The sequence below is a fragment of the Schistocerca cancellata genome, chromosome 7 (assembly GCF_023864275.1).
Source record: "Schistocerca cancellata isolate TAMUIC-IGC-003103 chromosome 7, iqSchCanc2.1, whole genome shotgun sequence".
Classification (NCBI taxonomy): domain Eukaryota; kingdom Metazoa; phylum Arthropoda; class Insecta; order Orthoptera; family Acrididae; genus Schistocerca; species Schistocerca cancellata.
Window position 1 is genome coordinate 245,991,179 of NC_064632.1, and position 72,089 is coordinate 246,063,267.

The following is a 72,089-nucleotide window of genomic DNA, read 5'->3' on the forward strand; positions in this document are numbered from 1 at the left end:
TCGTCGAGGGGACACTGAATAGTGCACGGTACATCCAAACCGTCATCGAACCCATCGTTCTACCATTCCTAGACCGGCAAGGGAACTTGCTGTTCCAACAGGACAATGCACGTCCGCATGTATCCCGTGCCACCCAACGTGCTCTAGAAGGTGTAAGTCAACTACCCTGGCCAGCAAGATCTCCGGATCTGTCCCCCATTGAGCATGTTTGGGACTGGATGAAGCGTCGTCTCACGCGGTCTGCACGTCCAGCACGAACGCTGGTCCAACTGAGGCGCCAGGTGGAAATGGCATGGCAAGCCGTTCCACAGGACTACATCCAGCATCTCTACGATCGTCTCCATGGGAGAATAGCAGCCTGCATTGCTGCGAAAGGTGGATATACACTGTACTAGTGCCGACATTGTGCATGCTCTGTTGCCTGTGTCTATGTGCCTGTGGTTCTGTCAGTGTGATCATGTGATGTATCTGACCCCAGGAATGTGTCAATAAAGTTTCCCCTTCCTGGGACAATGAATTCACGGTGTTCTTATTTCAATTTCCAGGAGTGTATAAGTGCTCCCTATGACCTCAGAGTCACAAAGCTATTTTGAAAATATAAATAATTTTAAAAACAAAGTCCACAGCTCGTGGTCGTGCGGCAGCGTTCTCGCTTCCCATGCTCGGGTTCGATTCCCAGCAGGGTCAGGGGTTTTCTCTGCCTCGTGATGACTGGGTGTTGTGTGCTGTCCTTAGGTTAGTTAGGTTTAAGTAGTTCTAAGTTCTAGGGGACTGATGACCATAGATGTTAAGTCCCATAGTGCTCAGAGCCATTTGAACCACTTTTTTTTAAACAAAAGTTCACCTTATATGTGTTAAATACATTATTCTTTAATATTCTGTGACTTTAAATATTTATTCTAAAGGAGACGGAGATAACAATTTGGGCAGTATACAACAGTGAGTATGGAAATGTTGAAAGACTGGCATATATACGAGGAATATCTCCAATAATTCACAATATGCTATTTGTACACTTATATGCCTCATCTGGCAGTGGAAATCAACCAGCAAGGGCCAGATCTTTCAGACAAGATATCTGTAGTCTGATCCCTGAATATCAGGGCATGGTTCAAAAACAATAACTTGACATTAAATTTTACAAAAACAGAAATTGTTCATTTCATGACAAAACAATCTGCACAGTCGATAAGTGAAATAAGGTATATGGACAAAAAATTAGAGACTGCAGGCTGTGTCAAATTCCTTGCCGTATTAGTCAATAAAAACCTATTATGGAGTCACCATGTGGACAACATTCTGGGTCGACTGAATAGCCTTGTATATATTATGAATAACTAGTATAGTATTACTGATTTAGCTGTAAGAAAAACTGTATATAATGCATATTTCATTTCAGTCATTAGGTATAGTATAATTTTCTGGGGTCTGAAAAAACAAATTTACTTAGAGCTTTTAGACGACAAAAAAGAATAATCCGAGCAATGGTGGGAGCAAAACCAAAGCAACATTGTAAGCCTTTATTTGTAAAACTAGATCTAATGAGCATTCCACGCATATACATCTATGAAACTCTCACTTTCATGAAAAGAGACCCACTACTACTTAAGGGCAACTGCTTCTTGCATCAATATGATACTATATATAGAACGAGCTACATGTTACCTAACCACCGGTTAAAATAATATGAAAAAAACCCATACTATTTGTGCATGAAATTTGCAAATACAATATGGAAAGGTATGGATGACCCAAATGTAAAGGGTACCAAAAGAGTCCTGGAAAAATATCTGAAAAATAAATGTTACTATAGTGTAGAAGATTTCTTGAATGGCAACAATGCATTATAATTGTAATTAAAATACCTCTTTGAAGATGTTACACCATATGTATTATTAGTTTGTCTATTTTTAGTATTATTATATATAGTGTAAAACTGGCAAGTCACCTATGTCACAACCTTTGATTGTATAAGGCATGTTATGTGATAATAAAAATGGAAATGAGGTCGACGTGTCACAGGACTGTTGAAGCTGAGGAGGCAGCCGTTGGCCACTCGTGGAGAAACATCAAGAAGGTGTCAACGAAGAGGGTCAGATGGTGAGCTCTAACATGTGCCCTATGCTCCACAATGGAATGAAAGGAATTATCTCAAGTCCTGCAAAGAAAAAATTGAAATCTGTGTCTGGTTCTTCAGCTTCTGTTGAAGACAGCTCAGAGATTGGATTCTGACTCTGTAGATGTCTGGGATCTGATTTTGACCACCAAAACAACCAGGAGAATAAGATGAAGCAATAAAAATTGGGAACATGTGCTACACAATAGTAGGTGTAAAGAGTGGTTGATATAACTAGTATTGATAGGGACATATTTTCAGTGAATATAGTTCCTACCTCAGCAAATAAATTCCTGTATGGTAAAGAGGATGTGTTTGAACTATCAGGAGGTGGTGTAGTCTGAAAGCTACAACTGAGGGTTACTGGCCTGATTTTAGGCTTTAATGTTTGTTGTACGTTTCTCAAATTATCTCCAGCCAGTCAGTCACGTGAGACCAGCTAGCCAGCAAATTCAAGCTTGAGTAACCATGAGCTTGCTCTCATTCATTGCGAGTCAGCCAACACTGTGTTCCTATCTTAACCAATGCTTCCCTAGATGATGAAGTTATATTTACGGACTCTGTTGGATAACAAACTGGAGTGCTCTTGCCATTGGGCAGGTTAACTATGCCTGTGTACGAGATTACTTGCATGAAGTTACATTTTGGCACCTATGGGCTGGTAGGTTTATTCAGCCAAGTGAATTAACTATCGCATAAGTTTTCTCAACCATCTATCAATATTGCTACATGTGTGTTACTATTCGGCAGCTTCCCTTTAGTCAGTTTAATCTGCATGCATAATGAATTATTAGTGCAAACATAATGTTCTTGGGGTTTAGGGTAATTATTTTATTTTATAGGACAATTTTATTGTTATTTTATTATGAACTTACTTACTTTTGTCTCATGTTGCATTATACTTATGTAAGTTTAATAAATAATTTTTGCCGTAGAATAGCAAGAGACGTAATAGTGTATTACAACAATTGCAAGCAAACTTCCAAAAACTGCAGTAAAGTGTTTTCATTCTACCTTTTTTCCAGAAATAAAGTGTGTTTGGAAAGTAACTTTGTTGGTTTTTATAGAATACCTGTGCATAAGTATATAACATTAAAGTAAAAACTGAACAATGGAAAATCCAGGATGGAATGTAACAATATTAAATACAGTATTGTTACTGTGCCTTTCTGTGACTCTAAGCATCTCCGCTATATTGTGAGTAGCAACTATCCTTTTCATGATGATGTTTTGAAGTAAAAACTGTATAGTGACTCTAGAAGTAAGGCTCCTTCTCTAGAAATAAATGTGATGGATCTAGGTACAGTGCCACCTTGAACATTGGCTATTTGCAAAGCTACAGAAAACTTTTTACAAGTGCAAGAAGCTTGGAAGTTAATACAGCACTATCTCCATTAAGTAGTACCTACAGTGATATTCATTAACTCTACAAAATGTCATGCATTTGTTATTATAACAGATTACAAAAAAGTGATCTAGGTGCACTAGACTTGCTATCACCCCCTACCAGATCACTCTCCTATGAGTAGTCAAGCACACTTTCCCTGATTTTTTCACAGATGCAGCAACTCTGCTTACACAATGTGAGGATGGGGTCAGCTCAAATACCAGTAATCGTATTGAAACATTACAAATGGCTGTCCCAGTATGAATAGTACTATACTATGTTTTGTGTGGTTTTGTAAAGACTCTGTAGCTAGTTGAAGAGTTTAGAGAGTATCTTTGACTCTCCGAATCTTCAGTGCGTATGCACGTTGTGTGTTCAGTGGTCTAAATGTTCCAACAGAGAGCATAAAAGAAAGAGAGAGAGAGAGAGAGAGAGAGAGAGAGAGAGAGCATTTGTGATGAGTACACAGGAAGGATAGTCAGAAATTAATATTTTACAAAGTTGGCGTAAATTTGTGGTAATGAATGGTGAACAATAAACAGCTTCAGTTGAAATAAAAATATGGGCTTGATTATTCAATTGCATGCATGCAGAGCACAGAGTGAAAGTGGAATGATGGAATAATATTTGATGCGGAGCAAGCCAACTTCACTATTAACTGGCTAGCTTACAATGTGCTTCATGTGATGCCCCGCACAATAGAAAAAGGCCAGTTTGTTTCTTACTACAAATGAAATGTTTTTATTTAAAGTGGCATTTTAGGATCATAAGGTGATTCAGACTCCCTGCCTAGCCAAAGTATCCACAGAGCAAACAGGTCAGAGGTACTCAGGCTTCAGATGGCAGCCACTACTTGTGGCCATCATTGCAAGCACACGAGGTGGCGTCACCATCTAATGCCGGTTTACCAATATACCACAGCTCAGCGACTGCAGTCAGCTTCTCGCAAGTGTCTGAAGCCTAGACTATTTTGACCTTACCTGATTATGTTCTGAGATTTGGATTTTCCCCTGGGTTGTGTTACATGGCTAGACAACTTTGTTACACTTTGGACTTGTGTTGGTTACTCATTCATCTTGCGATGATCGTTTTCCATTCACCTGTGGACCTGCCTGTTTCCATTCTACTGGCCTCCACATCCCCGACAATGCAAATTGTTATGACTTGTATTTGTACCTATGCAGAGTATGATAGATATAGCGTGGTATGGGCTATTACGCAACATGGGGAAAGTCAGGCAACGAAGACATGGCAAAGAAATGTTACCTGTCTTTCAATATCTTCTGTTAGCAACATAGTGAAAGCAAGGGATAAAATAACGGTATTAATGCAGCCTAGTAAAGTTACCACTTTCAAGTTGTCCTGCAGAATCATCTTAAATGTGCCTGACTTGCCATGTTTCATGCCAACCTGCCCCACACTGTCTCTGTGCTATGTCATGTAGAACTGCTACTCAGTCAGTGCTGGAGTACTAGGTATTTTTCCTCTGTACTGTCCCTGTTAACATGTACTGTTAAACTGAACATTACATTAGACTAATCTGGAAGCACTCTATTGAATGGAAACATTGTAATGAGAAACATAATGATGATTTCTGCAATGTATGTCATATGGGAAATGTGAGGAGAAGTATTTGTTTGGGCTGTTTTCCAGCTAAAATGTAATTGCAGATATCTATTGAAACAGCAGAGGAAATTTCCCAGATGACTTGAAAAAGTGAGACACTCAGAATAAACATACATAAAACATTTAAAATGACCTAATACGCTATGTTTTGGATGCTACAATGCTTTCAATAAATATGATCTTTAAAGTATGTTCAGGACGAAAAGATGAGGTTACAAGAAGGAATATTTCTTTCACTTATTGAAGCCCTGAAATATTTTCCAAATTGAATAAGTATTTTTTACAACTGTCCTCTTTCAGCCCAGAGTTACATCAAAATAAATCACATGTAAGAGGGATTTTTACATAATCCTATAATGGTACTGACCGTAGAGTTACATCTGAAAGTTCCATTTCTAAAACTGGGGAAACAGTTCTTGGTAATGCATGTTATTTGCATGCATGTGTTGCGATAAAGGTGATTTCATTCGATTTCAGTAAGGTATTAATAAATTTAGATCAAGTAAATTGTATATTTTTGTTGATATTTGTAATATTAATTTGATCCAAAGAATACTCGAGGATTTATATTCATATTTCATTGATAAAGGAGAACACTGTCAATAAGAGCAAGACAGCAGGGCATATGAATATGTTAGGGGAATACAATAAACATTCTGAAACCAATTCCAAACTGTGCTGGTTTTCTCTGGCAAGATAATTGTTGACTCAAGGCAAACCAACAGGGAAGTGCCATACACTTGTTAGGGTAGAGAGGAACTGTGTCAAAACGATAGAGAAATAATACTGAATGGCATTACTCGATGCAACATCCACTTCTTTTATGTGTATAACCCTTTACATTTACCATTACTACTGACTTTTTATTTGCTTTAACCCAGATGATTTTAAGGTAAGATGGCACCGCACGGTAAAACAGTAAATGAGAATGGCTCCGGTCACCGCTGGTTCCACAAGAAGTGTGCTAAATTGAGCATAAAATTTGTAAACGAGGACTACATATGGACTTGTTTCACGTGTGTTAGTGATGCTGTGGAAAACAAATTTAGAAACACCATGATGGAAAAAGAAAAAATCAGAGTACTTCAAAGTGATTTACTTACTCTAAACAACAAATACACTACTCTGAAGAATAAGTGTACATGTGGTGCAAAGGTACATCTTCAATACAAGGAACCAAGTGTAAACAAACGACACTCCTTCTCGGTAAGAGAAGACGATATCTCGTTTAGGGAAGATTATGGACACAAACATCGAAAGAAGTCTTTTCAGCGTTGTGTAAAAACGATTCTATCAAGAAGATACAACAGAAGAAGACTGTGAAAATATTCAGCGACAGTCACAGCCGCAACATTCAGGAACTCTTGACAAACAGTGTAAATAAGGATGTTCAAACCTCAGGCATTGCAAAGCCTGGTGCCAGTTTTGACAATGTGGTTAAAAGTGTTAACGAAGATCGCTCAAAACTCACAAAAAAAGACAGTGTGGTGATAATAATGTTTACATAGCCATGGCCTATGTTAAGAAGCTGATCACAGTGCTGCAGTTCCTGCATTTTACAAGCGCAATTGTAACAACACTCCCACAAAGGTATGATCTTCCGGACTGGTCGTGTGTTAACAAAGAAATTCGACAAATGAATTATAAGTTAAAAAGCTTTTGTGCCAAATTTGTAAATGTAAAGCTCATAGATATTGATACTTACGAAAGAAACTGTTTTACACGCCATGGAATGCATCACAACAAACATGGTAGGGAAAGATTAGCTGCAAGCATTAACGATGTACTTGAACAGATATCTCACGATAACAAAAACAGACCTGTTATTGCAATGGAAGCTCCTTCTCAGGGAAACTAATACGGCGGACCAATTCCTATGGAATTAGGTCCGAAAGAACTAACAAAGCGAGGGACCGTAAATTTGCAGTAAAAACTCACATAGGTGTAAACTTTGCCGACAGTTTAATAGATACTGTAAATTCTTTAGTCAGTAAAAATAGCTTCATAATGCACTTAAACATAGGTGGTGTGTCGGGAGAAATGATGAACAAACTATATGACTTAGAATTACTCTTAGGGCAAATTAACTCTGTAAAAGTCATATGTTTGAATGAACATTGGCTTAAATGGGACAATGTCAAGCTACTGAATTCACTCACAGGATACAAGTTAGCATCGAGTTTTTGCAGAAAAAAGGGGTATGGGGGATCATGTATATTAGTTGAACAGACACAAAACTTTGAAGCCAAAATGACTTTTGATTGTTTAAATGAGGAACAGGTATTCGAAAGCTGTTGCATTGAGCTGTCTGAATACGGTTTACTAATCATAAGCATATATCATGTCCCGGAATATTGGGCTACTAGGGCATTTCTAGAGAAATTTGAAACTTTACTAGGTAGGTTGCAGGTAGGGAAACCATACAAAAAGATTGTAATTTGTTCTGATTTTAATATAGATATAAGAGACGAAAACAGATTTGTTACCACTCTGAAGTATTTGTTGGCTACAAACGGCTTAATACTAAATTTTACTGAGTACACCAGGGTAACAGCCACTTCTGCCACAAGCATTGATAACATAGTGAGCAGCAAAAATTATGGGAATACAGAAAAACATATATTAGACTTAGGAATATCTGATCACTCAGCACATTTTATGTCGTTGCAATACATAGACAAAACATATAGGCCCACAGTGAAATTGGTCAGAAATTTCAGCCAGCCAAATATAAACACATTTATCTTGAAATTAAAGGAAACCCACTGGACCTTCAGCAACCAGTGTTCAGTAAACAATAATTACAACACTTTCATATCTGAATTCAAGAACACTTTCAACGAATACTTTCCCCTCGTATCAACATGTGATAAATACAATAAAAGTAAGACATGGATTACGGAAGGTATCAGGATCTCCAGTATTAGAAAGAGGGAAATGCATAAGGAAGCAAAAACCAACCACGATGCTGAATTTATTAGGTACAAAATCAAATACAAAAAAATTTGATCGGGTGGTTACCAGTAAACAAGCAAAACAATTGGCAAACAGTAAATATATAGCTAATGCCTCAAATAGATCAAAAGCAGTATGGCAGGTTGTCAAGAAAAAAACAGGAACTGAAGAAACAAAACATTTTAATTACAAACTAGAAATTGGTGGGAATACTGTTACTAACACTCGGCACATCTGTGAAGAATTTAATAAGTACTTCACAACCACAAACAAAATTCATAACTTCTTACTTCCACAAATAAGATTTGATGCAGTACTGCAGGAGTCAAGAGAGTTTAAATTTACTGCAGTATCATGTCATGAAGTAGCTAACATCATACAATCCCTAAAAAATCTTGAATCTGTGGGCTGGGATGAAATTCCAACAAATATTATAAAGGCAGGAAGTGACAGCATTGCCCCTCAACTCTGTAAAATAATAAACCAATCATTTCATGAGGGCTACTTTCCAGACAGACTGAAATATGCTGAAGTCTGTCCAATCTACAAGAAGGGAAAACAAGACGATTTAGTAAATTTCCGCCCAGTGTCTATACTCCCAGTTTTCTCTAAAATAGTTGAACGAATACTATGTAATCAATTAGAAAAGTACAATAAGGAAGGTAATATTATTCTCAATAACCAATATGGGTTTAGGAAGGGACGAAACACTTTACAAGCTGTAAATGAACTAATCTCTAAAGTAAGTACATGCCTTGACAACAAACAAAGTGTATCTGGTATTTTTTGTGAGCTCTCAAAGGCGTTTGACACAGTAAACCATAAGCTACTGCTCCAAAAATTGGGTACCTATGGCTTCCACGGAAAATCTATAAGATGGTTTTCATCTTATCTGAAAAACAGATACCAAAGGGTGGTGATACATCAAAAGGGAGAGAAAACTTGCTATAGCTGGAAAGGAATTCAAGCAGGTGTGCCCCAGGGCTCAATATTAGGACCACTTCTGTTCTTATATTACATAAATGACATGCCTAGCAAAGTAAATACAGATACAATACGTTACGCAGATGACTCAACTGCTGTAGTCTGCTGCAAAAAACACTGATGAATTAGTAAGGACCACGAAACAAACTCTACAAGAACTTGAACAATGGATAAAAGATAATGCTATGAAATTAAATCTTGAAAAAACACAAATCACACACACTTCAGGACCAAACAAACTACTGAATGTATATCACAAATAGAATATTCAGGTACAGAACTGACCACAGTTGATTCTGTAAAATTTCTTGGGATAACTTTAAATAAAAACTTGCAATGGACCGACCATGTGTACAGTTTACTGAAGAGATTAAATAGTTTAGTTTATGCAGTGAGGGTACTACACAAAGTAACGGATTTAACAGTAAAGAAAACTGTATACCACACGTATTTCATAACCCTTATAAGATATGGAATAATATTTTGGGGTGCTGAAAAGACAAACCTCCTTTGAATCTTCAAACTAAAAAAAAGAATAAAAATAAAAAATAAATAAAAAATAAAAAAAAAAATCAGAGCAATGACAGGAACCAATAGTAGACATTCATGCAAACCACTATTCGAAGGCCTGGACTTCATGACACTCCCTTCCATCTTCATATATGAAATACTTCTCTTTGAACAGAAAAACTCGCATCTGTTTGAAGGAAATACATTCACACATGCCTATGAAACTAGACATAAATTGAAATACATGCTACCTTGTCACCGACTCACAGTATATGAAAATACTCCATATTACATGGCTCTGAAGATCAGAAATAAGGTAAGGTCAATATTTGGGGAATCCACATTGGAAACCATTGGCACATACCTAAAAAGCAAATGTTATTATAGCCTAGAAGAATTTCTAAACGAATAAAAAGCAATGTTATAGTTTAGAAGAATTTATAAATAGGAATAGGGAGTAAAGATACAAGTACAAATGGTATACTTTTGAAGCCATATAGATACAAAGTATAAATGTTCACTGTATATTCATGTTTATATATAGAATAATAGTTCGAATGGCGGTTTGTATCCCGTTCAGTACATCCATACTTCATATAGGTGTGTGAAGGCTATGGTAATGATTCGATGAATTACGAAAAGATTTAAAATATAATGTTGTATTTTTATTATAATAAGCAATGTATGTATTACGAGTTTCCTGTAGTATATAAAATACTGTGACAACTTAGGTTCAAGACTGACGAGTCACCAATGTTCTCAATCGAATGATTGTATAAAAACATGTTATGTGACAATTAAGTATCTTATCTTACCATAGGATGCTGTATGCAAGAAGAAACAATTGTACCATGAGTTTCTCGCAGACAAAACACTATTGAAATGCTTACAAACAAGCTCAAAGAGATGCAACGGAGATCCGTGCAATTGGTCCAACATTTTTATGTCACAACAAAATGGGTGAGCTACTGATCAACTGGAAAAAGCAAGGGAATGCTGGTGGAGCTACTTTTAGACAGTTTCGACCAAGCAATTTCCCCATCCACCAATACCCGTCATGTCAGCTGTTGAAGGACCAGTCAAGGAAATTAATGCTACCAAAGTCAAGATTACTCTGAAGGAGAAGGAGAGAGGGAAAGCCACTAGTGCTGATGATTTTCCAGCAGATTTATGGTGCTCTCAATAATGGAATGTGGCAAGTTGGCTGATATATCTTTTCAACCAGATCAGACACGTTCGAATAGCTGAAGACAAGTAGCAAAGCATGACTGTTCCAATCTTTTTTTTTTTTTTTTTTTTTTTTTTTTTTTTTTTTTTTTTTTTTTTTAAAAAGGCAACCCCATTGAGTGTTCTAATTACCACCTGGTCAGACTACTAAGCCAAGTGATTAAGATCTTTGAACCTCAACAAAAGGATTAACTAGCTAGCCCAAATCACTAGAAACCAAGATGGACTTGTGTAAAATTGTGGCAAAACTGATGCAATCCAAATAACTGCACCTTGCTTTTATAGAACTCAAAAAGGTTTTTGATTGTGTACTGCATGATCTTAACTGGCCAGCGCTTCGAAACTTTGGATTGCAGAGTACCTTGTTAACTGACTACAGCTTCTTTCTGTTGAACCAAGTAGCCATGTCCAAGTGGCTACATGAGCATCTAATTACTTTTGCATCACAGTAGGAGAACACGAATGGTCAGCCTTATCACCATTGCTGTTCATTCTTGTGATGGACACTGTCACATCAGACCTGAACGACACGAATATGGCACCTCTCCACACTGATGATGTCATGTTGGCTGCGGAGAACAAGCTTGATCTTTAGCACCAAACACAACAGGGGAATGACTGACTTGTGCGATACGGCCTATGGCTAAACAAAAAGAAAACTGAGTACATAATGTGAGATCCACAGGAAGCTGGGACCATCAACAATGACAGAGAAGATCTACCAAGAATAATAAAATTTAAGTATCTCGAATCAGCAATCTCTACTGATGGCCAGCTTGTATAAGATGTCAACAAGAATCCAGACAGCCTGGATGAAGTGGTGGATAACAACAGGAGTCACCTACGATCGTCAGATGAAGGATCATCTGTCATCCATCCCACTGCTTTCTATGGCACTGAGCATTGGCCAGCTACAAAAGAATTGGACTGACAAACGAGGGGCATGGATATAAGGTTGCTTAGATGGACAGGTGGCATCATTCGATTGGAGCACGTTTCAAATGATATTATCAGGAAACATTTTAGGATTGCACCAATCCAGAAGAAAATGCAAGAAAGCTGTCTGCGATGGTACAGGCGTGTGGTGCACGCATATGGAACAAACAATAACAATAAAATAAACCTTCACCATTGAGAGTCAGTTCAATTATCCTCAAGTTGTCTACGTGTAGTGTATCATGGTCCTTTTAGATCTTTCTTCTGCAGTCTGGAAACCATGTCATTAAACAATTACTTCATGGTGTAACTATTTTTTTCGTCAAAGAGTTACAACTTTACAGCAGCAACTGTCTATACCTATGACAAGAAACCTTCTTAGAAGTGTTTTACTTCTGCTAGAATTCTCTAAGATGTTTTACTTCTAATTTATTTACAGTTTCATTTCCACAAAGTAATAATTCATAGCCGCGCGGGATTAGCCGAGCGGTCATAGGCGCTGCAGTCATGGACTGTGCGGCTGGTCCTGGCGGAGGTTCGAGTCCTCCCTCGGGCATGGGTGTGTGTGTGTGTGTGTGTTTGTCCTTAGGATAATTTAGGTTAAGTAGTGTGTAAGCTTAGGGACTGATGACCTTAGCAGTCAAGTCCCATAGGTTTTCACACACATTTGAACAATAATTCATAGCAGGCAGTTTCAACTCATTTTCTAATTCTAAGACTGACAGATGACACAAAATGATTCTTTTATTGTTATATTACTTAAATTTTATTGCATGTTTAGGCAGTGTCTCATCTTCACGGTACTAAGATAATTCATCAATCACATAACTACAGCCAAAGCTGGAACAGCCAGTAATAGTAATTTTATGTTTCCATTTGTACAAATGAAAGAAAATGATGGATTCAGGATGATACGCATATGACATGAAGGAAAGATGTTTGAAACTACAAGAAATATATTAACTCTAATGTAGTCTTCCATGACCAGCATTTACAGAAGTTTTACACAGACTTAACCGTTTGTCTTTGATTTTAATCCAAGATGAACACATCACACAACTCTCAGCAAGTTAAAATATCTTTTCAAACATTGATTCACTAAACGCTCATCTTTATTTTATTTCTGAGAATTTCAACAGAGAAGCAGAAGTTTATGCACTCGTCCGAAAATCACTTGTCAGAAAGAAAGATATTGTGAATTCTCTCATATTTTCCACACAACTGATTTTAGCTTTATGGAGAATCAATGATTGAAATAGAGTCAGGAGCTGCTGTCAGGTTACTATAGCATCCCTTCTTCTTACGTACTAGATCCCCCCACAACATGCTGCTCTTGCAGGCTGGGCAATTGCCTTCCACAGGCAATAATTGGCCAGGCTGTGAGAAGTGCTGAGCAAGGCAAATAATATGTGCAATCAGGGGGCATCCTGGAGTAACACAAGAAAGGCTGCTCGCATCAGAGATAGCATCATGACAGAATAAACACAGCGGCAGTGTGCTCTCTGGATCCGACGCCTTGTCAGCACTCACTACTTTGGCACTCACAACTGGTCCATATGACATTGGCATGTGCAGAGGTGGAACAGCCTATAAAAAAGAAAAAAAGGAAACAATTAACCAAAATATAATAAAGATGTTATAACATTTGTTCTGCCACCTATATTTAGATTCCCTTTCACACACCTGAAAGTCTCCACTTCTTAATTCACATTTTTCTACAAGTTATCACGTGCTTATCTTAAAACTTTACATTCCATACTTTTATTATGAAAGCTTTATACAATTTTTATTTACGAGTCATTTGGCTTTGAACTACATGTTGGCACGTCTAACACCATTTTCATTGGTCTACAGAGGAAAAGTAAACGATATGAAATCAGATACCAATTTTGCTGAATAATAGTAACTGTATTCCTAAAATTGTTCTTGGTTCACTGATTGAAAGCAGTCTCTGCAAAACTGGAATATGTAGGCTACAGTTGGATTATTTATGTTTACAATTCTTCTACACTTTCTCTCTGATTTCACTAAATATATGCACAGTGTGCAACTGATGATAACTTCAGCAGAATGTTGCTTCCGAAATGGAAGACATGGGTAGCAAAAGTACAACTTGAACCACAAGAGAAGTATGTGCTAAATGAACCATTTATTGTTCTTAAATGTTTACACTGCTCTATCAGCAAGTAAAAAAAATGGTACTTTTACACTCTATTCCAACATCTGCATGTTAATTGTTTCCTTTAACACAAAATTTCTGGAAATGGGAGGAATAAACTAATATGTGAAATGTCTAACAAGTTCACAAAGAATCATTTGGGACGGCCAGTACTTACCTTCAGGAAGTACAAATCTCAGCATCTGCAACAGACATGCAAAAAGATAAAGAAACTGCAAAAGTAACTGTAAGAGACCCAGTTTCCTTCTTCAGAAAAAAAAGGATACTATTCAAGTGTAGGCAAGGGATTGGGGAGGTCACTTAGAACCTTCAAGGAAATTTCCTTCTTATGCAATAACACAAGAATCAATGAGAAACATTCAACACACATTCTGATGGACGTCACAGACAAGCATGGCAAAATTAGGCTTCTAACTGATGTGCTATAAGATACATAGTCTAATCAGTTGCAAAGAGGTATCTAACGCTTCAGTTAACACAACCCCACTGCATATGAGGCATAGTCAAAGTATTATCACCCCAAGAAATTTTGTTATTTTTCAGTGCATGACAATATAAACTGAAGTGCAACTAACGTACAGGAAATGTGAAATTTTAAAAAATATATCTACAAATTAATATCTAAGTTTTTAATCCATTCAAAGGCTTTCTCTGTCACTTCAAAGAAATAATCTAGATTTACAGGATAGCTCATCTGCTGCAGCTTGTCACAATGTGTTTGTTGATCTGATGTTTGCTGCCACAGTCACAATGAGATGACGAAATCTTTCCCAATCACTGGAGAGTTTCTATAAAGATGCCATGACCTATATGAATCCTACTGTTTTCCAAGAAAGGGTGCTCAACTACTAAGGCCATTAGCACCCAGTCACAAACATTAGTGCACTAATAGCATAGAAAAACGCAAGGGGGCAACACCAGAAAGTACTTACAAAGACGCAGATAAACAAAATAAAAGAATTAGATGTCTTTGGACAAGTCCGTCAATGTAATAAAACTACGGACACGAACAGCTGCTCGAGCATCACCAGCGAAAAGTTCCTGTAAGGTAGACGGCAGACACAGGACAACACGAGAGTGAATAAAACAGGGACAGGACAATAAAACATGGCATACTGTCAATGGATGACCACAGGGACACTGTGGGGCGGGGTCACCGGACAACAGGTAGCAGTGGCTAAATCGGCAATGCCCAATCTGCAACCTGGCCAAAATGACCACCTCTCACTGGGAAGGGCGTGAGGAGGTCGTCCAAGCCATCGGGATCGGTTTGATGGCCCTAAGCTTATTTTCATGGAGAGAGGACCAAGCCTCATGCCACAATGATGAAACATGCCGACAAAGAACCCCACTAACATCAGTTCATGGCACACAAAAGGAAGCCGTCCGAGGCAGGATGTCAGCAGCCTTGGCCGCAGCATCAGCAGTTCATTCCCAGGCACGTGGCCAGGAAAAAAAAGGGAAGAAGAAGAAGAAGAAAGGGGGGACATGAACGCTAGCGACTGAAGGGACCGTTGAATTCGTTGCACGAGAGGGTGGTCCGAATATGGGTCACGGAGACTCTGAATGGCGTTCAAAGAATCAGAGCAGATGGCATAGGGAGAATGACGATGGCGGCGGATATACTGAACAGCCTGATAGAGAGCAAAAAGCTCAGCTGTGAAGCTTGAGCACTGGTCAAGGAGCCGGTATTGAAAGGTATCATCCCCAATGACAAAGGCACATCCGACGCCAGCAGTAGTCTTGGAGCCATCTGTGTAAATAAAGACATTATTAGCGAGCCTCGAACGAAGTTCGACAAACCTCAAGCGGTATATCGAATCCGCGGTCCTCTCCTTTGGGAGCGAGCTGAGTTCTAGGTGAACGCGAACCTGAGCCTGGAGCCAAGGTGGCGTTGGGGTCTCACCCACTCGAGAATTCGTAAGGAGGGTAAAATCAAGTTGCTGAAGCAGGCAACAAAAGCGAACTCCAGGAGGTAACAGAGCAAAGACATAAAGCTCGTATTGGCGGTCGAGAGAGTCGTCAAAGAAGGAGAAATATGACGGGTGGTCAGGCATTGACATCAGTCGGCAGGCGTACCGACAAAGCAACATATCGCGCCGGTAGTTTAGTGGTAATTTGGCAGCTTCGACATACAGACTCTCAACAGGGCTGGTTTAGAATTCTCCAGTCGCCAGACGTAGCTCCCGATGGTGGATAGAGTTTAGACGGCGTAAGATGGACGGCCGGGCAGAAGAGTAGACAAAGCTCCCATAATCCAGCTTTGATCAGACAATGGACCGATATAAGCGAAGCAGGACCATTTGATCTGCTCCCCATGACGTACCGCTGAGAACACGGAGGACATTTAGGGAACGGGTACAACAAGCAGCCAAGTAAGACACATCTGGAGACCAGCAAAGTTTCCTGACAAATGTAAGACCTAAAAATTTTGTCGTCTCCACGAATGGGAGAGCAACGGGACCGAGATGTAAGGATGGTGGAAGAAACTGTTTGTAATGCCACAAGTTCATACAGACCGTTTTCTCACCAGAAAAATGGAAACTGTTAGTGACACTCCAGGAATATAGACGGTCTAGACAACACTGAAGAGAGTGCTCCAGGAGACATGTTCTCTGAGCGCTGCAGTAGATCGTAAAGTCATCCACGAAAAGGCAGCCTGAAATGTCAGCTGGAAAGCAATCCATTATTGGATTGATAGCTATGGCAAAAAGGGCCACGCTCAAAATGGAGCCCTGGGGCACACCATTCTCCTGGCGAAAAGCATCTGACAAAACAGAACCCACATGTACCCTGAACATTCGATTCATTAAAAATGCATTAATAAAAAGAGGGATGTGACCACGAAGGCCCCAAGTGTGCATGGTGTGGAGAATGCCTGCCCTCCAACAGGTGTCTTAAGCCTTCTCCAAATCGAAGAACACAGCCACCGTCTGGCACTTACGCAAAAAGTTGTTCACAATGAAGGTTGACAAGGTAACTAGGTGGTCAACAGCAGAGCGGCACCGATGAAAGTCACATTGGACATTGGTAAGGAGGCGCCGAGATTCAAGGAGCCACACCATTCGAGAATTTACCATGTGCTCCATCACCTTGCAGATGTAGCTGGTAAGGGAGATGGGGCAATAACTGGAAGGAAGGTGCTTGTCCTTTCCTGGTTTGGGTATGGGAACAACAATTGCTTCACGCCAGTGTGTGGGAACATGACCTTCAGTCCAGATGTGATTATAGGTGCGAAGAAGAAAGCCTTTACCTGCAGGAGAAAGGTTCTTCAGCATCTGAATATGGATACCATTGAGCCCCAGAGCAGAGGATCGGGACCAGGCGAGTGCACTTTCGAGTTCCCACATGATGAAGGTGGCATTGTAACTTTCACGATTCAAAGACTGAAAAGAAGGTGCCGCCTCTGCTTGTTTTCGGGGGAGGGAGGCAGGGTGGTAATGGGCAGAGCTCGAAACCTCCACGAAAAAGTGGCCGAAGGCATTTGCGACATCCTCAGGATCCACAAGAACTTCATTCACTACAGTCAGGCCAGAAATCGGGGAGTGGACCTTGGTGCCAGATAGCCACACAGGCCTCCCCAGACAACCAAGGAAGAAGTAAAACTGTTGAACGAGCTGGTGAAAGCCGCCTAGCAAGCCTTTGATAACATGACAACATTGTGCACGGAGTCGTTTGTAACTGATACAGTTCGCCATCGTAGGGTGGCGTTGGAAGGTGCGTAAAGCACGTCGCTGAGCACGAATAGCGTCGCTATATGCTGTAGTCCACCAGGGGACTGGGACTTGACATGGAGAAGAGGAAGTACGAGGGATGGAATATTCAGCAGCAGTGAGAATAACGTCCGTGAGGTATGTGACCTGACTATCGCACCTGGAGAAGTTTTGATCATGGAAGGTCGCTAGGGAGGTGAAAAGCCCCAAGTCGGCTTTGGAGATGTTCCAGCTAGTGGAACGTGGAGAAGGGGTGTGATGCAGGAGATGGATTATGCAGGGGAAGTGTTCACTCGAGTATGTGTCAGACAGAGCATACCACTCGAAGTGACGTGCAAGGTGGATAGTGGATATTGAGAGGTCCAAGTGGGAATAAGTATGCGTTGCGTCCGAAAGGAAGGTAGGTGCACTGGTATTTAAGCAGACTGGATTGAGGTGGTTGAACCCTTTTCATGACCCGATGGACGGCCGTCACTCCCTGATCGGAGAGGAAAGACAGAATCTCCTCATCAGTTAGTCTGTCGAGTGACCACGCGACGAATTCAAGGTGCGGTGGGCGTCCACCCGTACACGAAATGTGTGTAAGAGAGTAGCTCGAAGTAATTTTTGGGCCTGGAAGGCACTCTCTGTCTCCAACAGCAAGGTACCGTTGCACAACCGAGTACAAGATTTCAATGGTCCTGCAATCGCATCTACACCCTTCTGAATGACGAAAGGGTTGACTGTTGAGAAATCGTGACCGTCAGATCTTGTGACAACAAGAAACTTCGGTGCTTGTGGTAGAATTTTCGGAACAGGAGTTTCAAGTTTCATGTAGCTTTCTTTTTTTGGCAGAAGACAGGGAAGAAGAAGAAGAAGAAGAAGAAGAGAAAAATACCCCATGTTCGCCAGCGTCTCCGATGGCACACTCCTTCCTTGTGGGGGGCCTCTCAGAGGGCACTCCCGCCTTAGATGATTGTTCACACCTCAGGTCACACCTCCCGAGAAATGGACAGAGGGACCAATCGGCACGTTCGGAAGGTAACAGCTCAGGCAATCACCACTCCCTGGGCCTGGCCTTTACCAGGGGGTACATGTGTGCCTTACTTGTCTACCCAGGGCGGGGAATTACGCGTTATCCCGTCACTGGCTATGCGTGCGAACACATGGGTCGGCCTTCAGACACGCACAGAGAGGAAAAAGGGAGGAAAGAGAGAGAGGGATAGAAGAAAGAATCTCAAACACCGAAGCGGAGAATAAGACATGGAAAAGAAGACAAGGAGAATAGGGCAAGGATAATGAGGCAGAGATAGAAGTATGGGCATGAAAGCAAGCAGAAGAGTGAACGTAGGAAAGACCAATAGAGGAAGAAAGCACAAGGATGGAGAAAAACAAAGGAAACAGGATCCTGGAGTTTTCAAACGTCTGTCTCCAGACGAAGGCTCAATACATTATTCCCAAGAAGAGGGAGTGTGAAGGGGAGGTAAGGGGGGGGGGGGGGGAGGATTGGGAAGGGGGGTAGGGCAGCCCAGAAAGGAATGAGAACTTCACTAACTCGGGGCCCTGTGCTCGCCACGCACGTATCCACAAAAGAGTTGTGGACCCCCTGGGGGGCCATGTCGTCTGGTCTCGTGTCAGGTTTACAGTGGTTTGATATTGCCCACAGGCAATGTTATTCCACATTTATGACCACTGCCTGCTTATGTTGAAATCCACTACTTGCAGTGATTCCGTCAATATGTGAGGTGATTTCCTGCATTTTAATCGGTCCTTCTAAGTGCAGGCGCATCAGCGTGGATTGGGAGTTTGGGAATTTTAATTATATTTTTATATTCCTTGAGAAGGGCATCCTGTCTTCGAAGATCTGGTGGTATAATGTAGCTTCGATGTGGTAATTAATGAAGAGTAGAAGATCTGCTGCAACCTGTTATTGTCCTCATTGTTGCTTCTAGCTGAACATGGATTTTTCTCACACGAGAATTATTAAGCCACACTGGAGCGCAGTATCCAGCAGCAAAGTAGTGGAATCCTAAGGAAGAATATGATAGTGTTGTAGCTCATCTACTTCTACATCTATACTCTTGTGAACCACTGTGAAGTGCATGGCACAGGTTATGTCCCACTGTACCAGTTATTAGGGCTTTTTCCTCTTCCATCACATATGGAGTGCAGGAAGAATGATAGTTTAAATGCCTATGGGGGTGCTGTAATTAATTTAAACTTGTCCTCATGACCTTTGTGAAAGAGAGATGTAGGGCACCTTAGTATATTCCTTGAGTCGTCATATAAAGCTGGTTCTTCAAACTTCATTAGAAGACTTTCTTAGGGCAGTTTCTGTCTGCCTTCAAGAGGCTGACAGTTAAGTTTCTTCTGCATCTCTGTGACACTCTCCCTTGGGTCAAACAAAACTGTGAACATTTGTGCCGCCCTTCTCTGTGTGTGTGCAATATCACCCATTAGTCCTATTTGGCATGGGTCCAACATACTTGAGCTATATTCTAGAAGTGTCGCACGGGTGATTTGTAAGCAATTTCCCTTGTAGACTGATTGCATTTTACTGATTCTGATAGTGGCTCAGTGATTTTATATTCATAAAATACTGTGTGGTTTTCGTGTTGCAAACAGCACAATTTTACATTTCTGAACATTTAAAGCAAGTTGCCAATATTTGCACCACTTTGAAATCTTGTCTAGGTATGACTGAACACTTGAGCAGCTTCATCCAGTCTTTACTGCACTGTAGATAACTGCATCATCAACAAAAAGAATGGGGTTACTATTAATATTGTCCACGAGGTCATTAACATACAACATGAACAGTAAGGGACCAAACATACTTCCCTGACATACACCCAAAGTTACTTATACATCTGTCGGCGACTCTTCATCCAAGATAAATGTTTTGTTGTCCCTACCAAGAAATCCTCAATCCAGTCATATATTTCATCTGATACCCCATGTGATTGTACTTTTGAAAATACGCATAGCTGTGGTACTGAGTCATATGTTTTTCAGAAATTGAGAAATACTGTACTTACATGACTGCCTTGATCTATGGCTTTCAGGATGTCATGTGAGAAAACTGTGAATTGGGTTTTATATGGTCTGAAAACCATACTTCCCTGACATACACCCAAAGTTACTTATACATCTGTCGGCGACTCTTCATCCAAGATAAATGTTTTGTTGTCCCTACCAAGAAATCCTCAATCCAGTCATATATTTCATCTGATACCCCATGTGATTGTACTTTTGAAAATACGCATAGCTGTGGTACTGAGTCATATGTTTTTCAGAAATTGAGAAATACTGTACTTACATGACTGCCTTGATCTATGGCTTTCAGGATGTCATGTGAGAAAACTGTGAATTGGGTTTTATATGGTCTGAAAACCTATGCAGGTTGGCATGGAGGAGGTTGTTCTGTCTGTGATACCTCATGTTTGAGCTCAGTATATTTTCTGAGATCCTACAGCAAATGAATGTCACGGACATTGGGCAGTAATTCTGCAGACTACTACTGCTACCCTTCTTTCAGACAAGTGTGATCCATTATTTGTTCCAGCCAATGGGCAGAGATTTTTGTTTGATCTGTTTACAATATATTACCATTAACTGGAGGGCTAGCTCAGCCACAAATTGACGATTTCCGACAAGTGTGATCCATTATTTCTTCCAGCTAATGGGCAGAGATTTTTGTTTGATCTGTTTACAATATATTACCATTAACTAGCTCAGCCACAAATTGGGTACAGCAGCTGATGGGCATTACACAGAGCACCAGGGCTTCATTCAATTTTAATGATTTGACTTGTTTCTCAACGGTACTGACACTAACATCTATTTCATTCATCTTCTCAGTGGTATGAGGATTAAATTGGGGCCATACTCCTGAGTATTCCTTTGTAAAGCAAGATTTGAACACTGAGTTAAGCATTTCTGCTTTTGCTTTGCTACTCTTAATTTCTGTCTGTCTTGTCCATGAGTGACTGGACACTAACTTTGGTGCCACTTACCATCTGTACAATCAGTATTTCTTTGGGTTTTGAGAAAGACATTTTGACAATATTCTGTGACATTAGTCACTGAAGGCTTCACACATTGCTCTCAACTGCCAAATGCATTTCATTCAGCATCTCTCTATCTATAGCCCTCTATACTTATTATGCAGTAGTCTGTACACCATGCAGGATCTCTCCCACCATGAACTGCTCTGCTGGGTACATATCTGTCCACTGCATTGTCAACTATTCTTTTAAACTTGATCCACAGTCCTTCTACGTGCTCATGACCTGAGCTAACAGTTTCAATTTCCTCTTTGAGATATGCTACCACTACTTTGCCTAGTTTGCTGATAACATAAATCTTTCTATTTGTTTTAGAGGCCTTTGTACTTTGGTATTCATTGTTGTGCCTCACAGTCACTTATACAGCTTTGGCACAGTGCTTTCTGTGTGTTTCTTACGAAGCTTCTTTCAAGAGTTACTCCCAAATATTCTGGAAAGTTTTGGTGTGGAGGATTTGGCAATTAAGATGATATCTAACTTTGCATTGCCCATTCAGTTGTTAAGCCGAAAGCAGCTTACACTGGTCTTCATTTGACTTGGAGTTACTCTCCATTTTCTGAAGTATTCATGCATTGCATTTAAATCTGCAGAGAGTACCTCTTCACTGGCTTCAAGACTTCTTGAGTGGCCAAAGCCACATCATCCACATAAATGAACCTCAAAAAATTAAAGCTGCATAATTACGAGGGCTATTCAGAAAGTAACAGTCTTTTTGGAATAATTAACAATATGAAAAAACCAAATTTTACTCTATACTTTTTAATGGTACATTCTCCACCTACTTTTATACATAATCACCATTAAAACTGAGGCACTTATGACACTGTGGCACAAGTTTTTAAATACCATCTCTTTAGACATCTGCCACCAACAACTGGAGTTTGGGAGCCCACCTAGCACAATGTTTTTGGTAAACATGCTTCTCTCCCAAATTTCATTCCCCTAAATCTATGACATTTGGGAAAAATGTTGCAAAAGTTTCTTAACAATGAAATGACGATTTCCACAAATTTATTTGTTGATTTTCATCAGTCACAAGGCTAGGACTACCGCTGTGGTCCTCATCGAGAACACTGGTAAGGCCATTTTTAAAATCTATGCCCCATTGCTTCACTCAGCTTCCACTCATTATTCCTTTTCCGTACACATCACAAAGATCGCGATAAATTTCAACCGGTTAGCAGCTTTTTCCCAACAAAAACCTAATCACAGAATGTACTTCACAGGTGACAGGATTGCTTTTATTGCAGTGCACATTTTAACACATCACAGGAGGCAAAGTAGGAGAGAGACATGGACATCACACTACTGCTGCTGGATCTGTACTGATTGTAGGAATGCTATGGCACCAAGAGGGTGGCTGTAGCCCATCCCACTGTTGCAATAGACCAAACGTCTGTTACTTTCTGGACAGTCCTTGTAATGTATTGTTTGTTTGCAGATATACATCTTCAGTTCTGTCATACACTGAAATTTTGATGAAACAATACCACAACACATCACCAGAGGGACATGAAAAACAATGCAGTCCTCTGATAAAGCAGAGATGGGCTGCGCTTTTTGTCTGGCTCTCCTAGAAGCGTGCTACGATAGTGTGGCACGCGGATTCTAATGTGTATCAGGACTGCAGACATTTACCTGCAGACAGGTAAAATAATAATAATAATAATAATAACAATAATAATAATAATAATTGGATAACTTAATTCTTTTCAAAGTGGCTATACTATGATTACCCTTTGTATTTGGTTCAACACATTCTACAATAGTAGCCCACATACAGTAGACAGGAGAATTGTATCAATTGAACCTTAGGATTCTACAAAAAGCAACAGCAAACAATTAAAGTTAAGTTAGTCCAGAAACAAAACAGCAAACTAAACATGAAATCTGTCACTATAGCCATTCAGTATGAAGTAATTGTTCTATCTGTAAAGAATCTCAATTTCACCTTTAGATCTCTACAATAATCCTGATTCAACCAGCGAACAGTCAATGGAAGTCTTTTCCAAGGTCCCACACGTAACATTTCTGACAGAACACGAAGGCAGTAGTCATACACTTTCTCTGTCCGACTTTTACTTGACACATGGCGCAATCTTCTTGATCTATCTGGGTGTTGCCAAGCCCATTCAAACTGCAACATTAAAGTTACTGCACATAAATAATATCCTATGTTAATAAATTTGGGTCAGTTTAAGAACAAACCTTAGATTAGGTAGGCTATGTATTAAAACACTGCTATTTCTACTAATCAGTTCTCCAGTTCAACTCTTGTAGTACCACTTACACTTGTAGATTAAACAATTAGCGGCACATCACCTGAACCACTTCAATAGGTGTTTATGTCCCACCTAGTGCAATGTTGGGGAACGACATACCAGCGTATACTATAATTGTTATGGAAGTTCTTATTAACTTATTAACTCTTCTATTTGTAACACTCACCCTCAAAGCTGAAATGTCATTGGGGAAACCATGAACGATCAGTACCATTTCCCTGAAAGAAGAGTGTCATCTTATTGCCACTTCACTTAAAAGTGAGAGTTTTTTGAAGTACAGTACATACATTTTAGTATCAACTAACAAACAGCAACAGTACGGTCATATCACAAAGAAATGTAGATATTTCCTGTGAATATTAAGTAAGACCATCCCACATTTGGGGGAAAATGCTATTAAAAAAAGGAGGGAAGTTTTGTATCTTAACTGATAACCACCTTAAGACTGAGCTGGACCATTTAATGAATTCTTACAACTTGACTGCTATGGTTAACTGACCCATTAGAGTTACACAAAACTTTGTGAGCCTTTTAGATAATATATCCATTGACAAGAGTAGAGTCAACAGTGCAAGTGTAAGCAAAGTAATTTATGGCCTGTCAGACTATGATGGACAACTTCTTAAAGTCAATAACATTAGTTTGTGCAACCAAGTCTCCCCCACATATAGGTCCTACAGACTTACAAACACTGAAACTATGTCTGCCTTTAATTACCATTTGGCAAAGATGGACTGGGATCCAGTGTATAGTAAATCAGATGTTAATGTTAAATTTAACCTTTTTTTAAATGAATTTACTTCTTATTTGAAATGGCCTTCCAAGGGGGAGAAAAAAAGAAAAAAAAAAAAACTTGGATTACTGAAGGTATTAAAATTTCTTGTAGGACTAAGAGGAAGCTACATGCCTCTTAGAGTATCAAATGATCCCCTTGAAAGGTCTCATTATAAACTATATTGTAAAATTTTAGAAAAGGGCGGTAAACAAATCCAGGAGCTTGTATATTAATTCAGAAATTGATAAATCTGTGGCATCTCTGGTGCAGAGCCCTAAATCTGTGGCATCTCTGGTGCAGAGCCCTATCTTTGACTCTTATTTTCGTTGGACAGCTTTGTTCCAGATGATTCCCGACACGCAACTTTTACTTCCGCCATGTTTGTTGATTGTGCCTGTGATTAATCTACTAGTGCCTTTCGGTGCAAATGTAATGGGCACTATTAACTATGCTTGCAACCATGAATGGACAAGTATACCTACTTCGAATTTGGTTAAAAGTGAACAATTATTTACGCCCGGCCACACTGGTGGCCACCTAACCTTAACTGGAACATCGCCACCGCCCAGCGTGGCAGCACAACAACAGCCACAACATGGACAGCGCAAGACCCCTAATGACAATGTGGACAATCTTACTGTTAAAGATATTGTGGTTTATCCTTCATCTATGCTGTTACCTGCGTGCGGGGCAGTTCCAGAACGCAAATTGAACATTTCTATGCACAGAGTAATACATTGGATTTTCTACACCATCACGAACTTTCAGCAGACCTACAGGCTGCTATGCATCTGGCTCTACTGTTCCGTGCTCAAGTGCAGCACAACTTCGCTCTTCACCTCCACATGTGCTTCCCTGGTCGAGTGCATTACTACATGGCTCTCTGATCTGTCACACGTGCGCTCACAAATCGACAATCTCCGCACCCAAAACAATACATCGCCTATCTGCAGCCACGCAGCGAGGCGGTCCATCACACGCCTCTACACTGTCTTCTCGCCAATCTGCTCCTGTGTCGAGTGTTCCACCACCTGCTGTTTTTTTCTCACCACTGCTGACAAATCTACAAGTTGCATCTGCATGCTTCGCTCCTGCATCGCATCTTCCATCTCCGACTACAGCTGACACCTCGTCTACGCGGCCCCTGTTCACCAAAGTCAGGGAACTGACGTTGCCTGCGGATAGCTTCTTGACCACTATTGCCGACCCTCCTATGCGAGTATCAGCCATCAACAATGGCACTTGTCATAGGATTCGCACCACCGACGGTCCACCTGTAAGTTATAAGGCCAGGTGCCTTAATGGTTCCAATGGCTCTAAGCACTATGGGACTTAACATCCGAGGTCATCAGTCCCCTAGACTTAGAAGTACTTAAACCTAACTAACCTAAGGACATCACACACATCCACGCCCGAGGCAGGATTCGAACCTGTGACCGGCGCCTTAATGCATCCAAACTTCTGTGCACCATGGAGATCCTTCAGAATCTGTTTGCTCTGGGTGTCCTCTGCCCCTCCGATAGCAACTGGTCTTCTCCCATTCACTTTGTTCCTAAGATGGACGGCACCTTACGCATGTGCGCGGACTACAGGTCCCGTAACACTCGCACCACTATCAATAGCTATCCCGATCCTCATATACAGGATTTAACCCAATTACTATATGGTTCTAAATTTTTCTCTGTTTCAGGCTGTTCCAAGGCATCCACCGGATATCCCTAAGACAGCCATCATCACACCCTTCAGCCTCTTTGAATACTGTTACATGCCTCATGGATTGAAAAATGCACCGCAAACATGGCAGCGGTTCATTGATTCCATTTTGCTCCCTCTGCCATTTGCTTATGCTTACTTAGATGATATACTGATATTTTCCTCCTCCACTGAGGAGCATCAAGTTCACTTGGATGCGGTTCATTCGACCCTCGCTGCCAACGGTGTGGTGATCAATCATGAGAAATCTCATCTGTGGTCCACATCAGTGACCTTCCTAGGCCATATTGTCTCCGTCGATAGCCTCCAACCGACGAGTTCTCATGTCAAAACCATACTTGATCTCCCTCTATCTAAGGATTATGCTCAGCCCCAGCGTTTCCTGGGTAAGGCTAACTTATCGCCGCCATATTCCTTAGGCTGCCTCCGTCCAAATGGCCCTAACCAACGCCCTCTCCGGCAAAAACACCACTGGGAAACTGAAGTTGGAGTGCAACAAACCCATGCTCGACACATTTGGTAACCTTAAAACTGCCCTTGCCAAGGCCATCACACTTGCCCACCCTGATCCTGAGGCCCATGTCTCGATCGCTACTAACACAACTCAGCTGTGGACACTGTTTTACTACAGCACACCGCGACTCCACCCAACCCCTCCACTTCTTTTCCAAGAAACTGACAAAGTGCCAGCGTAATTGGTCGGCTTTCAACCGTGAGCTCCTTGCAGTGTATGAGGTGATTAAGCATGTCTGTAGTGACCTTTCACAATCTATACAGATCACAAGCCACTTGTGGATGCCATTCATAATCCTGCTAAGGACCTTCCGCATGCGCATTTCCGCCATATGGACTACATCTGTCAACACTCTTCCGACACATGCTATATCTGCAGTGCGGAGAACGTTGTGGCGGACTACCTTTTCCGCATCCGCATGCTAACCGCACTGCTGAATTTGGAGGAGCTCGCCCGACTTCAGACCGAAGACTATGATATACAGTGAATTTCAGACAATGAGTCATCACACTCTGTCCAGCCCCATATACTACACGGGTTGACGATCTCTGTCCTTTGTCACACATCTATGGGCACACCCCGCCCCCTGGTCCCTAACCCCCTTCGTCACGGTGTCTTTACTGCCTTGCACGGCTTGGCCCACCCTGGAATGCGAGCCACAATGTGGCTGGTTACAGAGCACTTCGTCTGGCCCGCCGTGAAGCATGACTGCCGCACTTGGACCCATGCATGCGTCTTGGGCCAGCACAGCAAGGTCAGCAAGCATAATCAACCTCCATTGGGCAAGTTTGACATTTCAAAGGGGCGTTTTCGGCATGTCCATAACGATGTTGTTGGACCCCTTCCCCCTTCAGAGGATGACAGATACATCATATCGATCATCGACCGCATGACCTGCTGGGTCGAGGCGGTCCCTCTTATTGACATCACGACTGAGACCGTCACACGTTCTTTTGCCTCAGTGTGGGTTGCTCGTTCCGGCTGTCCCCTGTCTCTCACGACCGACCAGGGACGGCAGTTTGAGTTCGCCCTCTTTGCACGACTCTGCAAACTCTGTGGCTTTGCCAAATTTCACACCACGACTTACCAACTGCAGATGAACGGCCTGGTCAAATGGTGGCACCACACGCTCAAGGCTACACTTATGTGCCACGGTGTCCTATGGTCTGAGGCCCTCCGGTGGGTTCTGCTGGGTCTTTGCTCGGCCCATATAGAAGACTTGAACACCTCGGTCACTGAGATTCTATATGGTGAACCCCTCCTCCTTCCCACCAAGTTCGTTGAGCATTCACCATCAGCTGCTACCGTGGATCTTCCTGCTCTGGTTGAACGGGTTCGTACACACGTCGCACGTCTCCGCACCCCCCCTTCCACGTCCTCACTCCAACCTGCCTGTTTTTGTCCACAAGGACCTTGCTTTGTGTAACTTTGTGATGCTGCGGGACGACACTGTGCGAACAGCCTTGCAGCTGCCTTATTCGGGCCCTTACTGTGTGCTACGTCACAGTACGAACACGTTCGTCATCCACCTATGCGGACGACCGCAGACTGTGTCTGTTAATTGACTGAAACCGGTGTGGTCACTCACAACCTGCCTTTGGCCGAAGTCTCTCCGCCTGCACAGCCACTGGAACCACGGGACCCTTGCACCGCAGATTCCAACGTGCCTACTTCTTGCACCTGTCAGCACCTACAACCACCGTGCTGGCACAATAATAATGAATTCATGTGATGTAGCTTTATTCTGCTGTGAGTGAGTGTGTGTGTGTGTGTGTGTGGGGGGGGGGGGGGGGGGGGCAGGTCTCCATTGTGTGGCTTTGTTTTAGATGATTCTCGGTGCACAACTTGTATGCCTGCCATGTTTGTTTGTATATACGTGATAACCACAAATCCAAGAACAAAATAAAAGAAGTCTGAAATGTTATGAAGGTGGCAAGAGTAACAAGAATGTTAATACCATACAGATAAGCTGTAATGATGAGGTTATTCATAATCTTGCAACAGTATCAAACATGTATGTGGTAGGGATTCCTTAAATGCTGCTATGTGTTTATTACAAAGAGCTAATCCCAACACATATGACCCGATTTGTACTGCCCCTGTCACTATTACTGAAGTTAAAAATACCATCAAGGTCTTAAAAAATAACAATTCCAGAGGTTTTGACAACATTTCACCTAAAATTTTAAAGCATTGTAGTGACCACATATGCCAAGTCCTGTGTCACATTTTTAATGAGTCTATGCAGAAAGGTGTTGCCAGAGAGATTAAAGCTAGCTGTTGTGAAACCATTCTTCAAGAAGGATGACAAAACCAATTTATCCAACTACCGTCCAATATCACTACTAAGCAGTTTCTCAGAAGTATTGGAGAAACTAATGTGTAAGGGAATTGTAGAACATCTTAACCACAACATACTCAACAGAAACTAGCTTTGTTTTCAACATGGTAGATCAACTGAGCAGGCTATTTTTTCTCTCACAAATGAAATTTTAGGGTCAATAGATAATAAAATGTCACCTATTGGAAGGTTCTATGACTTGTCAAAGGCCTTTGACTGTGTAGACCACAACATTCTCTTACAGGAGGCTAATTCTTATGGCTTGAGAGGTAGCACTGGTAGGTGGATTGAATCATACCTACAAAACAGATAACAGAAGGTGACAATTAATGGTACCGATGATGGTTCTGTCTCATCTGATTGTGGTACATGAAAGTGTGGAGTGCCTTAAGTGTCCATTTTGGGACCTTTGCTTTTTCTTATCTTCATCCATGATCTCCCACTTTGTACAGACACAAAGTGTAAATTTACTCTTTTTGCAGAGGACACCACTATTCTGCTTGAAAGTCAAACCATCAATGACCTAGAAAATAAATATAATGACGTACTTGTTGACATCCTACACTGGTTTAAGTGCAAAGGACTAATTCTAAATACTGAAAAAACTCAATTTATGCAATTTCATACACCACAACAAGAAAATGAAGTATGCCACTTAAACACTGGTAAACTAAATATACTACGATCTGTATCATCTAAGTTCCTGGGCATTGTAATTTATGGCAAGTTGAACAGGTCTGTGCACATCCTAGACTTACATAGAAGGCAACTTATGCTCTGCGTATAATCAGCCCCGTTGGTGATGTGGACGCTATCAAATCTGCCTACACTGGTTATTTTCATTCTATCGTGTCATATGACATAATATTTTGGGGTAACCAGTCTTTAGCCAAAGAAATATTTACTGTACATAAGAGAGCTGTGAGAATCATGAGCGGTGTTCATCCAAGATATTCTTGCAGAAATCTGTTCCGTAAATTACAATTAACCGCCACCTCTCAATACATATTTTCTTTGATGATTTTTATTTCTAATAACCAGTCTCTTCTTAAAATTAATAGTGAATGTCATGATCATGATACTACGTCAAAAAAAGATTTAATAGGGATCTGAAACATTTAAGTCTTGTACAAAAAGGTGTTCATTATTCTGCCACAAAAATTTTCAACTTGCTTCTTTCAGATAGTAAAGTTCATATTAATGTTTTACCTACTTTTAAACTTAAATTAAGAGAATACTTAATGGTAATTTCCTTCTACTCTCTTGATGAGCACCTGCAGATAAAGCATTTTTTTTAAATTGTATTGCCATTGGTATTTATATTCTTAAAACTTTGTTTTAATGTGTTTTGCTATAACTCATCTTAACTGTAAGTTGGAGAATGTACTATATTTTCTTTTTCAGTAATTGTTTTATGTTACTTGAGCTATACCTTTGATTTGATTTTAACTGTGAAGCTTACTCATCATTTTATGGTACATATTTGTTATTTCATATACATGTACTATATCTGTGTTATGTAATCATGACTCGGTCCACATCCTTGTGATGTAGGTATCATAATACATATTAATGGAATATGGAATAAATAAATAAAATAAACATGGGCCTAGTCTTTATGAATGAGACAGTTAAAATACAACAAATCTTCCCAAAGAACTGGAGTTTCAAGCAGGACTATTCAATGTAATCCACAAATTTACAGTTTTTACTAGCTATTAAGTCATTAAGATTATTACTATATTTCAGCATATTTTACAACTCATTACGCCGAAAATACAAGGACAGACGTCATCTAAAACTTGTGCACAAACCAGTTATTGGTATATTCCAAGGCCCATAAAAGCAACCTCTGACTATGTGTAAAATTATAACACACTTTGTAAATGAAAAATATGGTAACTTACATGACTGTCTTAACATTAATCTTAAGCTACTCTTTCTATGAAGCAGGAATTGACCAGCAAATATGATTAAACATTGTGTTTGAAATTAATTTTATTTTCTGCCACTGTACACCTTCCTCAATGCAAGGTCGAGGTACCCAGTTGGAATACTAGCCATGGAAGAAAGTTTCGTTCAGTTGGCCTATATGATTTAATGGGAATTGTCAAACTCTGTGCCAATGTCTTGTGTTAAATCAGAAATGCCTCTGCTGTTTTTCAGTTAATGGGAACATTTAGTACTTATGGCAGTGCTCTAACTCAGTGAGGCCATTGCTTCTATAATAACATTGTACGCATTATTTCATCCTCGACTATTGACTCACGAAAACTTAACAGCACTAAAGAAAGCACTCATCACAAGTACTCACTTGAAATACACACCACCTGACACTTCACAGCAGGTAAGTGGGCATATGACCAACCACAACTGAACAATGCGATGAAGGGTCCATTAACTATCCCAAAGTACATAACGAGTATAGCTGAAATGGTTACAAAAAACAACGGAATGGAAATGTTTTGTGGACCATGGCCATACAAGCTGGAAGGCTCATTAGCAACTTAGGCATTCGTTCACGAAAGCCTTCATTGTATGGGTCACCTATACTGCCTTACTGCAATTCAATTCAATTCAATTTATTAGCGTCCTTGTAGTACATCATCAAAATGACATAGGACTTGTCCATAAACATTACAATTTAAAATACATGTACATGAAAATTTATAACTGAATTTACTGGTCACTTAGACATTACAATTTCAATAGAACTATAAGAACATTAACATAAAAATATACAAGTAGGATAACAACGTATAAAAAACACTAGTGATTCTCACATCAAAGATTATTTCCAATCTTACATTAACACTGTTTCACACTTTCATAGAAACAGCAAGTATTTAAATGTGAGCAAATACACATATTTACGTCAGGGAAATATTAACTGCACTTTTATTGTCAATGATACATAAACTCTTCAATACTGTAAAAACTATTGCTCAATAACATGTTTCTTAATTCTCTTTTAAATATGTGCAGTTTTGGTATTATTTTTAGCTCTCTGGGGAGAGCACTGTAGAGGATTTTGGGTTGGTATAGTACACTTTCATGAAACATAGCTGTTTTATGAATTTCTCTGTGGAAATCATTCCTATCCCTTGTTTTGTAGTTGTGAAATTCTCTGTTTAATGTAAAAAAATTCCTCGTATTCTTTTAAGAAACATGTGCTTTCATATATGTATAAGGATGGTAGTGTCATGATTTTTAATTCTTTGAAAGCATGCCTAGAAGAGTCTCTATATCCTATACCTTTTATTATTCTGACTGTCTTCTTTTGTAGCCTAAATGAATGTTTTGTTAGACTGTTGTTCCCCCAAAACTGTACACCGTATCTTAATAAACTGTGCATGAATGAGAAATAAACACATAACACTGTTTTAATATTACATGAGCTTTTAAGCATTCTAAGTATATAACATGTTTGACTTAATTTTTTGTTCAATAATATTACATGCTTTTCCCGTCTTAAGTGTTCATCAAACCATACTCCCAAGAACTTAGTGTATGATGGTTGTTCAATCTTACCCAGTTCTACTGTAAGGTTAGTTTTTATTTTATTTGTAATATTTCTGAAGTTGATCCATGTTGTAATTTTTTTTTTTTTTTTTTTTTTTTTTTTTTTTTTTTTTTTTTTTTTTTTTTTTTTTTTTTTTTTTGGGCATTCACAATTAGTCAGTTTTCATTAAACCATCTGTTTGCTTCGTCTGTTGCTAATGTGACTTTTTCCTGTAAGTCAGCTTCACTATTTGCTTTAACAAACAAACTTGTATCGTCAGCAAACAGTACTGCCTCTGCTTCAGATAGTTGACTTGGTAGGTCATTGATAAATATTAAAAACAGTAATGGCCCTAATACAGATCGCTGGGGTACTCCGTACAAAACTCTCTCGAATCTTGATGAATATGTCCTATCTGCATGGCTTATCTCCACCTTCTGATACCTGTCCGACAGATATGATTCAAACCATTTGTGGGCAACTCCACGTATCCCATAGGCATATAACTTCCTAAGCAGTAACTTATGGTCGATGACACCAAAGGCCTTTGATAAGTCTAAAAACAATACACAATTTAATTTCTTTCTATTTATGGAATTTCGAACAAGTTGCAAAAAATTGAAGACAGCTGTTTCAGTTGATTTATTTTTACGGAAACTATTTTGCGCATTAACCAATAGTCTATTCTTAATAAGAAATTTGTAAAGTCTATGATACATTATCCTTTCCATTATTTTTGAGAAACCTGACAACATTGATAAAGGCCTAAAGTTACTATCATCATATTTATCACCGTTCTTGTAAAGTGGCTTTATAGTTGACATTTTAAGTTTGATGGAAACACCCGTCATAAAAGATTCATTTATAATTTCAGTGAGATGTGAGGCTATGTTTCTTGCACACCCACATGACATTTTATTCTTTAACTTATTTATAGCATTTAGTACCTCTGATTCAGTTACTGGATAAAGGAACATTGTCATGTCATTCATGGGGATTTTTACCTTGCTATTGGAATTGCATTTAGTTTTAATTAAATTTATGGCTATATTTGTGAAGTGTTTGTTAAATATGTTGGCAATCTGAAGTGGGTCCTTAACAGTTTTACCCCCACTTTTAATGACAAAGCTGTTATCTTTTCTTTTGTGTCTACCTATATTTTTATTTATTACCTCCCAAGTTGACTTCATTTTGTTGTTACCTTTCTCAATATATGAATCATTATCAAGCTTCTTAGCTGCAATTATTACTTTCTTGTACAGGCTTCTATAACATTTCACATGTGCTTTCAGTGCTACATTCTTCCTGGCTGCTATATTTAACTTTCTGAGAGTGTTTGATGACTTCCTAATCCCCTGTGTAACCCATGTTTTGGTTTTATGTTTAGTTTTGACTTTTTTTTTTTTATAGGATAGGTAACATCGAAGCAGTGTTTGCAGCTTTCAAAGCATGAGTCAAACTTTGTGTTGACATCACCACTTGATTCACTACCCCAGTTATTTTCCAGAATGCAATTAAAAATTCTTCTGCTGTCATCATTTATAAATCTCCTTTCTCTGTAATTGTTATTGATAACAGGGTCCTTGTAAGATGTGACATTTAAACTCCATTTGATACCCTTGTGATCCGAGAAACCAGTGTCAATTACTTCAGTGTTACATTCACACTTGTCCTTGTTTATAAATAAATGAACAGACATTGTTTAAAATAACTTATGGAACGTATAAACTACACGGGATTTACTGATGTCTATCACTTTAGTCAAATACATACAAACTGGATATCAAACCACGAAATGATGGCTTACCATGGTCCGTGATTATTTGTTCTCCAAGCACCACCTGCTTGTTTTCCTTTATTATGCTGTTTTATTCTTCTGTTAGGATCCACTGTGTAGCCAATATATGTCCTTCCTTTATATTTCGGGTTCATGCAGTATAACAGGTAAACTCCATAAAATTGTTCTACGACATCATCACAACTCATATTTCGCGGCAATACCTTAGTGAAACACTGTAAACAAATGCAAAGACGTTATTTATCTGAAGGCCTTCGACTATAGTATCGATAGTCGACCTGAATATCTTCGAAGAACGACATCATTCCACAAAATTTGATTTTAAATCGTGTTTTATTCAGCGTGGCACGGCAAAAATCAGATACATCAAGATGTTTGCACTGTGTGTTCCCTAAAAATCGGACGAAGAGAGTGTACAACAATTGCTCATGCGTCTATCATAAATGTTCTTGGGAAAGACTTCGACACTCTTTTCGCTGGTTGAATTATGATTACTGGAAAGATATAAATGCGAAATTGTGGTTCTTTCAATAGAGAGTTTAGTCTGAGCGATATCACTAATCCACTTCGCCAGCGGACACATCGCTGGCTATACAAAAGTAACTTTGTCGCAGTTGTCATGGTTACAGTTGTTTACTTTTGTTTCTGTTTTATCTTTTTCGTTACATAACTTGGCAATTACATTATTTATTGGATAAAATATGATATGCGAGTTCTCATAACTTCATTCATAATACTGGGCCATCTATAGTGCCAACTACCATATTAATTATATGCTGTTTTATTTCCAGAATAACTTTATTAAAATTATGTGCTTTTGGTTGTTGATGAATCCTAAGATACAGTTGATGCTGTTTTTCTGTCAAATGTTACTTACTAAACAAAATAAGTTAGTGTAGTATGTGCTGTACTAGCTATGTGGGATAGTCATAAAGTATTATCATCTCAAAAAAATTAAATTACATCATTAATTTTTTATCGTGCTGAATAAAATGAGCTCCATCTAACGATGTCCTTCTTGAAATTAATCGAGATTACGGCCTGCATCTAGAAGAAAATGATCAAAGTAAATACCCACAAATACAAAGGAATAGACTACCACTGTGCATGTGTCAACTACACTGTAACTTCTGCAAGTACCCGCTGATGTAGACACTTTAGAGTAAAAATGTGCGTAAGTTTACTTTTGCAAGTGAATTGGGCAAGTTAGTTCCAGGAACATGCTGCAAGTACTTGCAGAAGTGTTTCCCCTAGCACCGCATTGTGAGATAGACAATTGGAAAAATTAAAATGTTGTGCTTAAAAACCAGAGCAGGCGTCACTGTCACTCTTTTATTTTTATTGAAGGAAAATTTCGACAAACATTAATTTAAGGAAAAAAAACCCATTGAATAAATGAATACAGGTGTGTACATATATGTGCTATCAAGAAGCACTATTGAATGAAATAAAATCAGTGGACATTGCCCACACAAAAGACTTACTGAGAATGTCGTATACTTAAATTTCGAACATCAAACTGTTATTGTACAATCCAAACTGGGACAATCTATATCACCATCAGATCGCCTTTTAGTCATTCTTCGATTTTTTCAAGCAATATTCCTTAGTTAGTTTTAGTACAAATATAATGTTTACACTAACACTCGGCTGAAATCTGAAGCGTCTGTACTGCCATTCTACATCCCCTTATGGTGTAAGAAAGTAATTGGTAAATTCAGTTGAAACTGTCTTGGCTGACACTGACCAATTATGTATGTTTATGATTTCCAATGGTGCATTTTGTTGGGAGGAAAAAACAGTTGTACTCTCGTATTATACACTTTAATATTTATTGAAAGAAAAGTAGCATACACCATTAAAGCAGAGAGACTAACTACACTTTTTAACAGAACAAACGGTTCTTGACTCTTTATTGTCATTTTAAACAACTACAACCTCAAAGATAATGCAATCACAAAAATGGAACAAATAAAGAAGGTCTCACCCACTAGCTTAGCTTTAACTCACCATATTTCACCCTCCCCATCAAAACAATATCTAAAAGTAAACTCTCGTCACATATACCATTTCATATCAATCTCTTTATTTAACATTTTTTACAATTATATTTGTGTATGTTCTGATTCAGTGGCTTAGTTAAAAAGTCTGCTTGAGTTTTATACATCAAAATGTATCAGACATCAATTGTTCCATCCTTTACTTTCACCCTTATGAAATGGTGTTTTATGGCAATATGTTTTGTTCTTGACTTATCTGTATCGTATTTGGAGTGTATAATTACTGCTTGATTGTCACACCACACAGGTGTTGACCCTTCAATCATTTCTTTCAGGTCAAGGCTCTTCCATAACTTTCTCATATATGCTACCTCTCTCATACCACCTTTCTTGTATCACCTCTCTTGTGCAGACTGCCACAGACATGTATTCTGATTATATTGTGCTCAGATCAATTGCAGTTTGTTTCACACTCTTCCAGCACCCTGGAGATCCTACCAATTTTATTATATATATATGGTGATACTCTTGCAGTCATTTGATCAATTATTACAATCACCATTGTAGAATGTTTCAAGTATTTGACCAGTGGGATAATATTCGAGTTTGTTATGTACTATTTCCTTTAGACACCTTAGTACCCTTTTTGCTGCACTCCAATAGTTCATGTAAAATTCCGAATATTTTGACAACTTTGCCACAGAAAAAGCTACATCTGGTCGCCTCCTCCGTGAAAAGTACAGGATTGCACCAACAAGCTCACAATGTAGAAGATTTTTAACTTCATCCTCAACTCATCAAGCAAATTTGCTTTCATTTACATCTGGGTCTTGGTTCCTTTAATATTTTGAAGTCCAGATCTGTCAAGTGGTTGATTAATACACTCTTTTTGAGCAGGGCTAATTGTTCTATCTCCATTGTTTTTAAATTTCACTCATAACAAGTGTTTATTGCCAATCTGGCCTCTTTAAAATCTTTTAGCGTTCTCTCACTATAAAATATTTTTCTTTTTGTTTTTAGATGGAGACACATTTTAAAACATGGCAAGTTTCATCTACGAGCAATTTTTCCTAAATGAATGGAGCGTGATTTTATTCCTTTTGCTTGCTATAGTATTGACAATATTCACTGAATAGTAAATTTTGACCAGTAGCGATGGGTATGCCTATCATCTTTTAACATTGTGGGTATATTTTAACCACTACTGTATTACTTTTAATATCCACAAAATCTGGTGACAAGGTACTTTGGTTTTTACTTGCAGGTTGCACCAGATAATGCAGCTTTAGACCGGAAAACCAGTTGTGTTTCAATAAAGATGTTTTACCAGCTGTTAGCTGAATTCTTCCTAACATCATCCCTAGCTGGTGTGTCACCAAGCCCACATCTTCGATTTCAAAGCGACTTCCTAGGAGGGTTTTCATCGTTTGCCTCATCATTCTGTGCAAATACAAGCATGTCATCTTCATGTAGGAAAACTTTACCTTCCTTTGAACTTAAATTGGATACAAATGTATCTGCACTGCTAGACAAAAATAGTACACCCTTTTAGAGGTTTCCAGTTCATTAAGATTTATTGTCGCAACAGTGTGTATGGAGTATATGAAATGATTACATTTACAGCTCAATAGAACAAACGATTCTGAGGTACCAGGCATTGACCCATGCTGAAACACTCACATTAGTATGTGGTGTATGTTGTGGCGTAGCAAGAGCCACGCCACTCGGAGGTAGCCGAAAGGCACGCGATGTAATGCAGACGGGCGTGAATTCTGGAACAGGATAACTATTGAATGGTAGCAAGAAAAGTACGTAGTTGCTTTATACTTAACTTTTATTCTCTGATGAATACAGCGTTCTTCTTGAGACATTTATACTATAACTCTCAAAGTAGGTAAGGCTAATGGCGCCTTGCTAGGTCGTAGTCATGTGCTTAGCTGAAGGCTATTCTAACTGTCTCTCGGCAAATGAGAGGAAGGCCTCGTACGTCTAGTCGCTAGCAATGTCGTCCGTACAACTGGGGCGAGTGCTAGTCCGTCTTTCTAGACCTGCCATGTGGTGGCGCTAGGTCTGCAAGTACTGATGGCGGCGACACGCGGGTCCGACATGTACTAATGGACCGCGGCCGATTTAAGCTACCACCTAGCAAGTGTGGTGTCTGGCGGTGACACCACAGTGTAACCTTCACAGGTAGTAGTGCAGGTACAGACTCAGGTATCTAGTCTATCACACGGATGGCAAATACCGTCCTGGGGGATACATTACACCATGGCTGCTTGACCTGTTCACATAGTTCTTTGAGAGCTGTTGGTTGACGAGTTGTATGAGTCATTTCTCGTCCAATCATATCTCACATGCGTTCGACCAGAGACAAGTCTGAATAGCGTGCTGGCCAGGGAAGTTGCTACATGTCTTGCACAGCATTGAGTTTCACAGGCAGTGTGTGAATGAGCACTATCCTGTTGGAACAACACAACTCCTTCCACTTACAAGAACTGCAAAAGAATAGGCCTAATAGCATTCTGCACGTAACGAGTGCTCGTTAGCATCCCCTGCAGAAACCCCAAAGAAGAAGGAGAGTCATAACTTATCGCATCATAGATCATAAGGCCTGGGATGGGGCAAGTGTTTCTTGGACGAATGAGCCCTACAAGACAGCACTCAGCAGGTCTATACTGTACTCAAAACGACCATCACTTACATTCAGTGGTGCGCTAGTCCAACTTCCAAGAGATCTCTTGATGGCACCAGTATAGCTGTACAAGCCAATGCGGTGGTGTGAGTGAAAGGTGGGCTAGAGATGTGAGTGTTCGTGGCCCCACTGCTAACAACTGGCTCGCAACAGTTCATGTTGACACATCTGTGTTCACAATCTCTTATCTGGGCCGTGGTAGCTGTATGATCTGCCACTGCTCCCCTTACAATATGGTGATCCTTCAGGCGTCTGTGCTATGTGGACATCCAGAATCTCACATACGGGTTTGAGAGTGTACATGTGACCACTGACACTAGCATTGTTGCACAACTGATACAGCACACCTGACTTGAGTGGCAATTCACTGAAAGGATCACCCCACTAATCATGTGGCCCCAATTCGACCCCTTTCAGATTCACTCAGATGGCTGCAGGAAGTAAGAGTGGCTCTCCATGGCATGGTTGCCTGCTTGCTTCACTCATCTGCACAACACTTGCCTTTTGGCTGTGAGCATTCCGTATTAAAGGATACAGACAGATGGGGCTCTGGTAGCTATGCCACTACGCTATCTATTGGCAGATGACGTTGTGACCATTCTAAGTACATCTTTACCCATAAGTGGCATAGGCCACCGTCAGCTCAAAATCGACATTATCCTTGCTGGTGTGCTATTTTGTTCTGGCAGAGTATATCGTTTTGGATAAATCCCAGTTTTTCCAGTGAGTTATTTAAATTTTAGTCCATATATTGACTTGTTTAACTGGCAGACCAAAATTTCTGGGCCCTTCTTAATGAAACCCTCTGACTGGAACATATATACATTTCCTCTTAATTTTCTATGTAGATATACATCCTTCACATCAAATTGATCAATATGGCGACTTTTCTCAACAGTGGCTGTTGTCTGTAGACGAGTTGTTTCAAAATTTGAAACAGATACAAATCTTGTTGTGGTCACACCTTCTGCATGACTAAAGCCCTTCGCAAGTAAATAAACTATAACAATTTACTTTTGAGGAACTGCCTTCCTTTTAATACCCCATCTGTTCTTCATTGGAATTACATTAGATGTTGGCTTTATCATCGTCCAAGCTCTATAAGTCTCCAGGTAGTCAGTTTCTTTAATGCTTCATTAAATTTCAGGCACGAAGCCTCATTAAATCCACCTCTTCTTTTGGTATGTCAGCTGTGTATCGTTCAGTGATCTTCAGAGTGAGCAGCCGCAGACTACTTTTACTGGTCAAATAAACTGAATTCATCGGTGAAAATAAGTTTTTCAAGCTCAGATCAAGAAAAATTAGTAAACAGTGTGGTAAAATATTCTGTCATTTATGACGCAGGACATGAAAGATGGATAAATGTTTTAGTAAAAGATAAAATCTGGAATGCTGTAACGCAGGAGTTAAATAAAAGAAGAAAGTACATTAAAGCTGTTGTTTATTAACGAATAGTTTCAAATGTGCGTTGTTTATGGCAGTTATTACACTAGAATGTTAAAAAGGCAAGAGTCCAAATGTTTTGTCTTATATAAACCATTATTTACAGCCGTTGTTAACGGCAACCACTTGCCACGCCAGAGAACTGTATATACTGCAAAAGAAATCTTTGTCTCTATTTTCAAATCCATCGACGTTTATAAATCCTCCAAATCGAGAAATGCTAAGCATGTTGTTTTGGCTGGTCGTTTCATTAACATTTTAACTATAAAATGGAGTAACTTTCTCTTCAAGGTTACCGTCATGTAGCAATCTTTGTAAACATGATAATACATTCATCAATCCCCTGCATGTAATTCTGCAAACCAATACTCTAATGTAGACAATCGCATCACCTGCGAACAGCTTTAAAGAATCATTTATATAATTGTAAACAGCAACGATCCCATCGTGTTTCCTTGGGGTAATCCGGAAATTGTCTTTAAATCTGTCGATTATGTTCCGTTAAGGGTGGTGTGTTGAGTTCTATCCGCAAGAAAGTATTGAATTCAGTTGCAAATCTGGTTCGATACTTGACAGGCTCGTATTTTTTCACTGAACGGCAGTTCGGGACGCTGCCAAATGCCTTTTTGTGGTCAAGAAACACTGAATCAAAACTGAGCGCCTTTGCCTACAGCGTTATGGATCTCATGGAGAAATGGAAGGAGCCGAGTTTCGCAAGATCTCTGTTTGCAGAATCCATGATGATTTTTGTAGAGGAAACTTTCGTTCTCAAAAAACGTCATAATTCTTGAGCATAAAACATGTTCCATAATTCTACAACACATTGACGTCAACGGTATAGGTCTGTAACTATGCATGTGTCCGAAGGCCTTTCTTGAAAGCGAGAATGACTTGCTCTTTCTTTTCAGTCGTTAGGTACTCTTTGTTGCTCCAGGGGTCTACGATAAACCGCTGCTAGAAGGAGCTCAAGCCCTTTCTCATAATCTTTGTAGAATCTCGCAGGTATATCATTTGGTCCTGATGTCTTTCCACTGCTAAGCGGTTGTAATTGTCTTTCTATTCCGCGATCGGTTACCTCAATATCTGCCACTTCGGTGTTCGTACGACGGTTGAAAGGGGGAGTTGGGGACACCGTGTTACGATCTTCCACAGTGAAACCATTATGGAAAACCGAATTCAGTTTTTCGGCCTCCTTTCTGTTATCTCCCGTTTCGGTGCCCTTATGGTCACTGTGTGAATGAATAGAGGATTTCGAACCGCTTACTGATTTTTCATAAGACGAAGACATTTTAAGGTTTTTATTCAGATAGATAGACAAAATTTTACTTTCAAAGTCATTGAACTCTTTATCACAGCTTTGGTTTGTGTGCTAGGTTTTGACTTCATCTGAATCTGTGATGAAGCTCTCTTTGTTTACATAGCAGTTTTCTAACACAGCCATTAAACCACAGTGTGTCTTTCACATCCCTTAAGACATCGTTCACAGCATATTTGTCTAAGGCATATTGAACGATGGCTTTGAATTTTTTAAAATTTGGGCTCCATATCTTCGTCCTCCTCACTGAATATTTGATGCTGACTACCAGATACCCTACGATTTGTATCCTGTTACTCTTGCTAAGCAAAAATACCGTCCAAACTTTCTCAACATTTAATCTAAAAGCTATAGTCATAGTTGCTACCACAGCCTTATGATTACTGACACACTCTTCTGTGTTATACGATTCTGATAGTACAGGTCTGTTTGTTGCTATGAGGTCTATGACGTTACTTTCACTAGATGGTTCTCAATTTTTCAGACAAGATATTCAGAATAACGTCACGCAAATCCCTGTCTGTGGCACCATTTTTGATAGCCTGGTTCTCCCTATTTATACATGGCAAGCTGAAGTCGCCCCCTCCCCACCATTACAACAGCTTGAGCAGGAAAATTACTAACAGTATTCTGCAGATTCCTTCTGAAGTGATTTTCACTGCAGCACCAGATCCAGGTAGTCTATAAAACCATTCGATTACCATTTTTGACCGCCCTTTGATGCTCATCTTCACCCAGATTAATTCACATTCGGAATCCGCGATAACCTCGCTAGATATTATCGAGTTATTTACTGCAATAAATACGCCGCCACTACTGCGACTGACTTATCCTTGCGACAAATATTCCAATCTGAACATAGGGTTTCATTGCTATTGACTTCTGGTTTCAATCAGCTTTCTCTTCCTAATACTGTCTGGGCACTATAACCCTCAATAAGCGAAACTAATTATGGGACCTTTTCTTTGGATTCTCTTGCAGTTTACTAATATCATAGTAACCCTTTATAGAGGGTGAAGCGAAATTCGTGCACTCAGGCTTCGCAGGGCGACTCCTCACATGCCAGCGATAAAAAAATGTCTCTCACAAAGTTTCGTCCAGCGAGCACATCCAGCAGAAAAAGAATGTTAAAGAGTGGCAATCTGGCACCACTGTAACCACATGTATGGTAACTACCTTTGTCAGTACCTATTACTCATGCTGTACAGTTGGTGCAGTGGATACAGGTTTGGGTTAGTATATAGGACGTCAATGACTCGATACTGGGTTGAGGCATATGTTTTTTATTTGGTAAATGTGGTACAGGTAGTACAGACGTGGCATCTTAATAGTTAACAGCGATTGCAGCGGTTCCTCTAGAAAACATTTGCACTTACATATTACAGTCATAGAAATGAAAGATTGGTCAGCCTTGAAAGAAGCCCTTTCCATTCGTTGGCGTGAATTCATTTGCACCACTTCATCTACTAGATGGGAAACCTGTTTTCTTTGTGACCTCCTCCAATGGTCCCATAGGTTAGTATGAACTACTATTCTTGCCTCATTCAAGTCCATTACATTGAAAGTCGAGAGCTCTTTCTTCTTATCTCGTGTTTTCTACTGAAAATCTCGTGCTTGTACTCTTGTTAACTTTACTATTTCAGAGATCGCCTAAACTCTATTTTTTTATTTGGTCCTGTGTGTAACAAATAACTTACTTGGTCTTTCTGCTGCCACTGCTTGATCTGCTGCATTCCATTATTTAACAAAAACATAAAAAACCTATTATTCATGCTGGGTGCAATGCATGTTCTGTATGGCGGCTCCTGCTGTTGCTGCGGCTGCTTACTACAACTACATCTAATTCAAGAGAAAGAGTTTGGTCAAATCTAAACTCGATAAATGATACCCCAAACAAATAATTCCTTTTTTAAAAAAAATTATATTTTGAAAGCGATTCTTTCTGATTCAATTAAAAAAACGCTAGAAGCTATTTGAACAATTGCTTCATGTGTAAATCTGCCTCCAGTGGCATTAAAGCAATATTACAAATTAATCAAACTCCTGAGACAGACTGAAATACTTCTCAATTAAATACGTAGTGAAACAATTCCCTGACAATTACAAAAGAAATCAATGACAAAAATCAATACTTAACCTATTCACCTAACAATGGTTTCCCTTAAGAATTCAACTCCTATAATTATGCTGCTACGCACATACACAAACCCTTTTCTTTAAATTAATAAGCGCGCTGCAGATTATAAAAAAATATCAACTCAATACCAAATCCTGTGTCACTGCTGGCGGACACAGCAGTACGGCAGTTCGGCGATGACCCCTCGCCCAACACACGTGCACACCACAGCAGGCAGGCTCCTACACTGGCATCAAAACTGCCAGTAGTTAACAGGTGCGGTGCGAAGTGCGACAACAATATCTTAGATTCCAGAGCTTTTGTATGTGCACTGTAGCCAACCTTTAAATCCTAAGAGAGTATTGCCAACTCTCATAACCCCCAACCTCATTTTTGAAAATTTTGCGGGATGATTTTTGCCTAACAAATTGGCAAGGAACAAACAGTAATTTTTTTACAAAACGACGAAACAAAATTAGGCAAAGAGAAAAAATGTTACAATTTATATCCAACCACTAAAAGTATTTCTTGCTTAGCATCTAAGCAAATTTTTTTTTTACAAAACGACGAAACTTGTCTTGCATGGCATATTGGCAAGAGAAACATGTTAAAATTTTACACAAAATGGCAGAAATGTTGCTTGCCTTATTGATTGGAAAGGAGAAAACATGGCTCCTTTTACAAAAATAATATGAAAATGTTGCTAGCCTAGTATGTATGTGATAAGAAAACATCAAAGTAAATATAACAAGTTTTTACATAAGTAGATAAAAAAGATCATATAAGTTTTAACAGATGTGTAACAGTAACTACTTAAGCATTGAATAGTCTTCAACAAGCTAACATAACCTAATAACCAGTAAAAAATAATATTTTATTTTGTGCATTTGGGCACTCACGTTTCCATGACATTAATCAGTAGTGGTCTGACTACATGATATTTTATGTTTTTATGCTCGCAGTTCCCTCTGGTCAAAAGAAACCAGACTTCATATTCACTGACAACCACACCTGAAGTCAAATTTTCCTCTGGTGAGACAGTTTGACAACGTAGGCAGACTCAGGGACCTTGTGTCCACTGAGAACCATACGTAACGTCCATTCTCCCAGGATGACACAGTTTGACAGTGTTGGCAGACTCAGGGACCTCGTGTCCACTGACAACCACACGTCAGTGTGTTATTGCATAAGTACCTCCTCAACTGTAGGTAGTACAAGTCTTGGTCGAGTATTTCTGTATACTGGAAACATCATATTTTATAGAAAATAGATTCTTCCTTTAAAATGCGATATCTCTAACCTAATTACAGAAATTAAGCAAGGAATAATATTATATCATATAAACAGGCATGTGAGCTCTGAGCTCATTTAAATGTTTGCTTTTACTCTATTGCCACAGCAATTACAGATTTGTGGCATATATCTCAAGTCATGAACAATGTGAGGCTCACCACATGGTGGCAAAGTCAATTTTCTTTAAATTTCTCGCCACAGCAGTCACAGATTTGTGGCATGTATTTTTCAATTCAGTCATAATATGAGGCTCACCACACGGTGGCAAGTTAATTTTCTTACGATTAGTTTGGCCAATAAGAGTGGCAAAGTTTTGATTGTGACCACAAATCATTACCAATGTGGCACCACACAAAAAATAATATTTTAATTTCAAGGCATAAATCCTGTGCCATCGAACTCTAATTACCTACTATTTTTACATAACTAGTGATGTTGAAAGAGAATGTTACAATATTTGTTACAATAATTGTTATGTACATTTTGGTTATAAAATATTTAAATTATCCTACAAATAGAAAAGTAATTCTATAGTAACTATAATAAAAGTTTGAGAATCATTTAGAATAAGTCTAGCCAACGGCTTGCCAAATCAATTCATGAATATGTACAAAATTTAGTGAATAATTACGTGACTTTGTGTCAGAATTTTTACACTCTAATTACTAAGTTACACCAAATTTATAATTATCAGTCGGTAATGACTGTCAATATTTCTGATGTCAAACATCAATGTCTGTGGTATAGTATCTCAATCGTTTTTATATGGAGTCCTCATTGTCTCTGTTTGGAGGCCTCCCTAGTCTTTGTATGAATCTGTGTGGCCATACCTAGGATGGTCACAAAGAACAAGAAAAAGAAACAACCTACAAAGCACATAATAAAAAAATAGATTATTTACAAAATACAACACACAAAACTCCTCCATCTCTCCAGTAGAAACTGAAAGAAATGGTTTATTCATCCAGGTGACAAGAAATAAATTTATGACATGACAAGAGAAAAATCATCACCTTCCAGTTAACCTCGTGCTGGAATCGGCACTGCATCACTAAATGACACTCATGAAATAGAAAAACACAAGATAAATATTAAATTGACTTATTTTACACTCCTATTTACACATTCATATAATATGGCAGATACTCTCGCCTCTTCCTGGTAAGAGTCATTTCAGTCTGGAAAGAGAAAAGAAATCGTTTAATGCACGACATAATTATCTAGGTCATAGCTCAGTGTTTTTCTTTTTTTTTTTTTTTCATGGCTGACTGTTTCTGGAACGTCTTTCTTCTCACGACCCTTAACGGTAAGCGTGCTACGCTCTGATTTGAAAATATCGTCTACTACACAAACTTCGTCACGTTAAGTGCTTTCATTTCTCCAATGGAGAAAACTTCCGTTGCGATCATGTTTCCTGTAAGAAATGCAATAAAGTCAACCTTAACAACGATAAGAAGAGAAACAACAATATCATTCTTACAATTCCACAGAGCAAAAAATGTTCTTGCCACTCATTCATCACATAATTCAACACTTTGCTGTGTATTTGTATCAGAACTCCTTTCGTGACTCATAGCTATGTCTTAAGTTTACTGTGACTTAGATTTTAAGTAAATGTGTACTCTGCCTTAACATTACTGTGACTTAAATTTTACACAAATGTATATAAGCTGTATCTTCCTTCATAGAATTCCATTGTGGGTTTCATCGTTTAGAAGTGTATCTTTCTTACCTACTCCTATCCTATAAATGTCTGCAAAGTGCTTCCTCATTATGTCACACTATTCATGAGTGATCCATAAATCCTAATACGCCTTACCTGGCAAACTAATAAACACGAAAATCCCACATAAATCGTCACTCTTCAAACTACCTCATAAATCAGAACAAGTGTCAGTTTGAAGGTTTCCTAATTACACTATTGCCCATCAAATATACCTTCTCAATTCAGAGCCACTTATACATTATATTTTACCTATAAAACGTACATAGTTATTTCTTGCATTTGCCTTCAAATAAGTCACGAAGATTTCATTGTTTTAGAGAACAATCGCAAGATGTCAACAGCTGGTATATTCCTCTCGTCAGAAATGCCCCTTTGCAAAGTTCTCATTCTCTCAAACAATACACATCATTCATAATCATTCATTCTTGGTCTTTCATACAGGATAGATCGATAGTAAAAGATTAGTAGATAAACAGGTTAGTCAAAGATTATGAAACAGTACTGAACATTAAAATCAGAAGAATGTACTGTAACGGCTGGGGCACCTATGCTCGCGAAACAGATATTTATTAAAGATCAGTAAATCCCCTAGGGACAGCGTTTGTGTGTGCAATGCGTCGTATACGGAAGGGTCCTTCATACACCAAGAAAAGCTTCCTACTCAAATATTTTCCCTTATGAGATAGTCGATGTGATCTAAGCAATACTTTTTGACCTACCTGTAAATTCTTGACGTTGGCTCGTGGATTATGCAACTTCTTTCTTCTGTCTGTAGCTTTCTGAATTTTCTTTAATGCTATACTTACCATTTCATGGTGTTTTTGCAATACGAGGTGCATTCAAGTTCTAAGGCCTCCAATTTTTTTTCTAATTAACTACTCAACCGAAATCGATGAAACTGGCGTTACTTCTCGACGTAATCGCCCTGCAGACGTACACATTTTTCACAACGCTGACGCCATGATTCCATGGCAGCGGCGAAGGCTTCTTTAGGAGTCTGTTTTGACCACTGGAAAATCGCTAAGGCAATAGCAGCATGGCTGGTGAATGTGCGGCCACGGAGAGTGTCTTTCATTGTTGGAAAAAGCCAAAAGTCACTAGGAGCCAGGTCAGGTGAGTAGGGAGCATGAGGAATCACTTCAAAGCTATTATCACGAAGAAACTGTTGCGTAACGTTAGCTCGATGTGCGGGAGCGTTGTCTTGGTGAAACAGCACATGCACAGCCCTTCCTGGACGTTTTTGTTGCATGCTCTTCAAAACATTTTCGTAGGATACACCTGTTACCATAGTGCCCTTTGGAATGCAATGGGTAAGAATTACGCCCTCGCTGTCCCAGAACATGGACACCATCATTATTTCAGCACTGGCGGTTAACCGAAATTTTTTTGGTGGCGGTGAATCTGTGTGCTTCCATTGAGCTGACTGGCGCTTTGTTTCTGGATTGAAAAATGGCATCCACGTCTAATCCATTGTCACAACCGACGAAAAGAAAGTCCCATTCATGTTGTCATTACGCGTCAACATTGCTTGGCAACATGCCACACGGGTAGCCATGTGGTCGTCCGTCAGCATTCGTGGCACCCACCTGGATGACACTTTTCGCATTTTCAGGTCGTCATGCAGCATTGTGTGCACAGAACCCACAGAAATGCCAACTCTGGAGGCGATCTGTTCAACAGTCATTCGGCGATCCCCCAAAACAATTCTCTCCACTTTCTTGATCATGTCGTCAGACCGGCTTGTGCAAGCCCGAGGTTGTTTCGGTTTGTTGTCACACGATGTTCTGCCTTCATTAAACTGTCGCACCTACGAACGCACTTTCGACACATTCATAACTCCATCACCACATGTCTCCTTCAACTGTCGATGAATTTCAATTGGTTTCACACCACGCAAATTCAGAAAACGAATGATTGCACGCTGTTCAAGTAAGGAAAACGTCGCCACTTTAAGTATTTAAAACAGTTCTCATTCTCGCCGCTGGCGGTAAAATTCCATCTGCCGTAAGGTGCTGCCATCTCTGGGACGTATTGACAATGAATGCGGCCTCATTTTAAAACAATGCGCATGTTTCTATCTCTTTCCAGTCCGGAGAAAAAAAATCGGAGGCCTTAGAACTTGAATGCACCTCGTAGTTCATCTAGAGTCTGTGGTGTATCGGTTTCAGGTTGGATTTCTGTGTTAATTTGTCCGGAATCAAGAACCAGTCTAATGGAATTATCCTTTTTCTTGACCACGTGTAATAGGCTGTTATATGAACTCACGGCAGGTTTGATGATTCTCTGCTCTAACATGTATTGTATTTTCTGTTTGACTTTGTCTCTGTATGTCAATGGGATGACGTACGGTGGTACAAAAATTTATTATGTTCCTTGACCTTGAATTCAGAAAGAAAGTTACGTATCGTTCCTGTCTTGTGAGAAAAAACTTCACAATTTGTTTGTAATATTTCAAATAACTCATCATCAGTGCCTGCATTAGGATCTACTTCGTCTCGGTAAACTTTCCTTTGGATAAATTGTTCTGTACTAATGGGTTGTTCTTTTTCACAGTAAAACGTAGTGATGTTATCTGTGCAACTATTAGACAAATTCATGATTATTGTGCCTCAAGCGGAAAGAGAAAACGCAGATAATTCACTTTCTCATCCTCCTTTGTTAGCCATCCTTGAAATTTAAGCGTGACTAGCATTTGATTTACTCATAACATGACTTCAGCATTACAAAAGTTTAACATTGCTTTATATTCACGTAGGAATTCCACACCGAAAATCATTTCTGTTGAGAAAAGAGGGACTACTAAGAAATTTGCAGAAAACTCGTGTCCTTGACACCTGAAAACTAAAGAAGTCTGATTGCGTACGTCTACACTCTTTCCTTGAATGACTCCCTTTAATTTGGTCTTTAATAATGGCAAGGTTGGACAAACAGATGCCTGTTCCCACTTCTTAAACATTGTCTCGCTAATTACATTCACAGGGCTGCCAGAATCAAGTACAGCTGAAAGTAGAATATTTCCTACCGAGATTTTTATAATTGGATGATTATACATAATTTCGCTGTTGTCATTTTGTTGTAATAAAGTGTCCTCCAGTCCAATAAAGTTAACATAATGTGTGTGTCGGCTTTCCGCTGCTACAAACGGTTCGCTTGTAGTCCTTGTTACTAGTAATTGTTGCGCCACCTCGTGTTGCCGCGAACTATTGCTCGGGCTGAGTGGTCTGATTTCTACATTGTCGTCACGCTATAAATTGGAATTTCTGTGATCCTGCCAATTTTGATTTGTCCCCTCATCATTAACTGTTTTGGTTCTCATAATTGTTATGACCATAATTATCAGGTGGGCTCGATGCTCTGTATTCTGCATGAGCACCGCGTTCCGAATTGTAATTTGCGTGTCCGCGCCAATTTCGGTTTTGTCTACCGCGACCATTCCTTCTAAAATAATTTTCATTTCCATAACGCCTTTGCTCTCACGGTCCGCGATCTTGATTACTGTACTGAGAGTTCCTATGATCATAAAAATCATTTCTCTGGCGTCTATGATCTGTGTAATTTGCGTGTCCGCGCCAATTTCGGTTGCCTCTACCGTGACCATTCCTTCTAAAATAATTGTCATTTCCATAACGACTTTGCTCTCGCGGTCCGCGATCTCTATTACTGTACTGAAAGTTCCTATGATTATAAAAATCATTTATCTGGCGTCTGTGATCTGTGTTATACGGTTGATGTCGCATATCGCGCCTATCTTCTTCCGCCCTGTACTCGTGATTTTCGTCCGAGTTCCATACGCGTTTACGGTCACGCCGCGGATTATTATTTTCCCATTACTGATTACTATTATCTCTTTGTGTGTTGTTTTTATAGTTGTGAAATTCTAATTCTTACAAAAGAGCTTGGAATGCCTCCAAGTCATCTTTGCACCTACCTGCCAAAATTATGTGGCGTAATCTGATCGGCAGTTTTGTCAAACAGATACGAATTAATTCCGACTGACTGTACGGATTCGTTAAATATCTGTTCATGCGCACCATGTTTGCAAAATATTGCACTGGGGTTGAAAATTTCGACTGCTCATAACTTTGCATCATAATGACATAATGTTTTACACGATCTTGTGTAGTCTCTGACCAGTTAGCAGATAAGAATGCGTGATAAAAATCACCATATGTGTGACATTCACGTACTATTGAGCGCATTCTTGTTGCGGGCTCTTCTTCAAGATAACTGCTAATGAATTCCAGTTTGTGACCAATTGGCTATGTTGGTGGTAAAGAATAGTCAAATTGTTATAACATTCCGAAAAATTTTAAATTTCCTAACTGTGAGAAAATGCTTATAGTCAAACTCGTCATTTTTCTTAGCGGATGAGTTTTCTTTTACAGCATGACTCACGTTTTCTTCATTACATCCAGCAAATGTGCCATATTCACGAGAAAAATGGTCAGCATTTCCATAATTATCGCGCTCATTGCCGTTACCAATTTGATAATTATCAGATCTACTAGTGTCATTGCTGCGATCGATCTTTTCTTCGATGCTGGCAAGCTGTTCCTGTATATTTTTTACGTCACGTTTGTTTTGCTGATTAATTGTCATCTGCCCTTGTTTAAAACGTTGCAGAGACTGAAATTCTTCGGTGTCCGCGATCGGTACCGGCTGAGTGTCATCTGACCTCGTATGTAACCCGCTACTCAGTTCCGTCACTTCCATGGATAATTCATCTACCTGTTTAGCTACTGTCGTTAATTGAGTTTCTATCTTTGAAACTTCATTGGTGGTCTGTAATTACAATGACTCAACATTTTTCGCTAATTCCTCTACTTGCAATTCTTGTTGTGACGTCTGTCGTTTCACTTCAACAATACCAACATTTTGTACGTGATCAAGTCGGGATACAAGATTATTAATATCTGATTTGAATTCTTCACGTACCTGACTTTTCAACTGACTGGTCATTTCTTCAAATTTACTATTTAAATTGTCATTCATCTCACCCCGAAACAACGTGAGATTCTCGTTAATTTAATTCTGAAGCGATTTGAAATTCTTTGCATTATTGTTGTTAAATTCAGTGAGTTTACTCTCCTGTCCGTCATTAAATTCAGTGAGTTTACTCTCCTGTCTGTCATTAAATTCAGTGATTTTACTCAGTAATAATTATAAAACATCATTACTGGGGGCATGGAGTACAACGTTACTCTTCTCTGTTACAGCAGAAGCAGTACCTGCATTTCCACTAACAGAAGGAAAGGCAAAATTACTCCGCTCTATCGGAGTGGCTACCAGACCTGAATTTCCACCGAAAGTGGGTAAAACAAAATTACTCTGCACTTTTGAGGCGGAAGCAACGCTGGAATTTCTCCTAATGAGTTCGGTTTGCGTCACTGTATTGTCATGTCCTAAGTTGCGTGTAGCACACAGTTGTTCATCATGCATTGTTGGCAAATGATCGCCTACATTCCGATTTTCCGCAATATTGTTCGAAAATTTCCGGATGTCAATATTCTCAAAAGAATTTTCTACTCTCTGTTCCGAATTTTCGGAAACTGCGGTTGAAACCGCTCCTACATTCACGTTCGCAACCGTGTTTATATTCGCGTTTGCAGTAGCATCTGCTTTATTTTCTATTTTTTTTGTGCTCGCGTCTCATTGTCGCAATACGAACGAAAACATGCCACTAAAATACACCGCTATCCTGAAAATACCACTGTTCAATTAACTGTTACACAATGCACCAACAAATTCAAAGACAAAACTGCTGAAATAAAATTTTGTGTTAATACAAAGCAGTGCGCAAGCAATCAAAATGCTGTGCCTCCACTAATGACTACTGTTGCGTAAGCTTGCAGTTGGCAGTAGAAAGACGAAACATAACTAACTACGACTCATCCAAAAAAAAAAAAAAACGTATCCTGGCAGGCATGTCTACAGGTGAAAGTCGAGAGCTCTTTCCTCTTGTCTCGTGTTTTCTACTGAAAATCTCGTGCTTGCACTCTTGTTAACTTTACTATTACAGAGATCGCCTAAACTCTATTTTTTTTTATTTGGTCCTGTGCGCAACAAATAACTTACTTGGTCTTTCTGCTGCCACTGCTTGATCTGCTGCATTCCATTATTTAACAAAAACATTAAAAAACCTATTATTCATGCTGGGTGCAATGCATGTTCTGTATGGCGGCTCCTGCTGCTTACTCGAACTACATCTAATTCAAGAGAAAGGGTTTGGCCAAATCTAAACTCGATAAATGATACCCCAAACAAATAATTCCTTTTTTTTAAAAAAAAAACTATATTCTGAAAGCGACTCTTTCTTATTCAATTAACAAAATGCTAGAAGCTCTTAGAACAATCGCTTCGTATGTAAATTTGCCTCAGAGGCATTAAAGCAATATCAAAAATTAATCAAACTCTTGAGACAGACTGAAATACTTCTCAATTAAATACATAGTGAAACAACTCCCTGACAATTACAAAAGAAATCAATGGCAAAAATCAATACTTAATCTATTCGCCTAACAATGGTTTCCCTTAAGAATTCAACTCCTATCATTATCAAAATTACCGTCTGCTGCTACGCACATACACAAACCCTTTTCTTTAAATTAATAAGCGCGCTGCAGATTATAAAAAAATATCAACTCAATACCAAATCCTGTGTCGCTGCTGGCGGACGCGGCAGTAAGCTCGGCGACGACCCTACGCCCAACACACGTGCGCACCACAGCAGATGGGCTCCTACACTGGCTTCAAAACTGCTACCAGTTAATCCGTGCGCTGCGAAGCGCGACAACTGTATCTTACATTCCAGAACTTGTGTATGCGCGCTGTAGCCAACCTTTAAATCCTAAGAGAGTATTGCCAACTCTCAACATTTCGTTATGGCCTTACATTACCAGTAGGACAAGCAACGTACTTTGCGAATAATGTCCAAATTCGGTTACTATTTGTATGTGTTATCACGATGGTCCCACTAATTATGCCTTTCAACAATGAGTCTGGTAATTGCATGCTGTTCAGTACGTATCTCAATGCATTATTATTATTATGATTCTATCGATGGTATTGCGGAAACATCACATCTTTTTTACCGTCAGGGAAACTGTGTAATTCGAAACCGAACATTTCACAATTAGCAGTGTCGGGATGAATCACTCGGAACAATATCTGCCAGAGGGGTAATGCGCGCAGGACTGATGGCGTGTTTATACTGTAACGCGCTGTCCACCGCACAGGGACTAGTTGTGAGCGGAGTAACGCGCCAGTGACAGACTCCAATGTACATGCATACATGTATCGAATTTTCTCATTGTAAACCTCCAAACTAGTGTGGCAGACATGTGGCATACACAAACGATGAGTATATGGATATGCTTCTGGTGCTTGTGGTGCATCTGATAACCGGGTTGGTGTTGCCGCTCGTGAATATGCTGCTACATGTCCTCGTCGACGCCATCCAGATAAAAATATGTTTCGTCGTCTGGAGCTGCACCTTCGGGAGTCAGATTCTCGCCTTCCACCATCGAGTGACAGAAGTCGTCCACGGACTTGCCGTTCAAATGGCTCTGATCACTATGGGACTTAACTTCTGAGGTCATCAGTCCCCTAGAACTTAGAACTACTTAAACCTAACTAACCTAAGGACATCGCACACATACATGCCCGAAGCAGGATTCGAACCTGCGACCGTAGCGATCGCGCGGTTCCAGACTGTAGCGCCTAGAACCGCTCGGCCACTCCGGCCGGCGGACTTGCCGTACTCCAGCTACTGAGTAAGCTATTGTGGAGGTCACACACAAATAAACTCAGTGAAGTACACGTAGCATAGCAAGGCAGCTGCGTGTCTCACAACTCACTGTTGTTAACATGCTGCATGAGCATGGGCTGTACCCCTATCATTATGCTTTCACGCAACACCTGCATCCTGCATTTCGCCATCAGTGGATGCAATTCTGTAAATGGTTCCAATATGCACAATGCCCACCATTGGTATGAGGTTAACCCACACGTCACCTGCGACTGTGGATATCAAGTTTGCTTTGGTATCAACGTATGGGCTGGAATACTGGGCAACAGGTGTTTGGGCCCCTACATGTTGCCCGACCAGTTGACTGCACGAAGGTATCATGCATTCCTCTCAAACCATCTGCCTGACGCGCTGGAAGATGTTCCACTACATGTTCACGAGAGGATATGGTTCCAGCAGGATGGTGCACCTCCATACAGTGGAATTAATGTGCGATAGTAGTTGGACAGAACATTCCCAGAGGAATGGCTCGGACGTGGAGGTCCAGTTGAATGGCCACTGAGTTCACCTGACCTAAATCCCCTGGATTTCTTCCTGTGGGGACACCTGAAGGAGCACATGTACTCTACTATGCCGACGTGGAAGAATTGGTAGTGCATGATTATACTGCTCTTGTTACTGTGGTCGCAGCTTTGCTGCGAAGGGACCAGAGCTGTATGATCTGACGGGTTGCGCTGTGTTTGGACCTGCAGGGAGGTCGCTTTGAGCAACTGTTGTCCTGAGGACAACGTACTCTGTTGTGAAGGTCATGCAGTCATTAATATGGACATTATTATTGTCACTGGTTGCTAATGTGCAACATCTGAGCGCTCATATTACGTGTAGTATAAACTATGAGTAGACGCTGTTTTATTGTACTGTACTATCATCTTTAGCATCTCGAAATTAGTATTGTTTTTGTAGTTGTTCTGACCTATGACAAGCCATTTGTTTCTCCTGTCTATTTATTATTTGTTTAACCACGTATTTGCTATGTTCAGCGTTACAAAATGTTCTAAATTCAGGATACATGTGACCTAAGAGACTGTGTTTATTACAGTACGAAACGTCAGAATGAAATTAGCAAAAAAGAAAAAAGGTCCCAAAGCTAAGATCGAACCCTCGACATCCTGCATGCTAATCCAAAACTCTATCCACTGTACACAACTAATGTGTGCTGACAGAGGTAAGTAGCACACATGTGGATCCAGTGTTGCCAGATTGCCACTCTTTAACGTCCTTTTTCTGCCGGATGTACTCGCCAGACGAAATTTTGTGTCAGACATTTTTTTAGCGTTGGCATGTGAGGAGTCGCGCTACGAAGTCCGAGTGCACGAATTTCGCTTCCACTCCGTATATTCGATATGCGAGGACGAGCGTTCTCTGATAAAGTTGTGGCTGTTGTAACTTCGATTTTGGCATGTACTTCGCGTCTGATGACAAGGGATTAAAAAAAAAACCATGCGCATGCCACATGTACTTCAATAAACTAGTAGCCACTTTGTGATTGTAGTGAACGCCTGACCTATTAAGGGGACCTTACAATTCTGCATCTGATAACGTCGCAGAGTCGTTTGCTCCACACCAGAGATCGCGATCGATCCTGAGTACGATGCTAGAAATAGACACCGTAGTCTCCAGCCCGCGGCGATGCTAGTTGCCTTCAGCCAATTCAGACATCAGCCGAAACAAGCCGATATTGCCCATAGAATGCAAGCGTCATTCGTGCCGACATTACCGCAATTTGCAGCCGGTTGGACCCAGTGCGCTTGATAGCGATTGGCAGGCCCTCCTCCTTATCAAGCACGAAGTTGACATTTCGTCAGAAAGGAACTCAAGGAAATTCACAGAGTGAGAGAGAAGTAGCAGATGAAATATTAGCGTTTCTGCAGGACGTATTAGCGGAACGTGTGGTGTCGTATACGCACGACTGTGCGGACAACGTTCATGAGAAGTACAATGTCGACGATAGGAGCTTAACAAGTTAAAATGATATTGAATCAGGCGTCGATCCCTGCAGTCATCATTGTTGTCGGACAGAGAGTCACAAATCCCGTCTCCAGTGAAACGTATGGACAATCATTGCGCAAGGAGCGAGTAGTAAACATAATTACTTACATGGAAGAGCATACGCAGCATAATAAAAAAAATGAACAGATTTCGAATAAGTCCGTAACAATATGACCGTGAAGTGCCTAAGAAAACTACGGATATTCAAAGAAGAACAAGGCACACTTGTTATAAAAAGTGGTATTTATGCGTTCAAAGATGCTCGATACAATTTACCTAGTGACCTACTACGTTATTTTGGAAATTTGTGGTAAGTTCTACGTGACGAAACTGCTGGGGTCATCGGTCCCTTACACACTACTTAATATAACTTAAGCTACCCCGCGCGCCTGACCTACTATGTTATGCTCATCAAACTGTGCGCGACATAGATTACCGTGTTTTCAGCAGTTAGATGGTTGCATAACTTCAAAAAGCGATACAGAATTGGAAGACGTAAGATAAGGAAATTTCAAACAAAGCACCAACTTGACTGCACAGTAAACTACGGAAGCGACTCGAGAAATTGTAGATGAGATTAAAAAAAATTATCCCATCGTTCAGTAAGGAATTTGTTTTCAACTCCAACCAATCGGGATATGAAGGAGAAATGTGTATGAAAGTAACCCTAAGAATTGGAAATACCAAGAGTATTGTATCAAGATCAAATAACATCAGTGCCTTAACGCATTCGTACGCAGTTATGCCGACTGTTAATCTGGGTGATAAATTGGCTGAAAAGTTATTTAATGTGCTGCGAGTAGTTGGAAGTTCTCTGCCTCCTACGGTTGTTTCTTGTAAGCGTGATCTTGGAATAAGAAAATGAGCGTGAGAGAAATACAGCTGTTGTATGAGCACTGCTTGTGGTCAATAGCTGGTCAAAATAACTTGCTTTTGCTTCATTCGTGGTCTGCGTATAAAAATTACACTTCTTTAGAGCAAACTATGCCTCCTCAAAAGTGTGTGACATCACCTGTAACCAATGGACAAATTAAATCTCTGAAAGTTTGTTTTTTCCGTGTCTATCGCACTATCTGCAACTACGCCTTAGACCACAGCCAGAATCACGATAAGCTCCACGACAGACTGTTTTGCATTCGGTTGCATGTCATCACATTCCATCAGTTCTCGTCGTTCCGTTACAACAATGTGATTCTATACGCATTGTTTACGGGTGAATGCCTAGCTGGACGCCCTGCACGTTTGTGGCTCCCGAGGAGTGTGCCTTCGATCTTAAACGGTGCGAACCTTTGTGGTCACTGTAGTCCGCCATTTTGCATTGGGTGTTCATGGTGCAAGCTAATGGTTTGTTCTGAACATTTCTTGAACGTTGACGATGTCCATTTTGTGAAGTGTAACGCACATCCCCATAGAAGGTTGATCTCTGCTCCTCCCGGACACTCATTTTTTGTTGCCTCCCTGATACACACGGTGAGTCATTAGCAACTAATATTTCTCATGTCCTAATTGTTAACACAGTACTTTCAAATAAGCCTTACTGACTGAACTTGCGACCTTGTACTCAAGGAGTTCTTTGTTATAATAACTTGGTAAACACTAGTTCACACGGTAGAATACACTGGTACAGTTCACTTCTTCGCAGAACTACGTGAAAGAAAACAAACTAAACTAAATTACTGAGTACCAGACAACCGCCACTGCCGCTACTGCTACAGGTACGTACGCTACTCTCGTTTTGGCGTTTGCCACTGCACTGTTGGAGTCCTGTAGTCAACGATCACCTGAATCAAACTGCGTCACATGGCGTGTGACGTGACCAGCAACAGGACTATAAAACACTAGACTTAATAGCCAAAAGGTGTTGACCTTCAAGGGACGAGCACAGCATAATCAATAGTTATAGATTTGTTTATGTCGTTGTGATGTAGCAGCTCTTCTCGAGAAGTGTTTGATCATACAATTACTAAGAGCAAACGCTTCGTCCCAGAAGAAAATGGGGAAACATCGCAGTTGTGCGCAGCAAAGAGTTTGGGGGAGGGATATTAACCTCCTTTGCTCCTATTTTCTTCACCAAAGCCGATTTTTGAAATATCCTCCAATCAGATTCTTTTCTGTAAGAGCCAACATCAACGCCAATGAATTTACAATTTTCATCCACAATAGCCAACGAAACAACTGAAAAGAATTATTTGTAAGTATAATCTTTTCTGGTGCTCTTACGTGAACATGTTTTCCATTTGTACCACTAACGCAATTAGGTATTTTCCATTTATGGCAAAATTCGAGTTCAGTACATCTGGAATCTGATACAGCAGAAGGTGGCATTAATGTAGGTAGTACTCTTATTCTTAAAATCTTCAGTACACGTTTCACAATTTTTGATATGTGATACGGTGTTATACGATATGCAAACGGCAAAGACCAGTAGCTTTCGTCTGTAGCCAAGAATCTGAAATGCACGAAAACATGTAACTAATATAGCTTCCATTTACAGGTGATTGTAAGAAGGAGTGGAAGTTTACAAGAGATGGTCACTAAAGTACCCTCGCGTTGATGACTGATAGAAGACACTTTTAAATGAGTAACTTTATTAAGAAAACGAAACTCAATTACCGGGTGGTTATAATTATACTTCCCTATTTAACACGTTACACCATGGGAGCTAATTACCGCACGAGTACCAAACTTGGTAGCATTAATGTACAGAGTATGGGGTGCATGATTTCCATGCGTCACAGCGCCACTGTCCAGTTCCAAGTATGGCCACCAGGCGCCGTGATCAGTCATCGTGATTCATAGTCTCACACACCTGACCAGTCGCCGTGCACTTGTTGACGTGTCAACATGAGCTTGGAAAAAAGGAGCAGGGCATTATTGGCGAAGCTCTGTTGTCACAACAACAGTAATGCTGCCGCTGAACTTGGAGAATATCGCCGGTTGAAAGGATTACGGAGCTGTACCGAGCATGATGAAGAAGTTCGAGTCAACTGGAAAACTGGGCGTCGGTCCAGGAAGAGGCCGACGATCAGTTGCACCACAGGTGGTTGATGAAATCGCCGCGGCTTTGGCAGTCAACACTGCGTCCAATTACCGATCGTCAGGCAGTGCGCGTGCTGTGTCGTGGCAGTTGAACATCCTGTGCTACAGTGTATGGTAGGTGCTTCAAACCATCTCAAATGGTATCTGTACAAGATCGATATCATACGACAGCTTGCACCATAGGATGCACAACGACGTGTTGACTTGGCTCTCCGCTTTCTCACAAGGATAGAAGTAGAGGAGGGCCGGCCCTGGACCATCCTATGGCCAGACGAAGCTCATTTTTCTCTGACAGGTGAGGTGAAGACACAGAATTGCCGAGTGTGGGAACCTTCACCTCCAGTACTGTGCATGAAGTTCCTGTGTATGGTGAACGTGTCACCATATAGTGTGGCTTCATGGCTACGTCCATCATCGGCCCATTCTTTTTTGAACGATGTCCATTTTGTGAAGTGTAATACACACATCCCACAGAAGGTTGATCTCTGCACCTTCCGGACACCTGTTTTATGTCACCTTCCTGATACACATGGTGAGTCGTTAGCAACTAATATTTTCCCTGTCCTAATAGTTAACACAACACCTTTTGGTGCTCAACGGCCAAATGCTTGCAGTGTCACTGACCAGCATTGCTGCGATATGCTTTGCCATGTAACATCCACGAGATAAATTTTAGCAACAATGCGACGAGAGGAAATCATGCCTCTAACAATTATAAAAATTATCTATTCAACCTATGAAAAAACAGTGAAAACGATGATAAGTATTAATTATTTATGTAATATTTTATGATGTAATTGGACATATCGATGTGTAACATACAAAGACAATGATAATTGTAAATTCCTTTTATGATCTGCGTTTGTTTTCTTTTGTTTTTACCTTTTGTTGGATGGCTTTTGTAGGTTGCGGACGCATATCAAACTGAGGTCTGTTAAGAAATTGTAATTATTTTTAATTATTACTTCAGAATAGAGTTCGTTATTATTATAAATATGAGTGAATATTTATTTGTAGCTTTAATTCCTCTCTCAGTAAGCATTATCTGTGTTAATTATTTCTTTCCGCTGCAAGGAGCGCAGCCATTGATGATAGCGATTTGTATTGCGTTTTTGTCTGTCTTTTCCTTAGAAAAAAATCAAATGTTTGCTTAATGAAGTATAAAAAGTGCACAATACGAAAGTAAAGTTTAATAAGCATTTCAAATACTTATCTTATTTGCTCTAACAATAGAAAGTCTCTATAATTGTCTGACGCCATCTTAACAATTATCTCAGCGGCAAATTCAAATTACGCAACTCTGCAGACATAAATGCCGGAGGTAATACAAATGTGTAAAAATAAATGTGCACCGGTGGTCCCGAACTCATTTTAATGAAAATAATTCGAATCAGATTGGTTCTTTAAAAACAGTGCTCATAGCACGATCGTTATAAAAAACTTTTCTAGCTGATGTATGGAGCCGAAATTAATTAATCACGAGTTACGAAGAATATTGTTTCAGGTAACATACGTCAGTGTTGTGCGCGGCTGATATTCGGTGGTTTTAATGATCGTTTTGCTGAAGATAACTGTTTCCATCATAATCAATAGTTGTATAGAATCTGTTGTATGAACTGTGATTTAATGACACTTACACAACTTACAGACAACACTTTAACACGACGTTAACTTGGAGTTCTTTAGCAACGTGACCAAATCTTTAGCCAGGAGAAAAATTATTTAGTAATTACTCAATGTAATAAAATAAGATTATCATTTTCATTTACAAATTAGTTAAATACCAAACCACTGAATAACACAGGGAACGCCACAGCCAGCATGTCATACCCGCCCTACAGGAGAGAGACGCATTGAACTCAACAGTTTTCATGCAAGATGGGGCCCCACCGCACATCGTTCGTGAAGTTCACCTGCTTCTCCGAAGCACATTTTGAAACGACCGCATTATCAGCCGATCGTTACCAAATGCTTGGCCAGCACGATCGCCTGATCTCACTCCATGTGATTTCTGGTCATGGGGCTACCTGAAGGATAGGATTTACCAGGAGAACACTCACACATGTGCTGATCTGAAGCGCAGCATGCCAAGACAGGTAGCCAGCATACCTACGGACACGCTTCGTTCTGCTGTGCTGAATGCAATCCTGTGCTTTCAGACTCCTCTGGACACTGTAAAGACCTTGTAAAAATAACTAGACTTCCCGAAGGCGCTGCAGTCGCGGGATATTTTGAACCTGCGGCTGGACGCCATTGTAGTGGTAGTAGTGTGGCGAGTTGAATTGTATTGTGGTTTGTAAAGACAGAGGTGGAACATCCTACGTTCATTGGAGTATGCACACAGTATTTTTTGGCGTAATTGTACAGTTTACATACTCCAGTTTATAGAAGAAAAATGGTGAAGAGCTGCGTAGCATTTAATTGTACAAATAAATTCCAGGCAGGAACCAATATTACCTTTCACAGGTAAGTGGCTATATTTAGAAGTTTTGTACGTTAATGCACATACCTGACAACTTTGTTTATAACATAATATTGACACAATGGTCGTGCATTTATTGGCAGGTTTCCTGTTTCAAAATCACTGCAATTACAAAAGTGGTTAAACGCTGTCTGGAGGGAAGGCTTCCAACCAACAGAAAATCATTTTTTATGTTCGGAACATTTCGAAGAAAGTTGTTTCCTTGCAAACTACGTAAATTGCCGAAGGCTGAAAGATGACTCTGTTCCATCTCTCTTTCGTTTTCCGAACCATATACAGCAGCAGGTAAACTATTTTTGTGAAGCATGTTTTAACTGTAGAACTTCTGAAGAGACTGATATGCAGGCACCAGGAGATTTGAGTTAGCAAATGTTTTATTGTTATAAAATGCAACTGGCTGTGTAAAAATCTTGAACTGATTTCAGAACTTCTGTCGACTGATTTGTATTTTCTTTCTTCCACGTATTTTCTGGGACAAATATAAATTCAATACAAGAAGAAAACACGATTTAGGTACACTTTCCTCACCTCAATCTCAGAAAGCTAAGATATTGGTGAAAATACCACAGTCAGGTATAAACAGAAATGTAAATATTTGAAAATTGATTTTGTGACTACCGTGTGAAACTGGATGCCTGATGTCTGATAGAAATCTTGTTTATGGTGACTGGCTACACTACAGATCAATCTGAGGCCTAGGTTAGGATGAAAGGTGATAATTTAGTCGTGAGTTGGGGGAAGCACTTTGCCATATTTAATGCACTTTTCGTCATAAAATAAAAATACAGACAATGCATATTACAAAATACACAATTCTAGAAGTCTTTTTGTCTGCCATATTGCTACAACACCCCCCCCCCCCCCCCCGCCACCCATGGACCATGGACCTTGCCGTTGGTGGGGAGGCTTGCGTGCCTCAGCGATACAGATGGCCGTACCGTAGGTGCAACCACAACGGAGGGGTATCTGTTGAGAGGCCAGACAAACGTGTGGTTCCTGAAGAGGGGCAGCAGCCTTTTCAGTAGTTGCAGGGGCAACAGTCTGGATGATTGACTGATCTGGCCTTGTAACACTAACCAAAACGGCCTTGCTGTGCTGGTACTGCGAACGGCCAAAAGCAAGGGGAAACTACAGGCGTAATTTTTCCGGAGGGCATGTAGCTTTACTGTATGGTTAAATGATGATGGCGTCCTCTTGGGTAAAATGTTCCGGAGGTAAAATAGTCCCCCATTCGGATCTCCTGGCGGGGACTACTCAAAAGGATGTCGTTATCAGGAGGAAGAAACCGGGCGTTCTACGGATCAGAGCGCGGAATGTCAGATCCCTTAATCGGGCAGGTAGGTTAGAAAATTTAAAAAGGGAAATGGATAGGTTAAAGTTAGGTATAGTGGGAGTAAGTGAAGTTCGGTGGCAGGAGGAACAAGACTTTTGGTCAGGTGAATACAGGGTTATAAATACAAAAACAAATGGGGGTAATGCAGGAGTAGGTTTAATAATGAATAGGAAAACAGGAATGCGGGTAAGCTACTACAAACAGCACAGTGAACGCATTATTGCAAACTAAACAAACCTCCGTCATGTTTTTGGAAGTCAAAACAAAGAAGCATGGTACATGATAGTGCGTAAGGAAATTACGAAACCTAGCCTAAAAGAAGGTTGTATACATGGAAGAATCCTGGAGATACTAGAAGGTATCAGATAGATTATATAATGGTAAGACAGAGATTTAGAAACCAAGTTTTAAATTGTAAGACATTTTCAGGGGCAGATGTGGACTCTGACCACAATCTATTGGTTATGAACTGTAGATTAAAAATAAAGAAACTGCAAAAAGGTGGGAATTTAAGGAGATGGGACCTGGATAAACTGACTAAACCAGCGGTTGTACAGAGTTTCAGGGAGAGCATAAGGGAACAATTGACAGTAATGGGGGAAAGAAATACAGTAGAAGAAGAATGGGTAGCTCTGAGGGATGAAGTAGTGAAGGCAGCCTAGGATTAAGTAGGTAAAAAGACGAGGGCTAGTTGAAATCCTTGGGTAACAGAAGAAATATTGACTTTAATTGATGAAAGGAGAAAATATAAAAATGCAGTAAATGAAGCACGAAAAAAGGAATACAAACGTCTCAAAAATGAGATCGACTGGAAGTGCAAAATGGCTAACAGGGATGGCTAGAGGACAAATGTAAGGATGTAGAGGCTATAGGTTCTGCCTACAGGAAAGTTAAAGAGACCTTTGGAGAAAAGAGAGCCACTTGTATGATTATCAAGAGCTCAGATGGAAATCCAGTTCTAAGCAAAGAAGGGAAAGCAGAAAGGTGGAAGGAGTATATAGAGGGTCTATACAAGGGCGATGTACTTGAGAACAATATTATTGAAATGGAAGAGCATGTAGATGAAGATGAAATGGGGGTACGAACTGCGTGAAGAGTTTGACAGAGCACTGAAAGACCTGAGTCGAAACAAGGCCCCGGGAGTAGACAACAATCCATTAGAACTACTGACGGCCTTGGGAGAGCCAGTCCTGACAAAACTCTACCATCTAGCGAGCAAGATGTATGAGACAGGCGAAATACCCTCAGACTTCAAGAAGAATATAATAATTCCAATCCCAAAGAAAGCAGGTGTTGACAGATGTGAAAATTACCGAACTATCAGTTTAATAAGTCACAGCTGCAAAATACTAACGCGAATTCTTTACAGACGAATGGAAAAATTGGTAGAAGCCGACCTTGGGGAAGATCAGTTTGGATTCCGTAGAAATGTTGGATCACGAGAGGCAATACCGATCTTACGACTTATCGTAGAAGAAAAATTAAGGAAAGGCAAACTTACGTTTCTAGCATTTGTAGACTTAGAGAAAGCTTTTGACAATGTTGACTGGAATACTCTCTTTCAAATTCTAAAGGTGGCAGGGGTAAAATACAGGGAGCGAAAGGCTATTTACAATTTGTACAGAAGCCAGATGGCAGTTATAAGTGTAGTGCTGGCAGAAGAGCCAACACCATGTTACGAAGGGAGGCCGAAATGCACGCGTTTTAGCTCACGCAAGGCTGGCGTGAGGAGGGAAGGACTATACTGACGTGAGGTCTGGAACATGACAAGGAATTAGAATTCAGAAAGCGGACGGAATTAGTTTGACACTTATCTTTAATCCATTAATGAAGAACGTCGCTCTTGACGGTACATGATTCACAATATCAATATCAATAGTAACAGAATATGGCGCCTTGCTAGGTCGTAGCAAATGACTTAGCTGAAGGCTATGTTAAACTGTCGTCTCTGCAAATGAGGGCGTATGTAGACAGTGTACCATCGCTAGCAAAGTCGGCTGTACAACTGGGGCGAGTGCTAGGGTGTCTCTCTAGACTTGACCTGCCGTGTGGCGGCGCTCGGTGTGCTTCACTGATAGTGGAGACACGCGGGTCCGACGTATACTAACGGACCGTGGCCGATTTAAAGGCTACCACCTAGCAAGTGTGGTGTCTGGCGGTGACACCGCAATAAGAGTCGAGGGGCATGAAAGGGAAGCAGTGGTTGGGAAGGGAGTGAGACAGGGTTGTAGCCTCTCCCCGATGTTATTCAATTTGTATATTGAGCAAGCAGTAAAGGAAACAAAAGAAAAATTCGGAGTAGGTATTAGAATCCATGGAGAAGAAATAAAAACTTTGAGGTTCGCCGATGACATTGTAATTCTGTCAGAGACAGCAAAGGACTTGGAAGAGCAGTTGAACGGATTGGACAGTGTCTTGAAAAGAGGATATAAGATGAACATCAACAAAAGCAAAACGAGGATAATGGAATGTAGTCGAATTAAGTGGGGTGATGCTGAGGGAATTAGATTAGGAAATGAGACACTTAAAGTAGTAAAGGATTTTGCTATTTGGGGAGCAAAATAACTGACGATGGTCGAAGTAGAGAGGATAGAAAATGTAGACTGTCAGTGGCAAGGAAAGCGTTTCTGAAGAAGAAAAATTTGTTAACATCGAGTATAGATTTAAATGTCAGGAAGTCGTTTCTGAAAGTATTTGTATGGAGTGTAGCCATGTATGGAAGTGAAACGTGGACGATAAATAGTTTAGACAAGAAGAGAATAGAAGCTTTCGAAATGTGGTGCTACAGAAGAATGCTGAAGATTGGATGGGTAGATCACATAACTAATGAGGAGGTATTGAATAGAATTGGGGAGAAGAGGAGTTTGTGGCACAACTTGACAAGAAGAAGGGACCGTTTGGTAGGACATGTTCTGAGGCATCAAGGGATCACAAATTTAGCATTGGAGGGTAGCGAGGAGGGTAAAAACCGTAGAGGGAGACCAAAAGATGAATGCACTAAACAGATTCAGAAGGATGTAGGTTGCAGTAAGTACTGGAAGATGAAGAAGCTTGCACAGGATGGAGTAGCATGGAGAGCTGCATCAAACCAGTCTCAGGACTGCAGACCACAACAACAACAACAACAACATTGCTACAAAAACTAGTTTTGTAATGGTATACTGCTTGACACATGAATCTCAGCTTGTTCCTATGGTAATAAATTGATGACCAATATTTCATAGTCGATATCTAGATCTGCTTAATAAAATCTGATTACGCCACTGACTGCGGTGAAGCTTCATTAAATTCTCCGAGTATTTTGATGCATATTATGTAAATACATCATAGATAAACTGCGAAAAACGTGAGGGGCCACTACATAATTTGTACCTATGGAAAATTCCTTTTAGTACGTAAAATAAATTGGTAAACATGGACTCAGTGTTTGTTCAAACGCTAAAAGGCTATTCTTTAGTTGCGCACTTAATTGAGGCATTATGCTGTGATCTAAATCAAAGTAAAACGAATAATAATTACAGGCGACGTAAATACATTCGAAGTTCGCGTCTAAGTTTACCACTAGTTTGGCCGCCGAGACGCTATTCAATTTGTCCGCTGTTCCCAGCAGGCCACTCACGCGATTGTGGGGCCTTGCGACAGTGACAGACACCATATTGAGCCTCTTTTGTAACAGCAACACAAGAAAATGATATAGCTGAACACTTCACTAGAACGTTAAAGGATCCACGGTCGCAGTTGCTAGGAAGCAATTTACCGAACAGCTCTTCGTCTGAGACGTACACTGCAGCATTCATAAGCAAAAGTCTTAGAAACAGCAGCAACAACGAAGAAATGCCTTACGAACTGTGGACAGATAGAGAGTCTAGTGTACGACATTTACACATATAGGATGCGAAGTTTTCATTCGCACACCCAAACGAAGCCGTCGATTTAAATTGTCCACAAAGGCATAAAAAGGCATTCTTATTGAATACACTCTACATGGCCCTGTATTTAGGATCTGCAAGCCAGAGACGAGAAAGGTTATGGACTCCAAGGACTGTATATTCAAAGAATTTTTGAGTGGTGAATACTCAACTGAAAATAGAGAACAGAAATAGTTTACTGAACTGTAAATAAAGGGGTATTACCATTCAAAGTACTGAAGAGTAAATCCGAAGTGAAAGAGGAGAGTAGAGCATTGAAGAGGAATTTTATGGTTTCTCAGATCAAGAGGAAAATTTGGAAGAAGCGTTTTTATGAATGAAAGGTAATCAGGAATTTGCAGAAGACACTAAAATTTCATGAAAATTATTAGGCCAAGAAAGGATTTAACAAAAAGAAGAAACGGGTTTCAGCAAATGTCGTCCAGATTTCAAAGGGAAAGCTTGTACTGAAGAAGAGGACAAAAACGTTTTATGAAGAAGGAACAATGATGAACCATTAAGGTACGATTCCGATCAGGGCTACAGTCACCGATCACAACTGCAGAAGACGGACGGCAACGATGGCGCCTACAGTCGATGCGTAGTGGACCGCAGCGACAAACTAACAGTGCAGTCGCTTGTAAAAACTACGCGAGGCGAGTGTCTGGTAACTCCGTCGCTGTTATTGCTATGTTATTGAAAGAGGGAGACGACGACGTCTCATTGTTTCATACCAGAAAAAGATGAGAAGTGGTAACGCCTTTGCATAAAAGTAGAGCTGCAGAAAGAAGACACCTCTCCAGCTACTGGATCTGTTAGGGCAGCGGCTTCAGTGACAGCATTTTGCATTTCTTTAGTCTGCGGATGGGTAAGATTACAAAGTTTCAGACGATGCAGGTTCTCTATTAACATTCTGAACATAACCGATAATTCATAAAAACGACTTTCCTGTTTTCTGTAAAACCGAAGGTGAGGGAGAGAACAAAAAACACATTACAATGAAATTAACACCCTTAGCTGCTTACAGGCGTTGACATACGTCAACGGGGACAGATGAAATAGTGTGCCCCGACCGGGACTCGAACCCGGGATCTCCTGCTTACATAGCAGACGCTCTATCCATCTTTTTTTTTTTCTCGTTGTTGATCATTAGGTTTGGTCGTTGCGGACGTCACATGACACCCGTTAAAGCTCTTTTGTTGATCTTTCCACTCAGTTTTTTATTACAGAGGTCAACCGGCTCTCTGGCCGAACACGCTGAGCTACCGTGCCGGGGACGTTCTATCCATCTGAGCCACGGAGGACACAGAGGATAGCGCGACTGCAGGGATTTATCTCTGGCACGGCTCCCGCGAAACCCACATTCTCAACGTATTGTCCCGCACGACATTCATAGTGCCCCCGCCCATTATACTCATTACTCGCGGCGAATTGCCGATTCCCGTAAGAGTTCGGGCACTGTTTATTGCATTCGCACAGAAGAAGAAGACGGTCAAGTGGCCGGTAAGCCTTAACTATATATATACTAAGATGGTATCTGTTCTTTCGGACATGTCCGAAAGAACAGATACCATCTTAGTATATATAAAAAGATATTGTTATATTTAGTATTTTATCCATCTGCAGCAACTGTAGTCTTATATAATGAAACAGTAAGCAACCAGTTGCATAAAAGAAATTTAACTTCTTTACCGGTTTCGGGCATTTAGTGCCTATCGCATTATTTGCGAGTGTCACCAATGAAGTGCATACAGCACAATGCCATGGTCCTAAAAAAAATATATGCAGGAGCAGTAAGCCTTGATATAGGGGCCTAAGAGCTCTTATTGTATTAATAGAGTCAGTATTATATTACTTATTGCCCCTGCACACATTTTTAGGACCATGGCATTGTGCTGTATGCACATTATTGACACACTCGCAAATGAAGCGATAGGCATGACCTTCTGAAGAAGGGCACTAAATGTCCGAAACTGGTAAAAAAGTTAAATTTATTTTATGCAACTGGTCGCTTATTATTTCAATATACATTCTTGTGTACACAATTTTTCTTTAAAATTAAACACGGAGTTATCCAATAGCATCTGTATACATTTCGTGGGTGTAATGTGTGCATCAAAATGAGAGTAAAATATTAAATAAAGTTTCGTATGAAATTCCTTCATTTCCAAGTTATGATACATGATGTCGTTTGTGGTAGGCGTTACGTCAATGACTAGTACAGGCTTTTGACGTGTCGTGTTCCCCTGTATATCGACTGACGTTGCTTTGTACACCCCTCTACACAGCTTGGTTGATTTTGTTAAGTAATACCTTTGTTTGCTTGACTTCGCTGTGGTCTGCTGTACTCTGTGGCGCCGGCCGGCAGGAGTGGCCGAGCGGTTCTAGGCGCTACAGTCTGGAGCCGCGCGACCGCTACGGTCGCAGGTTCGAATCCTGCCTCGGGCATGGATGTCTGTGATGTCCTTAGGCTAGTTAGGTTTAAGTAGTTCTAAGTTCTAGGGGACTGATGACCACAGCAGTTAAGTCCCATAGTGCTCAGAGCCATTTGAACCATTTTTACTCTATGGCGCTGTGGAGCACGTCTGTGCGCATGAGAATCCTCGCGTAACCACAGTACGGGGATATCAACATCGTTTTGCAGTGAACATGTAGTGTGTTACAGTGGAAAATAAATTACTCGGACAGGATGTTACGCCACATCCTCCGACTGGCAGAGTGTATCGACAGCTTTTGAGACATGAATTGGGTGGTCTGCTTCATGATGTCCCGCTCGCTACACGAACCATGTTATGGTTTATTCACGATGGTGCCCCGCACATTTCAGTCGGGAGGCAAGAGAGTATCTCAGTTGTTCAGTTGTTGCTTATCTCGATAAGTGGTCCGCCAGACCTCCGGATTTTAACCCCCTGGACTTCTACCTTCGAGGCTGTGTCAAGGAGCTAGTGTATGGTGTTGAAATGGAGAATGTAGCACATCTACAGCAGTGAACTGAAAATGGTTGTGCAACTGTGCAGAATGGGACGAACGCTGCCTGTAACATTTTGAGAGCGGTAAGACGTCCAGCTTGTCACTGTCTTTATCTACATAGACGTCATTTTGAACATGTTCTACGGTAAATGTACAGTACGTAGTTGATTGAATTCCGAGTCCCTTCGCGGTGTTGCTTTCTGAGAATTAATTTTGTGTTTTTGTGTTGCACTTGTGATCTCTATCTACAGCATAGTTCCGAAATAAAGCAGTGTGAGGCAAAATTTTATTTAACATTTTACTCTTATTTTGATGCATTGATTAAACCCACGAAGTGTGTACAGTTACTTTTGAATCGCCCTTTATATGGAGAAAGAATATACGGGAGAAACAGTTTGTCTAATGGTTTAAATGCCACGATATCGTAGTTAAAATTGAATGCAAGAACGGAAATGAAACAGCTTTCTTTTCCAGGGCAGCATCTTTTCTCACCGTCGCTTTTAACAGAATACTAGAGATGGGCAAACTCGTTCATCCTTGGGAACTAGTTCACTGGTGATCGCTCTTTTTTCGGAACCATTCATTTTTACTCGTTCACCGTTCATTGGTACTTGGTATATGGTTCTTATGAAAAATTGAAAATTGGTAGCATAGGTGACTGAAGATGGAGGGCAACAAGAGGGGGCACTTGCCTCCTCTTTGGAGTACAGAGTTTTTATTCTTAACAGAATTCTTACACATTTGTAATTTTCATGATTGTGCAAAACCTCTCGTTTAGCCGACTGTAGCGTTATGTGGCTGATCACAGTGATATAATATAAGGTGGCGCACGAAAAACCGGCCCCGAGTACAGACTGCTCGCCAATTACGCACGATTTGTTGACCGCTACGAGCAGAATAGATAAACATGTAATAATTAGGCAGTGAAGAAATAACAAATAAGCCAATGCAAACAACAGCTTCGAAACAATAGACGACTTGGTGGGCGACAATGAGCAGTCTAGTATTCGGGACCGATTTTTCGTGCGCCGCCCTGTACCACTGAAATAATATTGTAGAAGTTATCATATTCTCTTTACAAAATGTGACACCAGACACTCGATTATGGAGCGCGGGGTTCATTCGGTTGTAAGTCGGTCTGCCTTCCACAACAATGAACATACCCTTTTACCTTGGATCAAAAAAAGACGGAAAATGGCACTCGTGTGTGCCGTGCCGGCTTCCCTTACATGTGTAACAACAACAAAAAATCTTGCGTTTTGGCAAGTATTTCTTCTGCTGTTTATCGAAATAGTGAAATAAGCTGATATGTCGTTTTGTTACCTGAAAAGATGTATGTATTACATACCACGCAATTTTTATGTGATTTACG

At 40.1% G+C, this 72,089-nt stretch overlaps 1 protein-coding gene across 1 annotated transcript; it reads right to left on the reverse strand.

Moving 5' to 3' along the window:
• Window positions 1–12,467: 12,467 nt before the first annotated feature.
• LOC126092081 (structure-specific endonuclease subunit slx1) lies at window positions 12,468–34,856 on the reverse strand. The gene is made up of 4 exons (XM_049907502.1): window positions 34,614–34,856; window positions 24,128–24,179; window positions 23,631–23,816; window positions 12,468–13,328 (listed from the first exon to the last, which is right to left on the reverse strand). The coding sequence occupies exons 1-4, from the start codon at window positions 34,790–34,792 to the stop codon at window positions 12,975–12,977; spliced, it is 771 nt and encodes a 256-aa protein (XP_049763459.1). The 5' UTR covers window positions 34,793–34,856; the 3' UTR covers window positions 12,468–12,974.
• Between the last annotated feature and the right edge of the window lie 37,233 nt (window positions 34,857–72,089).

Coding starts and splice junctions, on each gene's coding strand:
- LOC126092081 (XM_049907502.1), bottom strand. CDS start 34,792: ATGAGTTGTGATGATGTCGTAGAACAATTTTATGGAGTTTACCTGTTA. Junction 24,180..34,613: donor ACAAATAATCACGGACCATG/GTAAGCCATCAT, acceptor CTCTTCTTTCAG/GGAAATGGTACTGATCGTTC. Junction 13,329..23,630: donor ATTATTGTAGAGATCTAAAG/GTGAAATTGAGA, acceptor TCTTTTTTATAG/GCTGTTCCACCTCTGCACAT.